This window comes from Tamandua tetradactyla, chromosome 9, assembly GCF_023851605.1.
Source record: "Tamandua tetradactyla isolate mTamTet1 chromosome 9, mTamTet1.pri, whole genome shotgun sequence".
In the NCBI taxonomy this organism is placed as follows: domain Eukaryota; kingdom Metazoa; phylum Chordata; class Mammalia; order Pilosa; family Myrmecophagidae; genus Tamandua; species Tamandua tetradactyla.
This window is the reverse complement of record NC_135335.1, coordinates 104,944,333-105,016,421: the sequence shown is the minus strand read 5'-3', so window position 1 is coordinate 105,016,421 and position 72,089 is coordinate 104,944,333. Positions and strand designations below refer to the sequence as shown.

Below are 72,089 nucleotides of genomic sequence, written 5' to 3'. Positions count from 1 at the left end.
GAAATGTTTATTAATTTTATTCTCTAAATCAAATATAAATAAAATATACGATACTTCCTAAAGGAATAGAAAAGGGTATGTACTTTCCAAAGCAATAGAGGAGGAAAGAAATAACTTAAAAAGTGATCAATCCAATTAAGGCAGAAATGAAGAGAAAGGAGGAAGTAAGAGAGGAAGGAAGGAAAGAAGGAAAGAAGGAAAGACACAAAGAGAAAGAGAGTAAGAAAATACATGTTAAATTCTAGCACAGAATAATCTAAGACTAAATAAATTCAAATAAATCAGCAATAGCAATAAATATAAATAGATTGCATTTCCATTTAAACATTAAAAAATATTCTCACCTGTATTTTCAAAAAACAAAAAATCTAGATATAAACTGTTCTTAAGGGGCACCTCTGAAACAGAAGTGCAGAAAGGTTAACAGTAACAGGGTAAAAATGGAACTACAAGACAAATGCTATTTTAAGAAGATGGTATAGATATAGTAAGTCCTAAAAATTAGCCTTTAAGATAAAAAAAAGTATTAATAAGATCACAGTACAAGAATTTTAAAAATTTACCAGGAAAGTACAGTGATTCTGAAAATTAAAGTTCTTGATGATGGCCTCAACGTACATAAAACAAAAACGGGCAGAATCGCAAGAAGAAATCAGACAGCTCACAATTGTCGTGGAGAATTTTAACACCATTTTCTCAGTAATTGATAGATAAGAGCTGAACAAAAATTATATAGAAAATTTAGGCAACACCATGAAACAGCTCCCCTTTATCTGAAAGCACATTTTTTTCAAGCACTCATGGGACGTGCGCATGGGTTTTCTCCCTGGCCTAGTGAGTTGCCATCTTCTTATGTGTTCTTTATCTGCTAAAAAATAAAATGTATTTTACTTATTGCAATTAATTTAGAAAGCAATAATAAAGCACAAACCCAAATCCTGTATTTAAGAAATTAAGAGTGGAGGAAGGGCTCTGAGAATCTCACTATTCAATTGGCAGATGGACATTTATTCGCATGTTTTCTCTTTTACCCCTCACCCCAGCTCCTTGCTCTATTTTTCCGGGGAATAAACCTCTAATCTCCAGGAGTCCAGGAGAAGAAGGGGCAGGCTGTGGAAGGCCAGGGAGGGGATTGGAGGCATTAATCACTTCAGGTACAAACTTTCCATCAATCCCCACCCACCTTTTTCCAAGCCTGAGTCTCAAAGAGATGTTTTATGGTGCCCATAAGTCCTGAGACATTCCAGGTTCTGTTGCTAAGTGTGTTTTCCAATATCAAGTTTTTTACTATCTTCAGATTTGAGAGAAGGAAATTGAATTCAGAAGCAAAGAATGGTGGTCAATGACCAGTTACTCCACAGATATATATATATATATTTACATTTTTGTTTATGTTTCCACTATCAATTTTTTCCTGGATTTTTTTTTCCTTCTCTAATAACCCTTCACAATTCTATTTTAATTTAACATTTTAAACATCAATTCTTTGCCATAATATTTGAAATTATTTAAAAAGAAGTATTTTCTCTTTTGCTTTTATATTACAACATAGCTGCTGAATTAGCTTAAGAATTTTAATGGGCAACCTTTTTTTTATTTTGAAATAATTTTAAATGAAAAGAAATGTTGCAGGAAGATTTCGACTCACTGCAGTAATTCTTCACTCAGATTCATTGTTTATTAACATTTTGCCACCTTTGTCCCGAAAATAAGGACATTCTCTTACATAATGATAGTTTAGTGATTAAAATCAGAAAATTTAGCATTGGTACAATATCATTGTGTATTTTATAGTCAATATTCAGATGTCGCCAGTTGTCTCAGTAACGAACTTTGTAACATTTTTTTTCCAGTTCACAATCAAATCAAGGATCATATAGTGCCTTGAGCTGTTATGTTTCTTTGGTTTCCTCTAATCTGGAAGTGTTCCATAGTCATTCTTTGTCTTCCACGGCATTGCTGCATTTGTAGAGCACAGGCCAACGACTAGTGTAGGATGTCCCCCCCCCATGTGTGTTTTTCTTATATCTTCTCATGATTAGATGCAGGCTATGCTTTTTTTTTTCAGTAATCCTCTATAAATATTGCTGAGGCTTCACTGTACCACACTGTACTGTGCATAATGTCAATTTGTCCGTTTATAACGGACATTGTCTAAAATAGTGTCCTTCACATTTTTCCACTATACAGTTTCTATTTTTGCTCTTTGTAATAAATAAGTACTTTATGGAGAATATTTTGAGACCATATAAATACACAGCTGATTATTAGTTAAGCTTTTACATAGTTGTTTTAGCATCCATTGATGGATTCTTTTCTGAATCAATTGCTACTTTGTTGTTTGCAAAATGGCATTTAAAACTGATCTAAATATCACATTTAGAAATTTAAGAAGACTCTATACATGTTATTCTTTCCACATTATATGCTGGCATTCTATGTGATGTAGAGCCTTCTCTTCCCTATTTATTTATTTGCATGATTGCCTATTTATTCATTTTTAGTTTCTATCTATTGATTATTAAGTTATTCAATGGGTTAGACTATATTGTTGTCATTATTTATTAACTAGTGGGATAGAAAACCTATAGTAATTCTCTCTGCTTACCTCCAAATTTTGGTCAGCTTAAATACTATGTATACCAAGCACTTAAAGGAAGGTGGCATTTATCACAGCATTGTGGTAAACATATAAAAAACTTGAAGTGCCACTTTCCTCCAAACATTTTCCACTTACTTTCTTCAAATTAAGTCACTTTTAAAATCTGGGCTCTCTTCCTCAGTATAGATTTGGTAGCAAAAACGTGACATTAATGACTTCTCTTTGGGCATGGTTTGGCTATTCTGAGCCTTCATATTTTTGTTCACTTTTTTGGAAGGAGAAGTGATTGGGGTTGAGTTGGGTTTCAAAGCATCACTTGCACAAACAAGATGTGTGCCACAGCAGCCCCAGCCCCAGACCGATCTCAGCTTCTTTATGGTGCCTTCTCTCTATTACTATCACCCATTGTGGGCTTTTACTTGCTGGAATGTTGTTTTAGTTTCCCAGGCTGCTCCAGAAAATACTATGAGATGAGTTGGCTTAAGCAAAGGGTATTTACTAGCTTACTGTATTGAGGCCATGAAAATGTTCAAATCAAGGCATCATCAAGGTAATTTTTGTTACTCAAGACCTGCTGCCATTAATCCTTGATTTCTCTATCACATGTCAAGACACATGGCAGTACCTGCTGGTCTCTCCCTTCTTTTTCCAGGTTTTGTTTATTTCAATTGCTTCCATGGCTTTCTCTTTCTCAGTTCATTCCATTTATAAAGGACTCCAGTAATAGGATCAAAACTGGAATCCCATAGGAATGGATTAGATTTAAGAACATGTTTTTCTGGGGTACATACAGCTTCGAACCACCATGCAGGGCTTCTGATCTAATATCCCTGAAACCCTTCTTGGGAGAGTTGGCAGGAAAATGTATATCTTTATTTTCATTAAGCTCTAAGAGAAATTTAACATTCTTGTCAAATATGAATATAAGCAACACATTGTAGTTATTACAGTACCTCCAACTTTGCTGCCAATAGAAATTGCATATATTTTCATATCACATTACAGTTATTATAGATCTTCTAATATTGCTTGCATTTGTCCCTTTTTCAAATGTATGGTAGTTATTAGATACACTGCTAGATCTTGGTATTTAATGTGCTAATAGAGAAGTTCATTATTATTGTCACATTAAAAAATCTCTTGATAACTAAATTTCAATACAATTGATTCCCTTTATTATGTATATTATTTTATGCATTTAAAAACATTTTAGAAGAAGTCCACAGGCTTCTTCAGACTGCTATGGGATTCATGGCACAATGAAATTAAGAACACATCCTAAGGGCAGGCCATGGTGGCTCAGCAAGCAAGAACACTTTCCTGGAATGCCAGAGGACCTGGGTTCGCTTCCCGGTGCCTGCCCATGTATTAAAAAAAAAAAAAAAAAAGAACGCATCCTAAGGCCTCTCAGTGGCCCCTTTTCTCTAAGGAAGTGGGGATTCTTTCTCTTTGTCCCTTTACTGACTTATGACAAAAGTCACATGGACTAACCACCAAGAGAAATAAAAACATTTCTCTGGCCATACTGGGGTGTCTATTATTAGGTGTTCATGATTTCTTATCCATTTTAAATTGAAAAAATCATAATCACATTGTGTTAGAAAATTTATAGTACACAGCTGAGTACCTACTTTATTTTCTCATTTTATCCAAGATTATAATATCACATTTAGAATTTTAAGAAGGCTTTATACATGCTATAAATGATTTAGAATATGGACTTTCAGTTAGACAGATGAGGACTTGAATCCTGGCCTCACTATTTACTAGCTCTAAATAGTTGAGGAATTATTTTTTAATCTCTATTAACTCCAAACTTAAAATGGGAGAATAATAAAAATTATATCACAATGTTATTGGGTAAATTAAAGGATATCATATATGTAAAGCATCAAACACATTGTTTGACCCATGTGTATGTTATTTAGTGCAGTCACGCAAATTTTGCATTCATGCTAAGTAGTCATACAATAAATTATTTCAACACATCTGGAAGTGACCCAACACTGGGAGAATCATGACTGAATAACAATATAATGTCTTCCTTTAAACATTCATTTTTTTCCCTCCTCCTTCTGTGGCATTCAAGTCGTACTAATGGACTGATACATGAACATTTTATTCTGTTTCTGGTTGGTTTTATCACCTTGAGTGATGAAGTTTATTTATCTAGTCAATGGAAATAAAGCTGTAAATGTGTTTCCACTTTGCCACCTCACCACCTCTGTCACTTTGATAGAGTGCTGAGAGCTTCCCCTGAATTGATCTACTTGGTTTTAGGCAGAATGATAGATATTGGAAGCATACTCATTTCCATTTCAAGTTTAGAGGAATTTGGGTCTCTACTTTGATCCTATTTTTAAATTTCATAGACTTAGGCAGCTTCCAGGCCAGACTTTTCACTTCATAAATGAAGAGACCGGTGTGTCAGGCACAGTGTAATTAACTTTATATCTCTTGTGAAAACCAATGCATTCGATTCAAATTCAACATGACATTGAAACCTGGCATTTGACCTCAAAAGAAAGAAAGAAAGAAAGCCCTCTTTAGATCTACCTGTCAAGAAATTCACATTAAGGAATAATTTTAAAAGGGGTTTCAACACAGATGATGTGCTTTAGTTCAATCAGAACAATGTCCTGCCAATGGTGGACATCATTAGCCGTAGAGATGGAGGGACTCTGAAAGCGAGTTAGACCAACTACAGCTGCTTCCATTTTCATAAGCATGAAGAGCAGGACTTATTTGATTAATAAAGAAGAAACTGAGTGTTCTCTTGACTTCATAGTTTTCCCCAAACTTATTTACCAATTGATACCAAGCCTGGTAGTCACTGTTCTAATAAAATTTCTGCTCAAAGGCAATTACCAGATCCTGTCCTTTTTTGATGAGCCATCAGTAACAGGAGAAGCAGATGCTTAGAGGTTCTGGTTTTTCATCAGTTGGGCTGGTGGGTAGAAGGGAAAAACTGTATTTACTATTTAAAGTGTGTATATTTGAAACAGTGCCTCAGATTTCTTAATGAAAAGTGAGAATAAGCCTTGTAATAAAAACTGACATAGAGAGAGAGACTTTGGAATTATTTTAAGAAAAAACGTTGCTTAGCAAAAAGACAGGCAAATAGACGTTTCAAAGTCCTGTATCATTTTGAACGTCTATGGTTCAGTAGATGCTAGAGAAAACGTGTTGAAGCTTAATGCATGGGGCAGTGGTGTTATCGATATCTGACTTCATGTTTCCCCTTGTCACCTGGAACATTGTAAAACCCAGATAACATATTATCCCATAGTTGCAATAACAACAGTAAAGAGCTTACTTGAGTTTTACTTTACAGTCTCCTTAGTGGTGTTGTTCAAACCATCTCTCAACCAATTTTTTACAAATCACTTCCATTCCATTTATGAAAGCTGAACGTTCATGCAATTTGAAGCAATGAGCATCTTTGTGCATTAAAGCCTTTCCTTGATGAAAGAAATCTCTGATAATGACTTTCTAGACAGCTATTGGGCAGCCTGAATGAGCAGAATGAAATCAAATTGAAGAACTGAGACCACAGACTTCAAGTGGGGAAATTGAAAAATAATGCAGCAGAGTGATAAGAAGCTAAATCTTGACAGCAATGGAAGTTCATTGGTAACCTTTGATTCTTAACAAGAATCTCTGGTGTTTCTGGAGACCACTGAAAGGTGACCTATAACAACTGATAGCAGTAAATCCTCTCTCATTTGTTTAATTTCCAGTCTCTCCCCAAAGAGAGACGCCTCCCTATTGAAAACAGAGAAAATTCCTAAACCTAATTTAGACAACAAAAAGGGAGATGTCCTGAAGATCAGATGGCCCATTATGGTGAGTGGTAAAAATAATAAGTAGTAGAAGACAAAAATAGAATTTTATGCTCTAAGGAGAAATGGGTTCCCCCGTAGCCCCTTATTTGATGTTTTCTATGAGCCTCCTATACCATAATGACTTCATGTTAATAAAGGGATTCTTGGAATTATTCTATTTTGTGAAGTGCATGCTATGGAGACAGACTGCTTGACTTTCATCCCAGCTCTTCCCTGTGTGAACGAGGGCAAGTTACTTAAACTCTCAGAGCCTCCATTTCATTATCTGTAAGATGAGAGTAATAGCATGATATTTACTTCATGAATTAATCCCCTCTGAAGTGCTTAGCATGGTTTTTGTAACTTTATAAACACTCATATATGTTTACTATTATTATAAGGGACAGCTTTGATGATAGTTATGCCATGCAAATGAACAATAAGAATCAATAATATTCCTACTGATATTTTAAAATCAGATGGAGGAGCTAAGAATTTTACTTGTATTGTCTCTAGTCCTCCCCAGTATCAAAGCAGGTTCTAGCAAAAGCTATAGGAGGCTCTGAGTTCTGAAGAAAGTGACTCTTCAGCCATTTGGTTGCTAGATGTTTAGATGGGCACAATTATTATCTAATGAAATCTAGGAAAGTACACTCATTTAAGATAACTCTAGATCTTATGAAAGGAAAGATATTTCTTCCCTACAGGCACTTAAAATGGAATAGGACTACTCATTGATCTGCTTCTCTGTTTAACTTGGAGTTAAAAAAAAAGCATTTTTTTAAATGTAAAAGATCAGATCAAGTTATTTTTGAACAGAGAAAAGCCAACTCTAGAAATTGTAGTTTGTCAGCATACCTTAGAGTCCCGAAGAATAGCTGGACCAGATATTATATCTACAGTAATAATTTTAAAGCCCTGTATGTTGTTAGAGTACCAAAATGTAACAATACGTACAGCTCTAGCTTGTCCTTCCACTGATCCAGTCATCGTAGACAATATTCCAGCTCTTTGGTCAAGTGTTTTCTACGTAGATAACATTCGGTTGTGGGATTAAAGAAGAGTTAAACAACCTTCCAGGAGCCCATTGGAAAGGTGGGGAACCATTTTTATTTAATGTTGTTGTTGGAAAACCTAAGAAAGAAAAGAGTAAAACACTGCTTCACAAATTTGCGCATACTGCCCACTAATTATAGATTGCATTAGGGATAACGGATTCCATTTTTTAAAATGTGAACATCACTGGGAGACTCGTGCCAATTAATGGTAACTGTTGGTACTTATTCCTGTTATGAAGGTCTTAATATGATAGTAAGATTAGACAGAACTAATAGAATGGGAAAGTTGATTGGGAAAGTTGGAACCTTTAGGGAAAGTAAGATTGGATTGAGGGCATATGTGGAATCTTTAAGGCTTTAAAACGTTAAAAGGGGGCACTGAGGGTCCAAGGATTGTATAGAGAGAAGTTAATGGGTGGTGGGGAAAGGTTACACACACACACACACACACACAAAGGAATTAAAAGGGAGTCAAAGATAAATTTACTAATGTTCTAATTTCATGTGTGTATAACCATGATGTCAGTGACCTTTTTCCATTTGGTAAATGGATCTCTGATACAGGTGCTGGATCATATGAGTAATAAAGAAATTCAGGATGAAACTATAACCTAAACAGTCTCTGAGGGCTACTTTACCCTCATTGCAGTGCTAAAGCTAATGATGGGAAGGAGTTCTGCCTATTTAACTCAGTGATTCCTAATCAGGGCTCCTGTGCCGGTTTGAAACTGTTGAATACCCCAGAAAAGCCATGTTCTTTAATCCTCATACAGTATTGTTGGGTGGGATCTTTTTGCTTAAGATGGTTCCCTGGAGATGTGACCCACTCAAATGTGGGCGGGACCTTTTGATTAGGGTGTTCATGGAGACATGTCTCCACCCATTCAAGGTGGGGTCGCTTACTGGAGTCTTTAACAGAGAATCATTTTGGGAAAAGCTTCAAAGCAGCTGACACCAACATAGACCTTTGCAGATGTTGAAAAAAAAAATGCCCCTGAGGAAGCTGTTTGAAAAAAGAAGCCAGGAGAGAAAGCTAGCAGTCACCACATGTGCCTTCCCAGCTAAGAGAGAAACCCTGAATGCCATCAGCCCTTTCTTGAGTCAAGGTATATCCTTCTGGATGCCTTAGTTTGGACATTTTTATAGCCTTAGAACTGTAAATTTGAAACTTAATAAATTCCCTTTTTAAAAGCCATTCTATTTCTGATATATTGCATTCATGCAGCCTTAGCAAACCTAAACAGTTCCTAAAGGTGATCTTGGAAATCATATATACAGAGGGAATTCTGAGATGTTGCTATTCTACATTTCTAAAAATAAATAACAAAAATTTACTGTGGTGTTACAAGATTATAATACAAAAATTTATAGATAATACATACATTTACTGTGGTTTTAAAATATTAAATTAATATGAAAATTATATGGAGTATACACTTTCTGTTTACCACCTCAATCTTACTCCCTTTCCTAAAAGTATGCATCAGTTCACAGCTTAATATGCTTCTTTTTTATTTTTCAGTTCATACCCAAAGAAAAATCATAAAGAAAACCTTTCCTATGTTGTCTTCTAACACTTTTAGAGTTTTATTGGCATATGTAGATTTTAATCCATATGTTACATATATATATTTTATTATTATTATTTTTTTGTATAGACAGACACCAGAAATCAAACCCAGGTCTCTGGCATGGCAGGCGAGAACTCTGCTTGATAAGCTACCATGGTCCGCCCTGTGATACATTTTTATATATGATATAGGGGTAGAAACTAGTTTTTCTTTTTAAACAGTAGACAATTGTTGCAAAGTAATTTATTAAATGGTCCTTTTTTACTCCACTGATAAGAAATGCCATCTTGATAAATAAATAACACCTAAACTTGGGCATGTTATTAGGCTCTGTTCTATTCCACTGATCTGCTTATTTATTTCTATGTGATCATCAGTTTTATATTGTTAACATTTTATCATTTATTTTGCTCTTTGTAGGGCAAGCCTTCTTCAGCGTCCTTTTGGACAGAAAAACAATGAGATATTCTAACACATTTTTTCAATCAGAAAAAATCAAGAATCATTTTCTCAATTTTATTTTTCAAAATCTTTATGGAGTTCTTATTAAATTTTTAGATTACATTGGCTAAAACTAACATTTTTATAATTGCTTATTCCCATCTAGTAATATGGATCTTTTCCTAACAGTGTAGTTTTCATTACATATGTCTGCTCAGGTCTAATACGATCCTCTCCCATATTTTTGAAGTTCTGCTGCTACTGTAATGGAAATCTCTTCATTGAATTTCTTTCATTTGATTCCTTTCATAGTCACAGATTGCTCACCTTATGCTTATAACTGACCATTGTTGAAATATGGAAAATGGCATTGGAATGAGGTGGTTTGGGGCTATGTACTCTAGAAAAAAACATGTTCTTAAACTTGATCCATTCCTGTGGGTGTGAGCCTTGTAAACAGGACCTTTTGATGAGGTTACTTAGGCTGGGGTGTGACCCAACTGACTCAGGATGGGTCTTAATTCTTTTACTGGAGGCCTTGTAAGGAAGGTCACAGAGAGAGAGAAAGCCACAGGGAGAAACCAGGAGCTGGAAGTCAAAGGAATCTGGAGTGGGGGTGGGAGGAGGAAGATGCCACTAAGTGCACTGTCATGTGACAGAAAAACCAAGGACCCAGAACCTCTGGCAGCAAGCCTAGAACCCCAGAGTCCTCTGGGAGAAAGCTTTGCTTTGATGACGCCTTAAATTTGGACTTCTCCTAGCCTCAAAAGCATGAGCCAATACATTCCCATTGTTTGAGCCAACCCATCACATGGCATTTGCTTTGGCAGTCAGGAAACTAAAACACAGAATATAACAGTTAAGGACGTACATAAAAGCAATAATAATTTTATGAATTTGCCTCAGTGATCTTATATATAAATTGTATCCAATGATAAAAAAATAAAAATTTGTAGAATATTGAGGAAGTCTTTACAACTTCCAACATAAAACATTTTTAAGGGAAAATGCATTATTATATTATCTAATTTTAGTTTTCATTTATTGGGAAGAAAGATTAGCCATACCACGTGGGCTGTTTATAGAAAAATGCTTGCAATAGCAGATTCATACCTTATCTGTCATCTGATATTTTAGATATAAGCCCAACTGTACGCCTCCGAAATAATCTAGAAAACTCAAATGATGTTTTAAAGGATATGAAAGCAGACTAGTCCATTTTGATTGATGAAACATGTTAAATTTCAATCTGTACTTTCATATTCATTCAGTTACTACACCAACAGAATCTATCATTTAAAAGTTTGTCCAGAATTTATTCTTTCATGAAATAATTAATTTCAAGTAAATTAAATAATGTATCTTTACATATTCAACAAGGAAAGTTGCAATTTGCCTTTATATATTATGAATATTATTGAAAAGCACATCAAAGTAAATTTGATAACACAATCTTTAGTCTTCTACTTAAAATAAATTATTTTTATTAAAACTATTTCTTATCCAATACCCTGCAAAAATGATGAAAAGATTTTTAAAATGCTGAGACAGGTCATTAAAAAGCAATCACTATGAATGTTATTCTTAAGACAAAAAGGTAGGGAAAAATTATTTCAGATAACTCTAAGGAGTAACTTTAGCACTGGAGGAGAATAATTAAATTATTTTAGATATTGTCATTTGGAGAGGGAACTTCTTTGTGATGTTTTTAGTGGGTTTTTTTTTTGACATTTAAATAAATGGTCAGTTTTGTTTTTTGTTTTTGCCTGTTGCTCCCACCCACTGGTCAGTACTTTTAAAAATCAGGTAAGTTCCTAAACATCTGACTATGATCAATGTAAACTGGCGAGAAGGCCTATATATAATATCAATTATCGGCAGTTTAAACATTGACCAAGAGATATATAAAATACAACTTTGTCTTTATCTTGATGGAAAAGATTTTTACAATTTACAAATGTAGCAAGATGAATCATATCTTACTCTCAATTTTATGATTCTGAGTGAGTTTGTTAATTAAAAAAAATAAGTTGAGGGGGTGCAAGGGTAGTGCAGTGGTAGAATCCTTGCCTGCCGTGTGGGAGACGCAGATTTGATTCCGGCCTATGCACTTCCCCAAAACAAAACAAACAAGCAAAAAACCAAACAAACAAAAAAATTCACCAAATGGTGCTGCAATAACGGGATACTCACATAGAGAAATAATGGAATGTGACCCTGCCACACAGCATACTAAATACATAAATAAATAAGTTGAATATGGCTGTGGGGTACTGATTAGGTTAAAATTCCCCTTTTTGACTAGTGGGACCTAGAAGCTTAATATTGAAACATCAGGTGTTGGTGCAAGTTCTGAAATGGTAACTTGGGATCCAGGTATAATGTCCTGAAACAACACATCAATCCTTCTGAAAAAAGAATTCCAGGTGAGGCAACTTCTTCTGGAATAGGTATTTTAGTGGTTGTAACTTAAGAGTTTGAATAGTTGGCAGTATAGGAGAACAGCTTCAAATATTTTTCCTATACCTCAAGGCAGGTGACAGTGACACTTGCTAAGCATAGCCAGGGTGGCTTGCAACTCTAAGCATGTTAGCTATATTTCCACTTCTTGGAAACATGTCAGAATTTAAATGGGCGAAAGTTGTGGATTTTATTATGTCAAGAATCTTAAACAACTCCTATATATGACAAGAAAAAAATATAAACTATTTTATTTTATTCAACTTAGAACAATAATTGATGATAATCTTACAAAATGGATTCATACCCCAGTGTGTCGAGATACCAGGTTTGAGAACCACCATCTTAGGATACCAGAAAGCAATGTACTTAAAGATTTTTGAAATGCTCAATTTAAAGCTAATAAAATGCTTGGAATAAACAGCAATTTCTGGAAAGATGACATCCCGAGTATGTAGTTGGTTGAGAACCTCAACCAGTGCCAACTGAGGCAGGGGATAAGGAAGAAGCTTCTATGATGAGCAGTCGGTGGAGTGAGTGGCTGACATTACACATACACTCCCAAATCATGAAAGACCAAGAAATAAATATGAGAACGGGGAGAAAGTTGATTAGGTGAGAGACATAGAGGCAAAGCTTTAATTGATTTGATAAACGTAGGAAATTTCTTTGAAGTATTTTCTGACTCTATGCTGGTTTGGTCTGGGACCCCTCAGTACCTATTCCTACTCCTGAGTCCCCTAAGAGCCCCGAAATGCTAGATGCATCACCATTCCCATATAACCAGCCATTCCTGTTAGCTTCAAAATGATTCATAATGAAAGATAATTGGTTTTACATTTAAATTATAGTGTGTTTTCTCTTCACCCTTTAAAATCGTGTGAGAGAAAATATTTTGAGTAAGAATGATATAAAATATCTCAAAGTTAGAAGCAGGTAAATAATGATGATCACACACATGCACACACATTTTTGTTTAATGGAGGCTAAGTATGGAAATCTGTAAACGAGGGCCATATATGTCTGCATGATCCAGCCCTGTTAATGTCCTACAGCCCCCTGAGAAGCCAAGGCTCCTCTCTAAGCTCTTATGCCTCTGAGAATAGTTTCACTGTGATCATCTTTTTCTCATAATAGATTACAGAATATCTTAAAATGTATGGGTTTGATTAACTAATCAGTAGATGACTTAATAGAAAGTTTTGACGCCTGAATGAAGGGCAGATGTGACCTCACTTTGCACCCATATCTAAACTTTACTTTTCCTAGTTGTTTCCGTGTTCTCTCTCTCCTCTCTCCTGTCCTTGCCGCCCCCTTCCATGTAGCTAAGCATGATATGGAGGGAAGCATGATTTCATGTGTCTGTGCCCTTGTACAAGCATTGGTTTATTTTTCTATTTTAATTTCAATGAGTCAATAAAAATAATAAACATTGTATAGCACTCTGCGTGACAAGTAAGAGTTTGGTATCCATTACTCATCTTTACTTCAGATACCTTAAAGGAATTTAGACTGAAACAGTCTTTGGTGAATAAATAATTGCAGCTTCATAAGGATTAGGTGTTTTGTTTTGTTTCTTTGCTAGGACAGAGATAGAAGATCAAATGGCCAGATGATTTTTGAGATAACACTCTTATTCCCTATTTTATTAAAGTAGTGATGTTGGGTCAAATTGCTATGCCTCAATTTGACCCCTAGAATTCTCAAAAATCTGTTAAGCTATGGGCAGATCTCTTGGGTGCTAGTCAGCCCTTTGGTCACTATCTACCTGCTTTACTTGAGGTCTCCCCAAAGCAACTGCTGCTTTTATTGGGCAGCTCTTCCAAGGACCTTGCGGAAAATCTTGCCCTTTGCATAGTGTGGCACTGTCTTGGAGATTGCACCCATTTAGTAGACACAGGAATTTGATGGCGAGCCAGGCTCACAACTCATCCTCAGCCCCTACCAAAGACTTATAGGGGAGAAAATGATCAATGTGTATAAAGAAATTTTATTTTAATATGATCATTCAATGTGAGATATTTGTATTTATTTGATTTAGGAACATTGGCATGTATGGTTTCACAAAAGTAAGTTAATCTCATTTTTTATATTTCAGGCGATAAATGAACCAAGAACTATACTTCATAATACAATTATAATAATATTCATTTGATAATTGTAAAAAATTACCACATTAATACAAGGTGTTAATAACAGAGGGGCGTCATATGGGAACTCTGTATTTTCTGCGGATCTACACCTTCTCTAATGAAAAAATAATAAAAATTGAAAAGAAGAAAGAATTTCTTCCACATGTTTATTCTGTGGCATTGCATTATTTAATATAAAGGTGTGTCTCGGAGAAGGAGGTAGAGGAGAGACTTCTGCTAGTAAAAGTGGGGCATATGGATCCCTGTCATCTTTCTCTCCAACCCTGGATGGTTTCCAGTGACAGATACTTCTTCAAGAAGCAGAAATTCATGACTTCTCTGGCCTGTTCCCTGCTGAAGCATCAGTTTCTAGCATAGAGCTTTCTGGGTCTCCTTAATTTCCTCATCCAGTAAACGGAAATGCTACTACTTGTCCTGCATAGATCAAATGATAGAATATATATGAAAGTGACAAACCATAATCTATGTTATAAATATAAATATGGTATTCTTATACCTAAAATTAATATTGATAACATATAGCATATATCTTAATGAGAGGATAAATATTAAAATATTTTCTGATTCTATGCTGACTTCAACCCAGGGCCTCCAGTACCAATTCCTCCACTAGACTTCCCTGAGCTGAAATTCTAAATGCATCACTATTCACACATTTATAACTGCCATTCTTGTTATCTTCAGAATGCGAAGCTCCATTACATTGTGTTAGGTTCACAGTTCTGACTAAACAAATTCCACTCCCCAAACCCTCTGCAGAACAGAGTATTTTATCCTTTTAAAAAAACCTCTATTTTTACTTTTAAGGGTATTTTTCCTGAACTACAAAGTCATGCGTATGTGTATATTAATAGCAGAGGCATTGTAAAAATAATCATTAACCCACTGTATAAAATGGTACAGAAATAAAATGGACCTTATACGTGATTTGGATGTTGTCTTAAAACCATCTTTACATAAACTGTTTAATTTTAAGAATTCCAAACATAAGTTTGGCTTAGCTCCCTGGATTTAGATTTTCATTCAGATCTACGGAACACATGCGGCTGGCAAATAAAAGAAGTCTTGTTTGCTAAAGCTCAGGTTACATCCAACTTTTTGAAAGTTTTGAAAATGGCTATTATTTGAAGTATGGTGCTGAAACATTTATACCCTAATGCTTTTTGACAATTCCTGTAGTATGTTTCTTTACAATACAATTTAAAAATATTTTGTTGTTAGCACTGAGTCAGGCAACTATTTACATTTCCTCTAATTCAATCTGTCATATTTAGACACGTAAACGATGTTTAAGATTTTCATTCCCTAGAAAAGCTCATGCGCTTCCTTGCAAAATGCTTCACAAAAGAATAAGAAAAGCTGCATTTATGATATATTCACAGATGAATGAAATACCAAGAGATATGGAAAAGTAACCACCCTTTGAAAATCGGTGAGTGATTGAAAACAAGCTGATCATATGAGATGTTATTTTAAGCACGGTTCGTGCTTGGAGTTTTCTGAATCTCTGGAAGCAGATCGAGTTGTTTTGAATGTAAGGCAGCTGTCCTGTGTCTGCCTGCTCTGGTCAGTGGCTGCTTCGAGATCTCACAGCAAGACAGAGAGGGCCTATTTTCAATCTTCCAATTCACAGAATTTCCTTTTATTCTCTCAGGTCCAGTAAACCAAAGGGCAACTATCTGTTGAGAAAACCTACATTCATTTCAGGTACATCTGGGGAGGGTGATCACAAGCTGCTTAACAGGGTCAATTTGAACTGAATGGTTAATGTGCTTATCACACACACAGTAAAGGTGTGAGGAACAACCAGAACAGAACAGTATGAGGTGGGGAAATTCCCTTGCTGGCTGTTTTTAAAAATGGGGAAAAAAGTATTGCTTGTCAACTTTCTTAATGTTTTCAAATTCTCTTATTTCCATCTTTCTCAGTTTTGAGCTTAAGCTTTGGGCTGCTGGGATGCAAATCTTCAGCTCATGAACTTATAAATATCCGTGGCCGGTAGAAACTACTTATCTAGGAACAGTGTTCTTCACAGAGAGGTTGTCAAGGCAAAAAGGAATCAGGAAAGTAAGCAGGGCCCAATAACAAAGGCCAGTGTGGAGTTTGTGTGCACATATATGTGTGTGCATGTGTCTGCGTGCATGTGTGTGTAGACTAAGACAAAAAGCAGAATTTGTCTCTACAACTCCCCATGGAGCCAGGCCTGAGTCTTAAGGAAGTGGGAGAAGAGAGAATGGTACAGTGATTAAATACTGAAAGGGCTGTTTGCACTAAATCCTCTGTAATACTGCACTAAATCCTCTGTAAGAAACTTGGGGCACTTTTAGCAATGTTTTGTACCCATGTTCTGAAGTTTAACACCAAAGCTGGTAGAGATATCCTCTTTGTCTCTACATGGAACACAGAGTCGATTTAGCTTATTGAAAACGTCAGCCCGGTTTGCCACCAAGATGGCTTTCCAGTATCAATAGCAGACACAGCATCTGGCTCAAATAGCATCTAGTGGGGAGTATAAGCTTCTACACCAGAGATCACCAAAGGGACATAAAACCAGAGAGGACTGAAGAGATGGCACCAGCCACATGGCTTCTGGCAGGCCTTGTTCACTAACCATGTGAGACATTCATGGATGCTCTCAGAAAGACCCAGATAATGCCTTGAGGTGGGTGGAAGTCACACATGAAATGGGTGGGAGCATGCACAGAGGCAGGGTTAATTTCTGTAAGTGTTATAGCTTTATAGCTTCCAGGTTTGTGGGGCCCGGGAAATTACGGATTATACCCATCTCGTCGTCATGCAGTAAACTAGACCCTCTTCAGAATCAAAGGGACTCTCCGTTGGTAAATGAGTCACTTCAGTGAATTGCTTTTACCCTATTAAGCTATTAATGGGAGATTTGGGAAATAAGGAAAGTCGTTGCCCTATGTGTTCCTCCCCCACCTCACATTATTTACCCTGTTCTCTCCCACCAACTTCCATTCTGCGAGAAAATCTAAAGAGCAATGCACAATGATCTTACACGTTCTTTACCCACTTTTTGAAATTAAAGTTTCTAATAATCACTATCCCAATCTGTTTTTCAACCAAGAGTTTCATTATATTAAACATTTCTCAGAACATAACTCTGAAGACCTTGTTGTCTGATAAAATATTTTCAGTTCATTGATATGAGCTTTGAGTCTTTTTGATAAAGGCATATATGTTTTTTTGTGCCTATATTTTGGAACATTGCTGAAGCATACCCCTCCCCATCCCCAAGAACTCAGGGAATGTAATTTAATAAACAAATGATCGAATCAATTGTATCCATATTATTTGGGGAAAGACAGTGTGAACAACCACGGAGTTTATTGGATTTACAGATTTTATCTCGTTGCTTCTCACAAGAACCCTGAGAGATAGGTATTACCACCTCCATTAAAAAAAATTATTTATTTATTAATTTAAAAAATTAACAACAAACAAACAAAAACATTAACATATCATTCCGTTCTACATATATAATCAGTAATTCTCAATATCATCACATAGTTGCATATTCATCATTTCTTAGAACATTTGCATCAATTCAGAAAAAAAAATAAAAAGACAACAGAAAAAGAAACAAAACACTAACAGAGAAAAAAAGATTATACATACCATACCCCTTACCCCTCACTTTCATGTATCACTAGCATTTCAAACTAAATCTATTTTAACAGTTGTTCCCCCTATTATTTATTTTTATTCCATATGTTCTACTTGTCTGTTGACATGGTAGATAAAAGGAGCATCAGACACAAGGTTTTCACAATCACATAGTCACATTGTGAAAGCTACATCATTATTCAATCATCATCAAGAAATATGGCTGCTGGAACACAGCTCTACATTTTCAGGCAGTTCCCTTCAGCCTCTCCACTACATCTTGAATAACAAGGTGATATCTACTTAACACGTAAGAATAACCTCCAGGATAACCTCTCGACTCTGTTTGGAATCTCTCAGCCATTGACACTTTGTGCCATTTCACTCTTTCTCTTTTTGGTCGAGGTTTTCTCAATCCCTTGATGCTGAGTCTCAGCTCATTCCAGGATTTCTATCCCACATTGCCAGGAAGGTCCACAACCCTGAGAGTCATGTCCCATGTAGACAGGGGGAGGGTGGTGAGATTGCTTGTTGTGTTGGCTGGAGAGAGAGGCCACATGTGACCAACAAAAGAGGTTCTCTTGGGGGTGACTCTTAGGCCTAATTTTAAGTAGGTTTGACCTATCCTTTGTGGGGTTAAGTTTCATATGAATAAACTCCAAGATTGGGTGCTCAGTCTGTTGCTTTGATTGTCCACACTGCTTGTGAGACTATCAAGAATTCAACTACTGCCTCCATTTTACAGATGAAGAAACAGAGGCTCTGAAAGATTATGCAATTCTCCCAAGTTAATTGATCTAATAAGTGACAGATCCAAAATTTTGATCCAAGTCTGTCTGTTCTCAAAGAACAAGGGTTACCAAATACCAAATATCACAATCCCCTAAACAAGAAGAATTCTGGGTCACCCCCATTCCAATTTGATTGATTTTATCATGAGGGATTAAAGAATTTGTGCCATTTTAAAGCTCTGTAAAACAGCCTGCTGCTCATCAGGGTTGTAAACCACTGACCCATAAGAGAAAAAGAGAAGCCAGGTCCATTCAAGCACTATTCAGGTGAGTAGTGCCCTGTTCACCCAGCCCAAGGTCTGGCCTCTTAATAGCTGTGACCATTTGGGGATGTGTAAAGATACCCTGACACAATTAATCATTCTTACCATAATGACTTCCCCTGGCTCTGGTTCTAGCACACCAAATTTTATGAAAACATGGCTTCCCATGTAGCTTGTCTACCAGGAAAGAATATATTGATCCTGATACTTCAGCCTGTTCTTTGGATTTTAATACAGTGATCTCTGTGATTATGGTTAGTGCGAAGCACCCAACTTCTGAAAAATAAGTCTGCAAGTTTAAGGGCCAGAACCTGAACTTCAATACATCTAAAAAAGCAAACGCCACTTTGAATTGATTTCTAGGAGCAACATTTTCCTGATGATCATATCCCTCAGAGGATATGCAGAGAGTCTTTCCAACTATCCCTGCAACTATGGGTGTTAGAATTTGGTGGAAGAAAGGGTCATCCACTCTTTTAGTTTGCTAAAGCTGCCAGAGTGCAATATATGAGAAATGGAACAGCTTTTAAAAAGGGAATATATTAAGTTGCAAGTTTAAAGTTCTAAGGCCATAGAAATGTCCAAATTAAAGCACCAGCAAGAGGTTACCTTCACTAAAGAAAGGCTGATGCTGTCTGGAACACCTCTGTCAGCAGGGAAGGTAAGTGGCAGGTATCTGCTGGGGTCTTTGACTTCTGGACACCTCTGTCAGCTGGGAAGGCATGTGGTGTCTGTCAGTTTTCTCTCCTCATTTCATAAGGCTTCCCCAGGGACATTTTCCTTCTGCATCTCTAAAGAGCTCAGGCTGTGTGGGCTCTGTCAGCACTGAAGCTTTTTCCAAATGGTTCCCTCTTAAAGGACTCCAGTAAGCAACCCTACCTTGAATGGGTGGAGACACATCATCACAGAAACCATCTAATCAAAAATTAGCACCCATAATTAGGTGGGTTTTATCTTCATGGAAATAATAAAAAATATCCTATGTAGCAATATTGAATAGGATTAAAGAACATGGCTTTTCTGGGGTCACATGACAGTTTCAAACTAGCACATATGCCCTACTGCAAAACAATGAAAATAAAAAAATAGAATATTTATAAATTGGTAAGCACTCAGTAAACTAGGTAACTGTTAATACAGCTATGGTACAATGCAATTGATTAGGTTGTTGCTTACTACAATGGAATGTGACTTTGACCTGGTTCCCTGAGACATTCTTAGAGCATTCTGGTTGGAATCCTGGATGCGGAGACCCAGGTTTAAACAAAAATTCTGCTTCATTGCCTCAGATGGTTATTGCATATATGTATGCATGTGTGTTACTAGTTTAAGTACTAGTTAAACTCTCAGATGACAATATTATTTTCTCTATCTTTAAGTTATCAGAAAGGGAGCAATCACCAATGCTTCATGTAGTAAAAAGAAAAAAGTTATATTAATGATTTGAGAAAATGTATCCTAACATTAAGAGGCAAAGGTCTGCCAAAACCAAGGTGAACATGTTAACAAAATTAAATTGTAGCTGAAAGAAAGCTAGGCTAAGGAATTAATTATTAGAGACTGCACTTTTGAATAATATTTATTCAGGGGATGGTGTAAACATTACCATTATTTGCCTCTGTGAAGCCACAGAGGTGTGTTTTGTTGTTGGCAACAACAAAATATCTCAGAACCATGCTAAGTACGCTCGAGTATGGGAAACCATCAGGTCCTTCAGGAAGGCGAAGGTTTGAAGAACACAGAAGGAAGCAATTACATAATATTTTCAGCAGCTGGCTTCAACTGCTAGCGTTGGAAAGAGCAGTGGATGCACAGACTGGTCTTTCTCTTCTTGATGCACCTGCTCAGAAGTTCACTCAGCAGCCAGACCTGGGACAAGGCCAGACTTTGGGTCCAGTGTCTTCTCATTCATGATCTGTCCTTGCATTCTCCACTTTTAGCAAAGCCTTAAGGAGCCAAACCCTTTGACTGCAGAGCTGGAGGGGATAGAGGAGCAGGGCGTACGAAGCCTTGGCAACTTTGATCAGGAACTGGAGTGAACGCCAAGCTTGAAATCTCTGTTTTTTTTCTATTTGAGTAAAGGTTTTTTTATTGGAAACATTTTTTACTGTGATAAACTTCTGCCTAATTTTTTGAGGGCAAATCCATGTTTTTAATAACTTTCTATGTTTTTTGCAGTTACAAAAAGGAGCAGTTACAATGCACATCTGCCAAGCAATAAGATACCATATCTAGCCTCATTTAGTGTGGCTGATCATTGCATTCTTTCCTGGAGGGAATTACATTCTTTTGGTATCATATAATCCACAAAGCGTGATAAAAAAAAAGGGTTGGACTGGACTAAAAAAGAGTTGGAACACCATGGCCCAGTGGTCGGAATCTGACCTGCAGCTTATTTTTATAAATAAAGTTTTTTTGGGAACACAGATATGTCCATTCAGTCAGTCTTGTTGGTGACTATTTGTACAACAATGACAAAGTTAAGTATCTGCAACAGACCTGGAATGACCCACATATTCTAAAATGTTCACTATCTGGCCCTTTACAGAAAACATTTGCCAACTCCTATTATATAAAGAAATTGGTCCAAGAACCTCAGGTATGAAAGTATTTCTTTTCCATTAAGTCCTTCACGTTCTTTTTCATCCTTTTTACCATAAGCTGAAAACAGCGCAGCAAGAAATTATTGCTAGCTCTGAAATCTAGGAGGTTCAAAAAATGTTATTCTCATAAAAGGCATAATTTTAGGAATGCAATGGCCAGTTTAGTTATTTTTGTTTATTTATTTCATGGTAAATTATCAGTTTGATGGATTTAAAAACATGCTTCATACTAGTTTTAATGAATGCATTTTGAACACAGCTTTAAATCTATATGTCTATTATTTCCAAGAAAGTGTTGAGGAAATTGTAACAAAAAAACACTCGGAGGATGAAAGAAAAACGGGTTAGACTATTCAACTGGTTTTAAAGAAATAAGGTCAGAATTCTTATTTCATAAGTGCAATCATTTCATCTTCAGAAAGATCAAAAATAGGCTTTTCCTAATTAGTTTGGACTCTTCTATTTGTGATTTAAACTTTACATGACACCACCGAAGAACGCAAAGAGCAAAGCTTGTACAATTTCATTCATTCAACCAAAAATGCATTGAAATCAACTATAAACCAGGCCCTGACCCAGCCCCTCCAGCTGTAACACTGGAGCAGAACCAGTCCTCTCAGAACTGGAAATGCTACCTGACCCATATGAACAGGATATGGCCAGGGCCCTGCCCTGCTTTCCAGAGAAAAGGCCTGTTGACACTCTTATCCACTTGCAAGCTCAGTCATCTACCACCCAGAAAGATTTTTAAGATGATCTGGGAGTTAATGTTTACCAGCTACTTTAATATCCTAGGATTAAAAAGGGCACATCAGAAAGAAGTGGCTGTTCTGGAATTTGGAGGCTATTCAAAAATCCAGCCTAGCAAGTTTAATCGTTTGTTTTCAACATTTATTTAACCTCCTTCTGCTATCATGAAACTTGAGAGCACTCCGAGGAAGTTTATACTGAAGGAAATGGAGAAAGTGTACATTGTTTTAGAGTTGTTGTGTTAAGGCTTCTGGAAGGCAAGAGAGTGTGTTTTATAGTCATGAAAGTTTGCCCAACTTGTAGAGATGTTGTAGCTTTAAATCTTCGGGCCAGTCAAGATTGGGTATCATGCCATGCCTCCTTAGAAAAGCAAATATTGTTAGAGCCCTTGAAATAATCTTAAGTCTGTCCTCAAAATAGCAATAAATGAACTCGGCTTCTGTTCAACATAGGCCAATGAAGAGACCGTGCCAGGGGGAAATGTTTTTGTCCACACTAGCATAGCCAGCTGTCACTCCGTGCCAGCGAGGGGAGGGCACAGAATTGCCGGATCTGTGGGAATAAGCAAACAGTTCTGTTTTCGCCTCAGAAACTCACTTCCCATGTGTTTCATATTGACAATTGTGAACTATATTTACAAAGGGGTTTGTATGCAAAAGAAGCATCCACGAAGCGAATGGTAAATATTTACCCTGGCAGGTCTCAGGAGCCACCCCACCCAGATTGCTTTTTATAGAACCAGGTGATAACACATTTCAAAGCGCTGGCTTGAGAGGCAAGTGTTTACTGGCACAAAAATGTTCTGTAATTAGTATTTATTTCAGAGCCAGGGTGACATAAGTTGCTAATTATGCTGATATGAGAACAGATTGAGATATTCTTGTAAGGAAGAGAGAAAGGGATAGTAGGGATGCCTTTTGGATTTTGGGTATGTGTGCTTAAATTAGCTTGCTCTGGCCCTAAATTAGCTGGGGTCGGGTCTGGCCTTTAGTTAACCTGTATTTTAAATAGCTTTCTTAGCAGTTAAGGAGACCACGCTCACTTTGATCTTGGATGCAAATAATTCTGAGTTCTATACTCCATAGTTACTTTAATACATCATCTCTGTGCTTCATAAAAGTTGCTTTTCATTCCTACATGATAAGTGGGAACTTTACACATCTCCCGAGGGCCGACTATCACTGTGAGTGCTGAAATAAGTAAATTATTTTAAAATAAAATTTTCGGATGGAGACATGTTTTTATTGCCATCTGAGTTTTAATAAGAAACTATTGTATAAGAGACCTTGTTTCTTTATTAACTGTGTTGAAGTGTGTGCACTGTTGAGAGCAGTGCCTGGTACCATGGTAACGGCTCAATTAATGCAAATATTTTTCAAAATATTTCCAAGGATGATATTTATAATATGGCTTAAAACAAGGAGAGTCTAGACCACTGTGTCTATTTTTCTCATGGCCAATAATAAGTTAATACTTACTTGACATTTATGGTGTGCTACGTCCCATCCTAAATACTGAACATTGAATTCATTTTATTCTCAGGCAACCCTATGAGGTATCGTTAATATGCCCATTAATTCAGATGGAAACACTGAGGTGCAGTGTGTTCTGTAACTGGCCAGGGCTCACATAACTAGTAAAGTTGCACAGCTTAGATCCCCAACCAGGGAGTCCAGTTCCTGAGTCTGTGTGCTCAGCTACTAAGCACATTGTGCCATTGGGAGTCAAATGCATCCATGTTCTAGAATAAGGAAATTAGCCTTACATTCTCTCTTCTCAGCCCCTGTAAAGAGTCTTCTTATTTATTGAGACTACGAATACCATGATGACATGTGGTCATTATGGCCAACTCAGAGCAAGATCCTGAATTCCACTTGAATCGATAACAGACTGCATAATATTTACTATGACATTCACATTTGAAAAGATAATCAAGGGAGAGCAAAATAAAATTAACTTAATAAAATTTGTTTTTAACTAGGACTCTCTACCCCTTTGAGCATGCCAGATCAAAAAGAGTATATAAGAGTTGGGAAGCTAGTTTTCAGATGATTACTTTTAACCTCATAAAAAGTGTATCAGGGATGATGAGTCTGCTGATAGAGAATTTTGTCAGCCTCGGTAACAATGAATGTTTATTTTTCAAAGCTGTTTTAGTTTGCTAGCTGCTGGAATGCAATATACCAGCAATGGAATGGCTTTTAAAAAGGGGAATTTAATGAGCTGCTAGTTTACAGTTCTAAGGCCGAGAAAATGTCCCAATTAAAACACGTCTAAAGAAATGTCCAATCAAAGGCATCCAGGGAAAGATATCTTGGTTCAAGAAGGCCGATGAAGTTCAAGGTCTCTCTCTCAAGTGAGACGGTACATGGCGAACACAGTCAGGGCTTCTCTCTCAGCTGGAAGGGCACATGGCAAATACGGCATCATCTGCTAGCTTTCTCTCCTGGCTTCCTATTTCATGAAGCTCCCAGGGAGGCGTCTTCCTTCTTCATCTCCAAAGGTCGCTGGCTGGTGGACTCTCTGCTTTGTAGTGTTGCTCTCTCTGAATCTCTCTGAATCTCTCATTCTTCAAAATATTTCCTCTTTTATAGGACTCCAATAAACCAATCAAGATCCACCCAAATGGGTGGAGACATGTCGTCCCCTAATCCAGTTTAAAAACCATTCTTGACTAAATCACATCAACCAGGGAGATGATCTCATTAGTTTCAAACATACAGCATTGAGTAGAAATTATTCTACCTTTATGAAATGGGATTTATATTAAAACATGACTTTTCTTAGGGGGCATACTTCCTTTCAAACCAGCACAAAAGCTAGTTAGTTTAATCAATACCACATTTCTAGAACTTCCCCAGAAAATTCTACCCATTCTGCTCATTTCCATCCATAGCCTACTAAGGGGAATTTTTGTTTTTAACTTATAGCAGCTTGGGTGACCAAGACCTGTAATATGTCAAATTATGATTTTGAGTCACTTACATTTTTGTCAACTATATTTGCCTTTTATTTTCTTCTCAGCCAACTTCAGAATAGAGTATGTGCCTAAAATCAATGTTTGTCCATTTTTTTAATGATGTAGAAATAAAACTACTGCTACCAACAGAGAAGAATATTTCTACACTAAATGGTTATTTCTTATATGTAGCCCATTTATTTACAAAGCACATCAGGATCAAGTCTATTTGCACATAAAATAAGATTTATTTTAGTCACACAACACCAGGGTAAGGGCTGCTATGGTCTTGACCTTCTCTATTATATTGGTGGTGGATTCGAGTGAACTGAAAACAGCAATGAAATACCATATCGGTTGTGGGGAAGGACTAGGTGAGCTGTCCTAATTACCACTGATAGGAACAGGGATAACTTTCAGCGTTTAAGGTAGACATCTAATCTACATGCTTCATCCATGTGCATGAATCTCAGACCACAGACCCAGTTCTACAAGAACTGTCACTTCCTTTATTCCTTACAATTCAATTCTAATTGAGCCATGATCCTACCAGACTTAGAGAATTTTTAAGCCAGTCTTACACTTACCCTATTTCTAGGAAATTCTAGGCATGCTTCTGTAATTTTTCAGAGTGCCCACCTGAGAGTGAGAAGAGGGGAGGGATTGGGCCCCACCTGATTATCAGGTCAATTGGTCAGCCCGCCCTTTCCCATCTGTTGGCATTCTGTGGTTTCTTTGTTCCACTTGGAGCCTGGGGCTCTTTCAGTTTTCTGCCTTGGACCACTGAGCCTGGGCACATCAGATCAGTTAGCCTGTTTTTTCTTTTTCTTTTTGCATGGGCAGGCACTGGGAATTGAACCCGGGTCTCAGGCATGGCAGGGGAGAACTCTGCCTGCTGAGCCCAGTTAGGCAGTTTTCAGTAGCAGTCTGCTCTGCTCCCTGTGGTGCTAAAGAGGAGTCCAAACAGCAAGCAACCTTTATCCTTCCCCACGCCTGGAATAAGGTGATTAGCCAACATCATTTTTTTTCTTCAGTTTCATTCATACACACACTCGCAAACATCTAACCTAAAGTTTGTCATTTTAACCTGTTTTTAAGTTAAATTCAGTGTAATTCAGTGGCATTACATTCACAATGTGTAACCATCCCCAATATCTACTGCCAAAACTTTTTCATCCCCCCAAACAGAAACTCTTTGCCCATTAAGCAATAAATTTCCATGTCTCTCTTCCTCCATTCCCTGGTAATCTCTAATCTACTATCTGTCTCAATGAATTTGCCTATTCTAAGCATTTTGTATGAATGGTCTCATATATCTGTCCTTTTGTGTCTAGTTTATTTCTCTTAGTATGCCATTTTCAAGTTTCATCCCCATTCTAGCATGAACCAGAACTTCATTCTGCTTTGTGTCCAAATAACTATTCCACTGTATGCATATATTACATTTTATTTACCCATTCATCGGTTGAGGGGCACTTGGGTTATTTCCACCTTTTGGTTATTGTAAATAATCTGCTATGAATAGTGGTGGACAAATAGTTTTCTGAATCCTGTTTCCGAAACAGGAAAGAATCACTTTTTAATTGGGGAGAAGTAGTGCTATGCTCATTTATTTGTGCCAGGACATTTTTCCATTTTACAATCCTTTTAATTTATTTTAACCTTTTTTTTTTTTAGCAAAACTTACTAAATGTCTAAAAGGGCATTGACTTTGAAACACAAGTCATTTATGGCTTGAACCACCAGTGGTAAAGGTGAGGGAAAGGTTAGAGATAAAAAAGGAGAAAGTCCCAGAAGAAAAGCAGGGGGAGATATTTCAAAGCTTGCCCTGCTCCGTATACTGATAAGTATAGAATATAGAAGTTAACAGCACCGAGTCTGAAATCCAACTGCCTTGCTTGACATTCACCTCTAACACTTATTAACTGAGCCACCTAGAGTAAATTACTGAATCCCTCTGTGCCTCAGTCTCCTCAGTCGTAAAATGAGGAAGATGCTCACTGTACCTAGCTCGTAAGATTGCGATAATTTCATATGAATTAATAGAGGACAACGCCTTGCCCAAAGTGTTATACTATTTTTAACTGCTATTACTGTTAGCATCATTACTATGTTTCTTATTGCCAGTATAAACCAAAACCTCAACTCAGAAAGCTTGAACCATGAGTCTGATGCATGTTACATTTTTGTAAAGAGTTCTAAAATTAGATGTGTGTTTGGAATATGCTCAGATTTTAGACTCCAGGAAGAATTATTGAAGACTCAGGAAATAAGCAGGAGCTCTCGGTTGAAGCCTCAAAACCATCACATCTGATAAATCTTCAATTCTTCTCACTGAAGGAACAGATAGTCTTTTTGTTATCCTTTAGGAAAAAATGTAAATTGTGGACAGATCTTTAAGAAACAAAAAAATACTCCCAATAATAACTTTACAATTCAGTTTACATACTGGGTTTTATCAAAAGGACAATGGCATAAATTGTCACATTGCTTCTTATTAAAGAACTAGCCACAAATACATTGTGTTACTTAATAGACTTGCTTCAATAAAACTCTTAGGTATTACTTAACTATTTTGTGGTTTATAGGCATGAGGCAGTGTAGGAAAGGCATTCCTTTGTTAGGAGAGTGGTTTGACTTTAAAGTCTTCAGTAAGTATTATACAGTTTTCATATCACTTCTCCAAATTTTTTTTTTTACTAAATTGTGGGCAAATAGTGGCAAAATGTTGAAAAAAAAAACATAACTAGGGAATCATTTATTATAAATCAAAATATTGTAAATTGGACTATCGCACAAATAGGCTTGATGGCTTAGGATGAATTGAGTGGTAACAAACAGGGAACTAACTGCTGATTTGTATAAACAGATTAATTCAGCTTAAACTACCGAGATGATGTCGGAGAACATTGTAATAGCTGTTATTTACCCAGAGTTTTCATGGAGCATCTGCACACTTCTTATCACCTTCTCTGTGGCCACCAAACTCTAAGCCACTCACCTCTGGCCTGGATTTTTGCAATGGCTTCCTAACTTGTTAACTGCCATGGGAGTGACCCTAATAAAACATAAGGCAGCCCCTGATATTTCTCCAATGATTTCCTGTCTCGCTAGAAGGCAGAACCCAAACCCTTGCTCTATCCCACAGGACCTATGTGTATCTCCTCACCATTCCTTCCTCACACTCTCCAAGCATGATGCTTTGCAGCAAGAACCTGGCCCCTGCTGAGCCTGCCTGCCTGGTGTGTTCCTACCCAAGGCTCTTACGTGGCTCACCCTCTCACTTTTGTCAGGTCAGTACTCAAAAGTCACCTTCCTAGCAAGGCCTTTTCCTATCCCTAACACCTCAAAGCTGCCCCTTTCCCCTCTGCTTTCCATGCTTTAAGTTCTCTTCCTATAATCTAATATATTTTAAATTTTCAGGGAAGTGCCGTGGGGTCAAGGATATTTCTCAGTATTGTTCACTGCCGTATCCCCAGCAGTGAGCCCACCCACTCTCTAGCACATAGACACACAATAAAAATCTGTCCAATGAATGCGTGCTTACTCCGTGTTTGGGACTGTGCTGAGTTCTTTTTGGGACTATCTCATTTAACTTCGCAACAACCCTAAGAGATTGGAGTCCTAAGAAAAATAACAAGTGCTAATTTATGTTTTATTAGGCTCACTCTGGCTCCTGGTGACAAGCTGGCAAGCGATTCTAACAATCCAGGGTAAAGGCTGGTGGATAAGAGGAGGGCAGCTGTAGTGGGCTAAGAAGTGGTCAGATGGTCAGGAAAAATTTTCAGTAAATGAAGACACTGACCTATAGAAGTTAGATACCATGTTCAAGGTAATCTGGCAATCTGGCTCTGATCCTCTGGCCTCTGCTACTGCTTACAGCACAAACTCAGGGAGGCTTCTCTGTGAATCCTGCCTGTGGCAAACTATTTAAGCTAACAGTTGATTCTCAGCAAAACATGGCTAATATTTGCAAGGCAAGAATTTTCCGAGGACTAGATAAGAAATACAAAGCATCTGTCACACAGTAGGATAATAGTTGTTTGATAAAATGTAGCTACACAAAGTTTAACCATTTTGTGTGAATATAATCTTATATTATATTCTTATAATAAAAGAACTTATTTGGTGGCGGTTTTCTTTTGCTAGAAACACAAATGAGAATATTAAGGTATATATCCCTGATTTTGCTGAAGGTATATTTTAAAACAAAGAAAAATGGGATGGGGTTATGACAAAGGAAGAATTAGCGAGAAGCAAAATATACTATCCTGGGGGATGCATAACTCCCCATAAATAATTCCTTTAAAATAAGTTGAAAACCATACATTTGTAAAGAATATGACTTTTGGGATTCTATTTGTAATGAGATAACTTGAGCCAATCCTATAAGTTGTCCTGGCAACCAATTTCAGTAACATAAAGAAGTGCTAGCTGTTAATTGGTATTCTGAGTTAGTAGCTGGGTCTCTGCTTCTGTCTCCATGGTAACCTAGTTGTCACGTTTTCATCTCTAGTGTGGTGGTGAGATTATATGCACATGTGAGCATCAGTGCACATGTCCATACTCTCTGGCATCGTGTTTTATTTCATATCCATAAATGGGCCCACTTTTGAGCTGCTAGGGTTATTGCTATAAAATAGTTGCTCCACTGAAGTCAATTTCATCCTTTTTCTCCATCCTCCACAGGACGCAAAGCTTCTATTTTGGCCTATGCGTGCATTAGGTTTGTATGGCTCTCTGCACAGGGAAAATTCTGCATTACTTTGCATGTGTGTGTGGAATAGGGAAATTTTAAATATGCAAAATGGGGCTAAATTGGATAAATAAGGAAGAATTTTTCAAGGGTATTCATCTGAGGCTATAGGAATGAATATCGTATTTGAGGGCATAAAAGTCAAATTAGAGAAATTAGATCCAACATTTTCTGTACTGAGAAAATATTCTCACATTAAGTTGGATGATGCAGAGATGTTTCACATATACAATTTCTAGCAATTACCTGTTTAACAGAATGTAGGATGTCCCTATATATTACCTCCTTTCTCTTCTCATTTTTTCTACTTAGAATTAAACTAAAGACAGCTCCTGATTTTCACAACTTCTTTTTTTTTCTTTTTCAACCCCTGCAATTAAGTAGATGCAGGGGTTGAATAATCGTAAATGATGAGTCAGTTAGCCAGCCACAGTTAACCTGGTGCGTCATCACAGAGACACCAATATCATTATGGAGCCAAGGCCAATGGTTTGGACAATATATAGAAATTAATTCTCTTACAAAGGCAGCATATAAGCTAAAAACAGAACTCACTTTAGACTCACCCAACACTGGGTACAAATTCTGCCTTCTGGTCCTTGAGGGATCAATAACATCATCAAAATTTTGAAAACAAATTAAAAAACTTCACTTCCTTGATTTTCTTTATAAAGTAGGGACAATTATACTCAGTCATTTGCTCATAATATTTAACAACTGATTCTTTAGGGGAAGAAAATCATTGATACGTAGCATTTATCAATTTCTATGGTGTAAATATTCCTACGTGGCTGCCAATGTGGCATTACTAAGACGGAACTGGAAAGAGATGCTAATAATTGACTCTCAGAAGCCAGAGTGAACCAGCTCCAGTACACCACCGATTTTTTTTTAAGTTTGTGATGTGGCTTAATCTTAATTCTCTCCTGTCTCTGTAAAGTCCCTTCTACATTTCTTTTAATGTGTCTTGATTGCCTCTGTTCTGTTCTTAACATTAATTTAGGGAAAATAAGTTTCATGTTTGGTGGTTTTAAAACACATCTGCAAATTCTTTGATACCCTAACTCCCTTCAAAATGTGAACTTAATTCACTTACCCTTGAGTGTGGGTTGTACTTATCACTGGCTTCTATCAAAGAAAATATGGGTGCATGTGGGAATACATGACATCAAAGATCAGGTCATAAAAGGCATTGCTTTCTCTCTGGAATCTCTTACGCTGAGAGAAGTCAGCTATAATGTCATGAGGACACTCAAGCAGTGCTCTATCTGCCTTATGGGCAGAAACCAAGGCCTCCAGTCAATAGCCATGTGAGCTGCCATCTTGGAAGTTGATCCTCTAATCCCAATCAAGCTTTCATAGACCTGCAATCCTGATGGGAAACTCCTTGAGAGATTCTGAGCCAGAGTCACCCAAGTAAGCAGCTCTCTAATTACTGACCAACAGAAAATGTAAGAGCAAATATATACTGTTTCGAGCCACTACATTTTGAGATAATGCGTTATACAGCAGTAGATAACAAATACAGCATGATTCGTTTTTGCCCCAAAACCTTAAGAGCTAGGTGCATTAGCGTTTAGATTTAATTATAGAGTTTAGAGAGCATGTAGGAGAACATTTAATATTCCCAAGCACTGATAACTAGCTTATAATGCTGCCAGGAGGAGAGTTGCTATAAATCCACTATTAATGACTTATTTGTTGGATATTAATGGTTCATCACTGTCAAGAAGTTTCCAAGGTGTTTATTTATTTAAGGCACTTAAAGAGGACTTCTGTTAATGAGCCATGCAATCAGTGTGCTTTGGGAAGTCACTGGAAAGATGAGTTTATATGTAATCTGAAGGTCAATTTGAGGAGATTCCTGGAAGCCCATTAGGTTAATTAGCTGACAATATCAATTCAAATTCCTGGAAGCTCAGACACTAAACTTAGGGGCCATTACTGAGGCCATTACTGGGTCAATGATGAATGAAAGAGATGCTGTACATTTCTTTTAGACAGCACCTCTTATTATACTTTTCAGCCAATATTTGGGTGGAACTATCCCTGCTATACTTCATTTTTCTTGAAACTTTGCTTACTATAGTAAGGCCCGGTGAGGAGGTAGACAAAATAAATATTTTCAACTATAAAAAATATCTGGCCTATATTTTACCCTGAGTTTCACACTTTCTATGGTAGATTACTTGATCCACATATATTTTATTTTGAAACAGTGCATGGGTGATGGCAAATCCTCATGTATATCACCTGGAGCAAATACTACCTCAAAAGACATATTTTAACTTAAAACTGAACAGTGCAATGGTAGTATACCACTTATGACCCTAAAAGAAATGACATTTTGGAGAGTGAGCCCCTAATGAGACTTATTTAAGCAGAAATTAAGTAAGGTATGTTTAAAGACATATGAATTGCCCTAACAAAACATCTGCACTGTAAACTGAAGTGCCCAGATGCAATGTTAGGGGAATGACCCAGAGTTGATAAAAAAAAAGAAAAAAAGAAAAAAAAAAAAAGAAAGGGGGAAGGAAAGATCTTTACATTTTTTTTTCATCAGGTCTTCTTTAATAAGTTTAGCTCAAAGAAGCTGTCCATATCTCTCAAGTAAAGACAAGATGAATTGAGATGGGATAAAATAAAATCATCCCTTAGCAAGTTTAGGCAATGTCTAAACTCTTAATAATGGAGTTAATTCCAATTTCTTCCCACTTTCCTAGAAAGAGTCACTAACACAACAGATTACAAAGGGAATATCATCTTGGATGAGAAGGCATATTTCAAGTTGACCTTTTGTGGTTGAAGCTAAGTCACTATATATATTCTGTTTTGTTGCTGTTTATTGTTTAAAAATTACAGCTAAAAGGCAGCAGCTGGTCCTGTTCTCATGTTTAAAAAATTCACTTGGGAATGGGTGAAGAGTTATTTAGATTCAAATTTTGGTTTTATTGAGAGCAGTGTAGTAGTCTGCTGATGAGTTCTAAGGTTATTTCCCTGATACCTACTACTGTCATTTTAGTAAATTAGCCCATTAGAAGGATTAGATGATAGGCATCTAATTAAAAATTAAAATTAACTTTAAATTAAAATAATTCTGAAATTAAAAATAATTCTGGGTTGGTCCAGGGCGAGCGTGTCGGCGGCTCCGGGCGGGTGGCTGAGGGGCTGCTGGGGGCCGGTTGGGGGGCTGCTGGGGGGCGGCTGGGGGCCGGCTGCGGCCCGGTGCGCGGAGCGGGGAGGATGGCGCTGCCCGGGCTTCTCCCTTGCGGGGCTGCGGGAGCTGCGCTGCCTCCGAGCCGGGCCCACAGCCCGCCTACAGGTCCGCAGCCTCCCCGCGCCGGGTATCGGCCTTAAGCGGGGGTCGTGAGCCACGTCTGAGCTCCACTTTCTGCTTTTTCGGTTTCCTGGGGAGGTGCGGGTGAGTCCGGATGGGGTCCCTGTTGACGCGGGTCAGAGGGCCTTGTGCTCCTTTAGAAGGTCCTAGAGGAACCCGTGTGGTTAAGGGGCTTTCTTTGCACGGAGGGGGCACTTCCCGAGCCTGCCGGGACCGTGCTCCAACCATGCGAGCGGAGTGTGTCGGAAAATCGAGAGCCAGATCATCTGGCATCTGAAGAAGCCTCCCCCAGGGCTTTGGAAAGTTTGATCACCGAGGTTTTCCATTACTATACGACCATGGAAAGAAAATGTGAGCTAGAAGAGCTTCTTAATAACATTGCCCAGGAAATAAGGAGCCTGGAGATTCTGCTTACATTTTCTCTCCAGCACGAGGAATGTCTATTAAGATGCACAGCTTAATGGTTTTTGAGGATTTGATCTATAAAATGTGGCTCGGGGTCCCATCTCAGGAAAAGATGGAAATCCGTAGCCGCCTACCCAAACTCCTTTTGGCTCAGCATAAAACCTTACTTCACTTTATCCAGACCAAGATCTGCAAAGTTATTGTGGTTATTGGCCATCAAGATTGTCCCGTATGCTACCATGATTTTTAAACTAACGTTTTACATTTAGTCCCGTCTCTTTGGGCTGATCTTTTTTTTGAAGACCATTTGGGAAGAGCTGGCTTGCCTCCTGCAGGACCTCAGTATGACTCGGAAGTGTGTTGCTGAAGCTGCTACTGGATCAACTGAGACAGCTGCCAGGTGTCCCTGAGACTATCTGGGACAAACAGTGTTACATCCCGCACTGCATCACCATCCCTGACTTCAGGAGAAAGTGTTGGTATGAATCTGTGGGCTTGCAGCTCTGCAGTGGCCCCAGGAGGTGGGCGGCATTCGGAACACTACAGCGTAGGAACTCAGGGGGGCGCTCTTCTCCACCTGATGCAGGAAACGGCATGTTGGCCAGCAAGGTTTGGGGCCACAATGCACTAGAATTGCTTTGCAATGGATTTCATTGCATTTATATCGGTTAAGAATAACTTGATAAAATTTGGGCAGTTACAGTGGCAGTTACAGGTTGCTAGTTATTGACCATCCTATACTAATTTCTGTTTCAAAAGTCAGAATGCAGTTCATTCAAAAATTGCTACCTTCAAGGATGGCTGGAAAGAGGAAATTGTGTCCTGAGCAGAAACTTCCAGTTTCTAAATGTTTCTGTTTACACCAAATGATCATAATACATTTCAAGTAGAGCATTTCCTGTGAATTGGCAGGTATATCTTCCTCTACTATAAAGGATGATGTGACTAATGAAAAATATTTATATGTCTTTCTCCTTTAACCCAAGGAAATAGACCATTAAAATCAGACATCTCTAAGCCCAAGCTGTCTCATGTAGCCTCTTCTTGATATGTGGAACTTGAAATGCTTGCAAATCTACTGTAAAATTCAAAATCTATCATGAGGTTTTAAGAACTGCTCATAGTATATTAATTTATTCCAAATTCCATTTATCCTACTTCTCTTGAATTAACTCTAGAGTTCTAGAGTATTTTAAAACCCCACAGGAAATTGAATTTTATCTATACTTGATAAATCTTTATTCTCAAGGTGGATGTTTGAAGGAGCTCAGCAGATTTATATTTTGCAATATTTGAACGAGGAAAGAAAAAATTTTAAATGATGCAGAGATTTGATTTTATGACATCTCTTGGAATTGCCTTCAGTTTGGCTGGCCTCTAAATTTCTCATTTAGTTTAAAAACAGTTCGCAAAGATTAGTTCTTTTGAATTAGGTTTGTTTTTAAATGTTTTTATATTATAACTTGAATATTAACTTAATATCCACTTTAAGTTAGCAGCAGCAATTTACTCCAGTCAAACTTATTTTCTGAGATTGTTTTCTAATACTAAGAGCTATGTGTTTTAGTTGACTTCATTCAGATATATGTTCTCAATTAACTCAATTTATACTTTGATAGATTTTCCTTGGGGCCAGCCTGGGGGTGTCAGATAATGCACGCCATATGTTTCACCTTTTTTATGTGTTGCCTAGTTTTTGTTTATGAGGTTATGGAAAATAGTGTATGAGCTGGACGTTTCTATATAAATAAGTCTGAAAATATAGTGCTTCCCCCTCAAAAAAAAATCTGGGGACAAACAGCATTCTGATTTCTCTAGGATCAAGTTACTGAAAGTGACAAGACTAGAACAAAAATCTTCTCTGACTCTCTATTGCTTGACTTTTCCAAACAATGTACTGATTCCATGAGCAATAGAGCACTCTGCTGCTTAGTTTAAATTGACCTGAATAGTAAAAAGTTACCTGGAGATGAGTTGATAGCCATACGAAGCTACACCAATAAATTATCTTTTTCCAATAATTATAATAATAATAATAATCATTCTCTGTTGCCTTTATCTAGAATACTGTAGACAGACCATTGCAGTCCAAGTTCTCAAACCTGCCAACTGCATTTTTCATGAACGTTTATCTTTCATAATTGACATAGACTCAGATATAATTTTTTTCATTCAACTTTTCTCCCTTGACACTACCGTATTTCCTTATACATGCACCTATTTCAGTGAGCTCAGTCAAAAACTGTTTTAAAAGAAAGAAAGGGCCCAAGTAAGTTGAAATAGTTTAAATGATCACTTCTTGCCTAAAATGGTGATGAAAGTTTGAGAACACCATGAATATTAATGAAAATCTATGTATCATTTCAGTCCAAGGATATTTTCATTCTCACATAGTTTAGTTTGTAGCAATAAGGTTTCTAACCAAGATTATGCGTGTGTGTGTGTAAATGATTCTTATAAAACCTTATTTTCACATGCTTTTGACTGTATCTAAAACCATTACATGTCATGATTGCAAGGGCATTGATTCGTTCTATGAACATATTTTTCCAGAGTCTAGAATTTATGTGGTAAAGTGTAATTTCTGGGGAAACCCAAAGATGGTTAGATGTGGTCTTTGGATTCAAGAAGTTCTAAGGTTAATAAGTGCAATCTATTCGTGGCCCAAGCCCCCTCTGCTGACAAAGAAACTTGATGTCTCAAGGTGACCTTTTCAGGTATACTCTGAAAACCATTTCCCCCTTACTTCTGCCTCTTGCTCCCTGTTTTATACCCTGAAGACACAGAATATCCATACATGTACTCAACATCCATTTAGATTGCCTACCATGTGTGACTCACTAGGCTGTATATGGGCTTTGGGATGTAAGTGGTGATCAGTGTCCAAGGGAAGCAGGCACGGATTTTATAGTAAAATCATTATAATGCCATGAAAGACAGTGCAAAGTGCTGTGGGAGAAGGGAAGAGGAACCACTAACTTTTCCTTCAGCATTGGGCAGAAATCCCCAGAGGAGAAGATGAATCAAGCATTGTTACAAAGTGGGTGAGAGACATGGAAGGCTTCTAGGGGAGGTGATATTTGAGCTGGGACATAAAAGGTGTACAATTTGCTAAAACAAAAACAGCTGAAGGGAAAAACAGATACCAAAAAGGCAATCAGGTGGGAAAGAATATGGCGAGTTTGAAGAGTAGGAGATGCTCAGAATGATTAGGACTGTGAAATCATGTCCATGGTTCAGAGCATTGGTTGGGGGGAAGAAGAGTGCAGGGGGGTTGGGAGCTTAATAGATATGTGGGAATGAACTTAAGAAGATGCGTTCAGGCCATGCTAAGGGGGTTGAGTTTTATTCCATGTACAGTGATTGTTCAAGTTTTTTATCAGTAGAGTGATATGGTCATAGTTGTTTTTATAGGATGATTCTACTTTTGGGTGGTAAATGAATAGTGTTGGGGATAGGATGGACGGGGAAGAAAGGCTATTCTGGAAGACCAATTAGGGAATTTATCATAGATGTCTAGATGTTTTGATTCTCCCATAAAAAGTGGCAGAAAGCATGGTGCTAAGAGGACATGTTGCAGATTTATACAGATAAATATTTCTCTAGATGTGAATTCTAAATTATTTTAGAGGAGACCCTGATTGGCCCAGTTTAAGTCTGGAATCTGCTCTAGGAACCATTTAGTTGAGGAGGCCTGGAAACGGGACCACACAATAGCAGGATGGTTAGCAGGAATCTACCCCTGCAGAATGACAGTGGGGTTCCCAGAGGGAAGACAGTGTTGTGATCTGGAAAGACAATTCAGTTAAAGTTTGCACTAAGGAGGACACATAATACATTTAATTTGGGACATGTTACTCGAATTTCTTGTGATTGCAATTCAACCTGGTTTGGGTGTCCAGTGCAATCAGAACAGACCAACACATACTGTTTTCAAATATTTGAAGATGCAGTAGCCTAGTTTACCTCCATCTAAGGTAAAGACATCTTTCCCAAGGCTGGAAAAAGATGGCCTCCAGGAAGTCTTAATTCTGTGGTTCAAAAAAAAAAAAAAAAAAGGGAAATCAATCTTCTTTTCTTCCCTTGCTTTTCCCTGGAAATAGAAGATGTTCTACCTTCCGAAAAGTTTAACTAAGATTTATGGCATGGAATAGCCACTGAGAAAAAATTTAAGAGATTTATTTTATACACTATTAATGTTTCACTGCAGTTTTTCAATGTTTACATGGCTATCAAAATTTTATGCAGATATCAGAAGTTTGGTTAGAGTGAGGTTTATTTATAGTTCTACAGACTTAGGTTCCTAATGTTAAAGTGAATGTATTTTAGCAGGTGTATTATTTCTTTTACCCTCTGATCCTGCTTGATATTTCAGTACTGTGCGAGTTTCCCACACATGGCTTATCTAGCTTGTGGATTGTTTGATGTGGATTATGAAATTGTTTTTGATCTTAGGTTTACTTCACCCATTCTCTCAGAGAGATTTTGATTTGGACCCATTCCACCCCTCATGGACACCTGGAGAACATACTTGGAAAAATAGCCTAAATAAAGACAAGTAAGAAGATAAATATCTACCCTACTTCCCAATCCTCAGCACAAATGCCTCCCAAAGAAAAAAGAAAAATGTGAAAAAATGTTAGGTTTGTTGGCGCCTTGGAAAATCTCTTAAATTTTCAGCCTTCAGTTTTTTCATATGGAAATTCTTGTGTAAAATAAGAGGTTCTAACATTTTTCCGCAGAGGTGTAACTGGCATTTTGGACAAGATTATTCTTTACTGTGTGTGAAATAGGATGTGTGGATAACTCCCAGAATTTGAAAGGACTAAACAGTTGCATCTTAAGCTATTTGTGTCTGGTGTTGCCTGGGAATACTCTTCATTCTGCACAAATGGAGACTCAGTTTATACCCTAAGCAGTAAGCAACTCTTCCCCACAAACTTTATTAAACCCTATTTCCATAGAAACACAGCACAGAACAGAGAGCAAATAAAGCAGAACTAATCTCCCAAAGAAAATACAATGACCATAGATTACTAAAGTAAAGCCCCAGAACACACAGTGAACTCCAGACATTTAGAGTTAACTTTTACAGAAAACCCTATAGGAAGTTTTTGGGGGCAACCAGTTGTTGAACACTTGTGTTTCAAGACTGCATTTAAGCAAAAACGTAGTCAAGGCTGAGACTGGAAATCAGAATCCTAAGGCAAGAAGCAGGCATCCCAGTGTGGAGTATATATTCCAACTAAAACATGGGATCCAAGCTGGACTAATATCTGTTAGCAGGTACTAATAGTACCTTATTGGTATCATAACAACCGTGTATCCTTTATCATTTATTGGGTATTAGTATGTAGGGTAGCAATTATAGTGATTAAATTAAAGGATCTTGGCTTAGTCATTTTCCACCAATCCAATTATTTTCCTCAAATATCCCCAAGCTAATACTAAGGAGTTATGAAAGATGGCTAAGTGAGGCATCCCTGCCTTAGCCCTTGCCTCTATTTTTGCATGTGGTCCGGGAAAAAAAAACTATCTTCAGTGCCGGAGCAGAGTTTGGTGCTCAATATAATACATTCAATCTTCCAAGTTACCTTTTTTCCTTAAGTTAGAGTGCTAATTTCATTCTGCAATGTGACTTAAAAGGGCCCATCACCTGCAGATGAACACTTAGAGAAGTACAGTATCCTGAGGGCTAGTTGACTGCAAGGTGATACTCTAGGATGGGAGTTTTGACACCCCAGATGGTGAAAAAATATTGTTTAGCAATTAATTGGAGTTAGAGAAAGAGAGATTGGATTATAGTGGCAATCTATGGGAGCTGAAAACTGTGGACTCTTGAGAAACTGAAGGTTAGTTCAGGAAAATTCTGAGGGATAATTTGGGGATGCCTCCAAACTGGGCAGTGCATGAAAGGGTCAATCCTGAGTTAGTGGGAAGGTCTGGTGCCCAGGAACACAGAAGAATGTGCCTTTCTGGGAGACCACAGAAGCTGATGAAAGTAGCTCTTGTTATAAGCATGCTAAGTACCAGTAAGGTTGAACAAACAAGTGAAAACAGAGTGAACAAAAGGACACTCTGAGGGGAGATTTGGTGGCTGACTAGTGTGGTAATTTGGAGCTATGTACTCCAGGAAAACATGTTCTTAGACTTAATCCATTCCTGTGGTTGTGAACACATGTAAATAGTTCAAACGCAACAAATTATGTTGAGGATACTTTTGTACCAATGTGGCCCAACTAACTCAGGATGGGTCTTAATCCTATAAATGAAGGCCACAGAGGGAAGGCCACAGAAAGAAAGAATGTCATGCAGGAAGCAGCCAGAAGCTGAAAGTCAATGGAACCCGGAAGAGAAGAAAGAAATCAGGAGAAGATGCTGTGTGCATCGCTATGGGACAAAAGAGTCTAGGTCCAAGGGTAGTCAGCAGATAGCCCCAAAATGCCACAAGGCTTCCAGGAGAAAACATGCGTGGTCCTGATGATGCCTTGATTTTGGACTTCTCCTAGCTTCAAAACCAATAGCCAATAAATTTCCATTGTTTAAGTCAACCCCTTCCATGATGTTTGCTTTACAAAGCAGGAAACTAAAACTGCTAGGGAGATGGGTGACTGAAAGTCTATTCTAGGCACCATGTTAAGCACTTTATATATATCTCATTTAATCTTTACACCTGGAAAAGTGTTTGTAATAACAGAGGAGGAAACTGAAGAACATCAAGGTCCTTAACTGATAAGGGCAATGTGGGTAGAATAACCAAGAAACAGAAGCAGTCAAATTATAGATGCCTGGGCTATTTATGAGCATATCACCTAGGATTCTGCTAAGAACCAGCTTGCACCCTCTAACAAAGGAAATGCAGAGAACTTAACAAAGGGGCTATTTCGCAGTGACGTGGATATGTGGACAGACTTAGAGAAACCTATGGGATAATGCAGTACCCTGGGGCTGGCAACAGCAGGAACATTTACCACCTAGAGCCCAAATAGACATGGAGAGGTGTTCTTACAATCTTGAGATTTCTGTATTTGGAGATAACTGCCTGATTGGAGCTTGCAATTTTGGAAGCAGAAAACAGCCAACCTGTGATGCCTGGGAGCCTGAAAAATTAAAAAATAAAAACCTTGCCCTTTCTTTCTGACCTTGGTATTTCTTGTTAACGTTTCCAATGTATTCACCCACCTGGAAAACAAAAGGTAATGGAGCCTGTTGATGTAATCCATCCAACCCTCCCTCTTAGGCACAGAGTTCTATTTAGGGATAGTAGCCAGGAATAACAATGCATAAGGAACCCCTGCAACAAAGAATTATCATGTCCAAAATTTCAGTAGAGTCAAGGTTGAGAAATACTGATTTAGAGTATTTCTAAACATTCTAACTTGCTATTTCCTCTGGGTCTCTAGATCAACTTTGATTCATGTAAATAATTACACCTCCTAGGAAGACTTTTGTCGTGGCTGTGTGCCACCTAATATTGAGGGTTATTTAAATTCTTATTTACCTAATACAATTTTATCTCAGGAGAAACATGATAGTTAATGGCCAGTCTATTTTTACAGTAGTAAAATTTCAAGGAGAATAAACAAGTTTCACTAACAGTCACTAAATCAAATGACTCTTTAAGATTCCTTAGACACGAGTCGACAATGCCAGATCATTAACATGTGTGGGAAGAGGGAAGAAAATCTGTGGTGTAATACTATGGCCCAAACAGGAGAAATTACTTATGTTTTAAATTAAGTCTATTTTAGGCACCAAATAAGGCCATTTAGAATAACTAAATAAATATTTAATCAGCTTCTGATTTTCCTTTTTATCACACAAATAAGCTAGGGTTATTAAAGATATCTGTATTGCCAATTCTCTGTGAGGATGAGATAAGCTTCCTTTATATTTTGGCCCCTTTCCTACAAAATGTTCTGTCAATGGATTTTTCTAGCTTCTTTGGGGAAACATTCTACGTTAGGAAATACTTTCTGATATTGGTCTTAGTTGAAATTTGTCTTGGCACTTCTCCTTCCTCATATTGTAATTACTTCTACATTTTTATTCTTGAAAAGTACTGCCACTTGCACATTCAAGTTGGTAGAAAAAGTCCTAACCAGTCTCTCCACACCATTTGATAATATCATTGTGTGTTTTACGACAATGGCCTCCACCTCTTATGGAAACATATGGAGTAAGTAGGAAAAAGCACAAGAGGAAAAGTAGAACATTTTAGCCGTCAAAAATATTTTTGTATTAGTAAAGATGGAAGAAATCAAATATATAAAATACAAATCCTTAGCCTCAATTCTTTATTGTGAATGACTTCAACTGAGCTATTCTTACTTGTCTGTAGCAGTACAAAAATTGAAATCTACTGAAAACTGTGAGCACAAAATTATTCATAAACCTTCTTCTAGTTTACTTGGTTAAGGTCACCTCTTAGAAAACTCTCATCCAGATAATGTGTCCTCCAGCCCCCTAAGGAAAAAAATATATGGGTTCATTTTTACTCTTTTTTACAACCAGGCTCTGTCTTAATATAAAACAGAGTTGTTGGTTGACTATTTCTGAGCTATCTAGAAAGTGACAAACCAAAATTATAACTCCAAAAGGCTAAATCTGTATTGCTTTTGAGATGTCACCTGTAGTTGACTGGCTCTAGCTCTTTAAAGGGAGGGGCATGACTGATAGTGACCATGTGACCTTGGGGTCTCCATCTGTGCTTTCTGAGATGTCAGCTACTCTTTAGCATTGCAGATCCCTTTCCATTTTTCTCATCTTACCCATCACCCTTTCATTCTATGCTTAGAAGATCAAACTTCTTTTCTTAGAAGATTTCAAATACTGCCTACCTAGGATTCGTTTCCTGGCCTATATAACCAAGAAAACTATTTCAAACCCTACCTGCTGTGCTTCATTCTTTTCACTAGACTTAAGGAATAATCATAAACTCAGCATTCACTGGGGTTTTTAGGCTGTACCATGGTTTACTCTTTTATCTAACAGGGATGTGCAAAATGTCCTCTCTAGATTAGAGACTTAACACTCACTTGGGAAGGCCTTTTTCTAGGGCTTTGGGTAATTATGCCAAGAAAACACTCAGTAGTGTCAATTCAAGAATATATGAAGGAAACAGACTATTTGGGTAAGAATGTATGAGCCTCTGGGACATCCCTGGGCTAGAGTAGAAAACCAAATAAAGAAATGTTTTGTTTGGTATATTTCTCACGTTTTCTAGTACAGTTATAGATGTAGAAATCAGGAATTTCTTAAAGGAATTGGGAAAATCAAACATAAATTGCCAGGAAAAACAATGATTTCTCTTGTTATTTTTAATTTTAAACTCAGCCTTTTCAGAGGAAAGGTAAATTGTCAATTCAATAATATAGCATTACAAAGATGAATTTTGATTTTCTGTGATAAAAGGCTAAGAGAAGGCATATATAATTAAATCTCTGTTCCAGACCTCACCTTTCAAATGATATCAAAATGGATCAGTAGACTATAATTTTCTTTTACTCTTCTTATTCATCTTTTGGTGTGGAGAGTCCAAAGGGATGGAGAAATAAAAACCAGGGAGATGTAGGAAAGAAGAGGGGAAATGAAAGGAGACCAAATAGTCTGTGAATTAAACAAGCACCCGCGGTTTCTGAAGAGCAGACTATGTTCTTTTCTGAATACACTTAAAGGGCAACTATGAAGGACAGAGGGAGTGTATTCTTTTAAAAACACGGTAGAGCCTGTATAACCCTTCAAAGGGGATTATTTTTAATAACTAAGAATAACCTATTTGTTTACTAGAAAGGCACTAAAATGTCAGACCTGTGACATTCTTTATTAAATCAATGCCCTTAAGAAGGAAAGAGCATACCACTATACAGATGCAAATGCTACACCATAACCTCCAGCCTGTCCCTGTCACCCCAACCTCTCCCCTTTCACCAGCTCCATTTCCAATCTTTTAATGCCAAATCCTGGAGATCTAACTGCAAACCCGTTCAACTGTTTCTTTCTTCGCCATACACTGACATTAGCTTATTTCAGTTCTTTCATTTACATTTTCTATTGCATTAAACATGAGCAAAGTAAAAATTGATCCACCTGTGGGTTAGGTAGAAAAAGGCAGATTGGAAAATTGATGAGCCAGAGATATTTCAAAATAAAATTATCTCAAGGACTAGACTTTCAATGCATTACCTGGAAATTCTAGTTTATTTCAAAATTGAGGGAACACAACATAGAACAAATGTGTAACTGTGTGGACTCTGTAGATGATCTGGTACAGTTGTTCTTAGCCTTCTGAGTCAAAGCTTCTTGAAGAACCTCAGGAAACCCAAGGAAGTCCTATACTGAAGAAACTGTACAGTCCTGATAAAACAATGTGCAGACAACTTCAGAGGACTAATGGAGGCTGTGACTCCCATTCAAGGACTCTAAGCCCCTCCCCGGTGTGTGAGTGACTGAGGTACAGTCACATTCCAAGGTCAGAGCATAACCAGGCCTCCACAATTCCAATTCAGCTACTCTCCATCATGCCATGAGTTGCCATTTTGAGCTCTGAACTGAGGCACCAGTGGTAATTCTGATTGCTATTTCTTTATATTCTTATTAATATTGTTTTTGTTTGTTTGTTTTGCTTTTGCATAGGCAGGCTCCAGGAATTGAACCGGCTACGGAGCCACCATTACACTGCCCTATATTCTTATTAATATTGTTTTTAAAAGCTTTTCCATTCTTTCCCCGTCACAGACCCAGTTGTTTCTTTCCATTTCCTTTTTCAGACTGGCTGGCCTGCATATTGCTGTGCATGTGCCAACGCTCTTCCATATTCTTCCCAATTGTCTTCATGAGTAGTAATGAGTTATGCTGAGAAAAATACTTGGACCCACATTTATACAACGTGGTTCTGTTGTTTTGCAAAAACGGACCATTCTTTCCCATACTCAGATTGCTGTTATTGCTCTTACAAGCAAGTATTAAAAATCTAATAAAAATATAGAGAAAGTTCCCTTTAAAGTCTCTAGTAAAATGGAAGTTTGCATTCTGCAAACAATAAAGAAAACTTGGAAGATAATGTTGTTTACTTCCCCAGATCTTCGACTCAGGAAGATAACTCAGGCCTTACCAAGGAAGAGCCGTCTGGAAATGCCTGCCCACAGAGACCTCTCAGCAATCCTTTAAGATGAATGAACTTTCTCAAACTTTCTCAATCTCATTTGCAGACCAAAGTTACTGGTCATCATGCATTCTTTGTGTTACTAGAACTTAAATCCATGCACAGATATAGTGCTTTTATTCTGCTGGCAGAGTATTTTCAGAAATTCAACTGAGCTTAAAAAAGAGAGAGCAAGACAAAGAGAGTCCTACTGAAGTTGCAACCCCTAAATTAATGCCCTTAGTAAACGGCGTGGTTAAGGAGATGAGTCCCTTTGGCATTGAAAAGTTCCCAATGCCAGGTCATTTTGATTAGGAGTCTGAGTGTGTGGTCTGAAAGAGTATTTCCAATTCTGTCTGTTTTTATTTCCATGAATCACTTAGAAATAAATACCATTGATTTTTTTAGGAAGAGATGAATGTTTAATACATTTGGGAATTTTGCTTTAAACTTAGCCTGTACATTAGGCTGGCTGCTATTTTGGAGGCCCTTTCTGATTTCTCAATAAATTTATCACAAAGTAATTAATCATCCTGGAGCTTTTGGTTCTTCACTAGCAAAATGGGGAAAGAATAACCCATAGAGGAGTTGTAAGCATAAACTGAGTGCTTCCAAGCCACTGGATTTTTATAAGCTTCTTGCAAATGGATGGCAAAAAAGACTTGGCCCTTTGAAAGAACATCTGATCTCTTACTGGTGAGTTTCAGGAAGAGACTATAACGACAGCTGGAGTTGTCAGTGCTCAAGAAAAATATGGCCTCATGAAAAGTAAAATAGGAATCTGTGGGAACTGCATTGAAAACTCAACTGTGCATTACTTAGTCATATGGGAAACAGGGTAAGGAAATGGAATATGAGCCAGAATATTTAATACATACAATGTCAGCTCGATAGGGGAACAAGGGAATAAAACCTGGAGAACTCAATAGAAAGTACCATGTAAGAGTGAAAACAAAGAAGGGAGAACAAGTCTAGGAAAGTATGATGTGGAGCAGAGGAAACACTATGAAAGGAATGATGAATAATCAGACCAAGAAGCCAGGAATGTTGGGTACAAGGCAGGGTTTTGAATGTACACTTGGCAAATAATCCCAGCAATGGCTGCCTGTCAGATGGGAGAGCAGGGAAGGTGAGAAGGTGGGGTTTCTTTAAGGATGACCTTGATTTGAATCCCAAGTCTGCTGCTTACTAATTGTATGACCTCAAGCTATTTACTTTCATTCTACTGAGACTCACCTGTAAAATGTGGTTAAACATCTTTCAGGGCTGTTGTGAGTATTTTCAGTAATTTATGCATCTAGGTCTCTAGCAGAATTCATTAAGTGGTAGCTATTAATTAGCATAATGGGAAGATAAAGGGACGGACAACTAAGAGGAAATGTTCACTGTATTTAACCTTCATCTCTCACCTCCAAGGAACAAGGCAATAGGAGGACTCTAAATCTGAGTGAAGGCACTTGGGTTACATACATCTATGAGAATTCCTTACCAATATCTGGTTGTAGCCAGCAAAAACCTCATGCTTACTAGGGATGTATTATCCTGTACAGTAGCTGCTGGCAAAGGTTATTTGAATTTGAATGAACTGAAATTAAAATGCATTTCCTTTGTTTCACTAGCTCCACTTTGAGTGGTCAATAGCCACATGAGGCTAGTGGATGCCATACTGGACTGTATATTTATATCACTTATATTTATATTTGTAATTTCCAACATCACAGAATATTCTGTTGTTTATGTGTGCTTGACTACAGTGGATGATATAGGGAAAAGGTGTTACCAGGGGAGAAGTCAGAGGGACGGGGAAAACGGGAAAAAAGCTGGAATAGGGAGTATGCCAGTTTGAAAGAATATATGTACACTAGAAAAGCCATGTTTTAATCCTAATCCCATTTTGTAAAGGCAGCTGTTTCTTCTAATCCCTATTCAGTACTGTATGTTGGAAACCTTAGTTAGCTTATCTCCATGGAGATGTGACTCAATCAGTGTGGATATTAAACCTGATTAGGTGGAGGCGTGTCTCCACCCATTCCAGGCAGGTCTTGATTACTTTACTGGAATACTTTAAAAGAAGAAGCACTTTGAAAAAAGTTAGAGAGCAAGAGAGAAAGCCAGAAGATTCTGAGAGAGCAGAGAACACCACACCACCATGAAGCAGAGAGTCCACCAACCAGTGACTTTTGGAAATGAAGGAGGTTCACGTCTCCCAGGGAGATGGAAAAGAAGCTAGCAGATGTTGCCATGTTTGCCATGTGTCCTTCCAGGCAAGAGAGAAACCCTAACCATGTCTGCCATGTGCCTTTCCATTTGAGAGAGAAACCCTGAACTTCATCAGCCTCCTTGAATTAAGGTATTTTTCCCTGGATGCCTTAGCTTGGACAATTCTATAGATTTGCTTTAATTGGGACATTTTCTCAGCCTTAGAACTATAAACCTTACAACTTACTAAATTCCCCTTTTTAAAAGCCATTCTGTTTCTGCATTCTGCACTCCAGTAACTAGCAAACTAGAACAGGGAGATAAGCAGTTTTTTGAAAGAAACCCTACTCTTTAAAAAAAGAAAAATCCCTTGGTTAATGACAGTAGAGAGGAGACCTTGAGATCAGTAAAGTGGTAAATCTTAAACTGAGTTGTCCAAGGCCAGGGGTGACAGAATTTGTACCACATTTAAGATTCATTTTAGGAATATATGTATTCCCAAGTATTTAGGAATACTTTGAGCTCTGATGTCAAGACAGATAACATATTTCCTGGTACTTATACAGAGAACTGTTTACCTAGGCGAGTAATATGGTGACACTGAAAACTACATTAAAGTTAAACAGATGCAATTATAGCAAACAGACTTTCCTAAACAAATTATACCATTCAAAGAAGGATAGAAACCCAAAGGACATTGAGATCAAGAGTGAAGTTTTTTTTGAAATGAATCTTAAGTACATAAATCAAGTCCTGACAGAGCCAGAAAGAGATTTTCTAGTTGCAAGTTCGCTTAGTACCTAGTGCACGGTAAATAAATATATAAGTAGATGTATGACTAGCAAAAAAAAAATCTAGGAATTGAAAGATTAACAGCTACTGAAAGAATGTGCATTGTCTTAGTGGAAGTAGCATGTGGGGTCTGTAGCTGGTGGGAATGAGAGTCAGAGCCAGCATTTGTGAGTACTGGCTTTATGCCAGGTCCTGGCCTGGAAGCTTGACATGCCCTGTCCCATCGAATTCTTATAATGGCAAAATGTCATTACTTCCAGTCTATGAAATAAAAGATTGTATCTTAGAAAAGACAAGACACTTGTGGAATTATAATCCAAATGCCCAAGATAATTCTTACAATTGTCTTTGCAATGGACAAAAGTCCAGGTAAGATAAAGATCACTAATCAACCAAGAATGAAAGAGAAGGAGAACTTTTTTCTTAAAAAAAGAATGTCTTTTCCTTCTATCTTCCTCCTTTATTTATTTATGCACAAAAAAAATAGGAAGAAGAGAAAGACTAGGACCTTTACTTGTGATGTTTTGGTGTGGTCCTTCAAGGCGATTTGATGAAGCCAAGGGCTTCAAAGTCGTGTAAGTGGAAAGTTGGAGTGTGCCAGATGGAATCCCAAAGTGGCAGTGGTCCCTTGGGGCTGTTCTTTCCTGCAGTGGTTTGTTTGATGATTTTATTCCTTCATTGGTGAGGTCTGATGCTTTGACACATATTTTTTTCTGAGTATTGCAGATAATTCTTTTCTCTAAGCACAATCTTCATCCTCAACCTATATTTAGCATTTTATCAAATGATTATCTTTCACAGTTTACAGAATTGAGCATATACAGTGATATCCACATGCTCTGACTCATAGAAATAACTCTTTATAATTTTCCTTTCAATAATGCATGCTCATAAACAACATATTAATAGCACGCCTAAATAATACCTAAATAATTAGTTATGTATTTCCATATATTTATGAGGCCCATAAATATGAATCAGAGTGAAATTTAGTGATGATGATTATAACACAACAATGGTCCATTAGTAGGAAGTTGAAAAAACATGAAAGTCTTTGGATCTAGCATTTAAAGTTGACAGGATATTTCCAATATTACTTTGTTTCTATTCAGTTATAATGAGAGAAGGAAATGGAGGGCAATGAAGCATGCAAGAAATAAAAACTATGGTTAAGTATTCATAGAAATTTCTTTAAAGGGGAAATGATAAACACTTAGAGTTGAATTCCAGTGAGAAATGGAAATGAAGCTTGTGTAATGTGCAGTTAACTGCAATCTTTCAGTCTAAATGTAAATCAAGAATAGGATGACTTTGTCTTCAGGAAAGTTGCTGACCGTTGTCCTATACCCTTTCCTATTAGAAGCAATTCTTCCTGAGACTTCATATTTTAGGCTACAGAATATAAGTGTTAGCAAGCATTTACTGAGAAATTTGCTATACACCAGACATTATGCGAGTGTTAATCTCATTTAATCCTCATGACAATCCTGTGAGGTGAACAGCATAATTATTAACATTTAATAAATTCAAGACTGAAGTTCCTAGAGGGTAAGTAGCTTGTCCAAGTTCACATAATTAGTGGCAAAGCCAAGACTTGAACCCAGAGATGCCATATGATCTTAACTGAGGATTGAAATGTCTATTGAGATTGCAAGTAAGGGCATAGATAGAATTCCTAGTAAACCATTTATTCTGATTCATAACCATGCATATTGTCACCCTCCCTGGTGTCTCCACTTTTTTCTGTTAATTTAGAAACCTAATAAGATCAGAAGCGTGTTGTAAGAGTTAGAAATATTTCTTGGAGAAGTTCCTTCTGTTGGAGGATTTTCCTTTAAAACTGGGAGCTATGTAGGCTATGAGCTATCTCCCAGGCATCTAGTACATATGTCTGGGGCATATGTAAGAATCAGAAGAATGCTATCACATGTTGCTTTTAGACAAGGTAGGAGAAAGGAGTACTTCAAATTTGGAGATTTGGAAATTTCATGAGGAAAGGAACACCCTTGGAGCTCCTAGCATATTACCCAAGGCATTATGGACTGAACGTTTACCACCTGACAGGTCCTGTCTCAGGTCATGAGGTCATGACATCATCCTTGTCCTCAAGAGGATTACTGTCTGATAGGGAGACAAATGAATAAACTGGGAATTGTGCCTTGTTGTCATTGCTACTCAGGCATTATGGAAGCACTTAGGAAAAAAACCAGGTTTGGGGAAATCTTTCCAGAATGTTCCAGCTAATCTGAAACCTTAAGAATGAGTAGCAGTTATCTAGAGGTTGTAGGAGAAATCTTTCAAGGTAGTGCTTCTTAAATTCGGCTGTGCATTGTAAGCATCTGGGAGGTTTTTTTTTCATTATTAATTAAAAAAAATTAACTAACACAACATTTAGAAATCATTCCATTATACATATACAATCAGTAATTCTTAATATCATCACATAGATGCATATTCATCATTTCTTAGTACATTTGCATCGATTTAGAAAAAGAAATAGAAAGACAACAGAAAAAGAAATAAAACGATAATAGGGAGAAAAAAATAAAAAAATAAAAAATAAAAAGATGAAAAAATAAAAAAAAAATAAAAAACTATACCTCAGATGCAGCTTCATTCAGTGTTTTAACATAATTACATTACAATTAGGTAGTATTGTGCTGTCCATTTTTGAGTTTTTGTATTCAGTCCTGTTGCACAGTCTGTATCCCTTCAGCTCCAATTACCCATTATCTTACCCTATTTCTATCTCCTGATGGTCTCTGTTACCAATGACATATTCCAAGTTTATTCTCTAATGTCGGTTCACATCAGTGGGACCATACAGTATTTGTCCTTTAGTTTTTGGCTAGTCTCACTCAGCATAATGTTCTCTAGGTCCATCCATGTTATTACATGCTTCATAAGTTTATTCTGTCTTAAAGCTGCATAATATTCCATCGTATGTATATACCACAGTTTGTTTAGCCACTCGTCTGTTGATGGACATTTTGGCTGTTTCCATCTCTTTGCAATTGTAAATAATGCTGCTATAAACATTGGTGTGCAAATGGCCATTTGTGTCTTTGCCCTTAAGTCCTCTGAGTAGATACCTAGCAATGGTATTGCTGGGTCGTGTGGCAATTCTATATTCAGCTTTTTGAGGTACCACCAAACTGCCTTCCACAGTGGTTGCACCATTTGACATCCCTACCAACAGTGGATAAGTGTGCCTCTTTCTCCACATCCTCTCCAGCACTTGTCATTTTCTGTTTTGTTGATAATGGCCATTCTGGTGGGTGTGAGATGATATCTCATTGTGGTTTTGATTTGCATTTCTCTAATGACCAGGGACATTGAGCATCTCTTCATGTGCCTTTTGGCCATTTGTGTTTCCTCTTCTGAGAGGTGTCTGTTCAAGTCTTTTTCCCATTTTGTAATTGGGTTGGCTGTCTTTCTGCTGTTGAGTTGAACAATCTCTTTATAAATTCTGGATACTAGACCTTTATCTGATATGTCGTTTCCAAATATTGTCTCCCATTGTGTAGGCTGTCTTTTTACTTTCTTGATGAAGTTCTTTGATGCACAAAAGTGTTTAATTTTGAGGAGTTCCCATTTATTTCTTTCTTTCTTCAGTGCTCTTGCTTTAGGTTTAAGGTCCATAAAACCTCCTCCAATTGTAAGATTCATAAGATATCTCCCTACGTTTTCCTCTAACTGTTTTATGGTCTTCGACCTAATGTTTAGATCTTTGATCCATTTTGAGTTAACTTTTGTATAGGGTGTGAGATACGGGTCCTCTTTCATTCTTTTGCATATGGATATCCAGTTCTCTAGGCACCATTTATTGAAGAGACTGTTCTGTCTGGGAGGTTTTTAAAAACATATTGAAGCCTGAGACCCACACCCAGAGATTCCAATGTAATATGTCTGAGTGTAGGCTGGGCATTGCTTTTCAAAAGTTCCTGAAGTGATTTTACTGTGTATCCAAGGCTGAGAATCTGGACTGTTGGCTCTCACCACTGGCTGCATGTCAAGTCACCTGGGAAGCTTTTTGATTCCACCCCCCAGAGATGCCCATTCAGGTTGTCTGGAGTATTGGTATCGCACCAAACTCTCCAGCATTGAGACTTACTGTGCTAGCAACACAGTAATAGCAGCACAGGAAGACCAGACACATAGAAAACACGGCTGGTTCTATGATTGAGTATGAGGAAGAGGAAAACTGAGCAATAAAGATAGGCAATTATGATGAGGTTTGTTGGCCAAATTTGGTTATTTAACCTTTATTTGATGGACAATGGATAGTAAGTAAAGGTTTTCGAAAAGAAAGTAGCATTATAAAATTTGCTTTCAAAAGACTGGATGCAAGATGGAAGACAATGAATACTTTTCATGAGCATTAATCCATGGGCAGAATGATGGAAGTTTGGAATGTTGGATATAGGACCCAGACAATTTGTCTAAAATCTCTCTAAGAAGGGGAGAAGTCATTTTTTCCTTGTTTCTACTCAAGTACTCTAAGGAAAAGAAAATGGTTATTAGTCAGACCCTCCAGGATTGCACTTTGGAGAGGGAGGTGGAGGAGCAAGAAGAAGCAGTATGGAAGGTGTCTGAAGAAGGGAAGTCCAGTGGCATCTGTGGAGAGAGTGGACCAGCAGATAGTACTCTGTAGACAAGGCAGGACAAAGAATGAGATGTTGTAAGAATTCAATGCAAGAGCAATATTAATAGATTTCCTGTTGGGTGTTTAGTTCCAATGACTATCCTTGTCCTCTTTGTTACCTCTTTGGTGTGTTATCCTTAAATTGTTCGGGGAAAGAAGAGGAGATGGAGAGAGGATGCTTATGATTCTTTGCTTTTACTTGGGTCAGAAGTGCTGGGAAGACTGCTCCAACTATTTATGATTCAGAAGTTTGAGAAAGGACAGGGCAGCCATTCATGGGAAGACCATAACTTTTCATCACTCAGCAAACATATCATAAGAATTGAGCTGTGAAACACCTGCTCACATTCTGTACACATCCTTCATGCAGGCTCTATCCCAGGGTGAACTTACTGAAATTAGCATAAATTGACACAAGATGCATTGTAAGTTTCCTCCCTCCCTGAGAGGCATGTTACAGAAGATAAATGTTACAGCAACTTGGTACTAAAGGTGACTGATCTACTGATGATGCCTGTGGGCCCTTTCAAAGCTCTCGTCCCATGTTATTAATATTATGTAATTAAGTATTAAACTATTTCAATAACTTTCTTCTGAAATTTGGACAATTGAGTATCTCAACATCTTTGTGCCGATGCGTCAGCTGAGAAAAGTCATTCTGCCCCTCAGGAGCAGGACTCATTGTAGTCTAGGAAGGCCAAGAGAATCCAGAAAGACCCTCAGGGCCATGACATCTGAAATCTTGTCTAGATTTTTCCAGATGAGGTAAGACCCACTAGCTCTTTGTATTAAGTTGTCAGCACAGCTCACAGTTTCTTCTTGCCTACATTAACCTTTTTTATTAGGTCAGAAGATAGAGTGGCTTCTGCTTTCATTTATTCTATTAATAACTGATACCATTTATTGATTTCCTTCTATGTGCTTTGAAACATTATTTCATGTCATCTTTGCAACGATCGTGTATGACAATACTATTTTCGGTCTTCCTATACTTGGACTGGGGTTTGGAAAAGTTAAGTGACTTCTCCATAGGAGTATATCTAATTACTGACAGTGCTGGGTTTTGAACCCACATCTATTTAGCTTTCCTGGGCAATCTATTGCAGAGCCCCTTGGTGCCTCTTCTCTTGCACCCTGGGGTCCAAGGTCACAAAATATTTTAAATTCATTGTACTAGTCACAGAATCAACTCCTTCTCCAGGACCCAGCTTTACCTGAAATAGTTTCCCCATGCAGTCATCCATTTATTAATTCCCTGGCTATTTAATGAACATCTGTTTGATTCAGGCTCTAGGGATATCTTAATGGACACAATAGGGTCCCTTATCTATTAGAGTTTGATGTCTGATGGGATGAAACAATTAATAGAAAATAAATAAATATTTGAGGTACAATCTTAATAATGTGTTGTGAAAACAATAAGAGAAGGGGAAGTGTTAAGTAATCATTTGGGTGGAGGGAGGTGGGAAGCTAAGTAAATTGGTGGTCAAAAAAGGCTTCTCTGTGGAGCGTCACCTGAACTGAGAGTAGAATGATGACAAGGAGCCAGTCATATGAAGATATGGGGAAAGAGCATTCCAAACAGTGGGAAGAGCATGCACAAAAATTCGAAGATTGTAATGGCCTTGACCTGATTCTTTCTCCCTGCAGAATGTTTTATTTCTGATTATGGACAAATGTCCAGTTTGTCAAGGGGTGAGAACTGTTTCTTTGTACCTTAGGAGGCTTAAGTATAAAATGTGGAGATGTGGACATCAACCTGAACTTATCCAGTTGTGCAGTTCCCTTACAGCTCAATGGACCTTCCTGCAAATAAAGCCTTGTCAAACCCCTAATGCTGGCCAGTTGGACTCCTGCCTACCCAGGGTTGAGTTCTCAAAGGGAATGCTCTGGAAGCCTCTCTATAAGCAGAAAAGAACTAACTTCACCTGAATTGAAGGGAAATGAATGGAGGAAAATGAACAATTTAACTTCCTGCATGATTTTCTGTAGCAAATAAGTTGAATCACTTAATAAAGCAGGAGATATTGGACGGGCCATGGTGACTCGGTGGAAGAGTTCTTGCCTGCCATGCCAGAGACCTGGGTTCGATTCCCGGGGCCTGCCCATGCCAAAAAAAAAATGGTAGGAGACTTTAAGTGGGTATTACATCTAGGTAAAAGTTAGAGGAGGAAAAAAACCAATGTATCAGATATATAGACGTTGAAATAATGATTCCAGTTCTTCTTTATGACACCACATTTACCTGTATAAATACATTTCTTAAGTCTGAAAAACACGTCCATGCATATTATCCTATTTGCACATCCCAAGAAGTTCTGGACCATGGCAGGGTGGAATGCTATGTGTTATATTTATATTTCTGCTTTCTGTTTGAGGAAGCAAAGGCTCAGATAGAGTTAGGAATCTTCCAGTTTCACCTGTAATAGGTGTCAAAGCTGGAATTAGAATATAGGGCTTCTGGTTTCTACTCGCAACTTCTTATAATGCTCAGCTCTTCTCTGCTTTCCAAAAACAAGTTTGCTGTCAATAATACCTAGACTTATTAGCATAGAAACAGAGCTTCTCAAATAACCAAACTAACTCTTTCCAGCCTCAGGGCTTTTGCCTTTTCCTTTTCCTCTGCAGGAACAATCTTTTCTACCCTTGTCACAGGGCTGACTCCTTTCCCTCTTTCAGATATCAGTCTCAAGATTCCCTTCCCAGAGAAGTCTTTTGTGACCTCTCGCACTCCCCATCCCCGTTCAATCGTGTTTTATTACATCATCCTGTTTATTTCCCTTATGGTACTTATGGTTTTATTTGTGTAATTACCTTGTTATTTTATCTCCTCCACTACATAGCAGACTTCATGAGGAGCTTGGGAAGTTTGCTCATTCCTCAATCCTCAGCACCCACAGCAGTATTTGGCACATAGTAGGTGTTCAATAAAAACACCAGTAAGAGAAACAGGCTGAACCCTACCATGTAAAGGTTCTAAGGTCCACAAAGAGGAAAGAAGGGAACTTCACATCTTGGCTCACCCTCTTACTTCTGTGCATGATCTTGGGAAACTTATTTTAACCTCTCTAAACCATATTTCTTATCTCTAAAATAAGGATAAGATTAGTCAATACTATTAAATAGGATGAAATGAGATATAAATATACAACGCAGTGATGGGAACATAGAAATCACTCAGAAATACTTAGCAATGCATTTTCTACTTTATTCCTAGAATCTAACTCCCGCATATGTCATAATTATTAGCATCAAAATTCTAATGAATTTCAAATAGGAAACAATGTTGAAGTAACACAGTGACTGCCTCACGGTAAGCATTCAATAAGTGTTCGTTGTGTGAATAAAAGCGTGAATGAGTTCACAAATATAATACATACTTTAATTTCTATGCTTTTGGTAAGTAATTCCCTTTGAGCTCATATAACACATAGAGACCTCTGCTAATGCAGAGGGGATATTCCCATTGCAGTAAACACAGCAGGTCTGCCTGATCACTTCATTTTTATTATAAATTTAGTTGTGAGCCAAACCATTCATCTCTGAGAAGTAAATAATTTCTAATTCCTTTCTGGAACAAAATTATATCATGAAACAAGCCCTGCTTTGTCTAAATCCAACATCTTTTTCCCAGGAGAAACTCCCAACTCCTGGATGTTTCAAGACAGCCTTTTACAAATAGAACAACAAAGAAGCAAGGCGTTTCCCAGCCCTTTCCTTCTGGAAGAGGTTCCTGCTTCTCTAAGGTTTGTTCTGTCTGTTGCTGGCACAACCACCTCACGCCTTGCATTTCCTGTTGGTAATGTCCGTTGGAGCATTCGGTCATATGGATGAGAGAAACAACACACTCACACTCACATACACCACGCACAAATACATATGTGTCAGAGGAAGGAAACTTGGGGGTTGGAATGGCCCCTTAATTTATGGCAAGCACACATTGTTATCATGAACTTATCTTTATCATCATTTGAGAACATTTCCACAGGGCAGTTTCTGCCTTTGACAATATAATCACCCGGGTACCCTACATTGCATTCTGGACACACCTCTAGATTTATAAGGTCTGTTTGCTGGTTCCGTACCTATCACCAATAAGAATCTACATTTTCCAAATCTTACATTATGGAAGTATCTGGGAAGAGAAGATGTTACAGATGATGATATACAATCCATGTGCCCATAAAGTCCCTACTCAGCACCCCTCTTTTTTTCATAAGGGAAGGAAGAAAGGACTAGAAAAAAGGAAGAAATATATGCATATTTATACTGTGTCTTAGCGACTGAGAGCACGTAGGTCTATACTGTGCCAAGTTGTTATTTCCTTTCAGTAAGTGCTGAAGTTACACTCAAATGTACTGAAGAACTACAGGAACCATTTAATTATTTTTTGTGTGTTCCCTTATCTCATGTGGTAGCTTTCATGTTCCCTCCACAAAGACCCAGATATGTGGACAAGTCATTGTCAACTCCGAAGAACAAGCAAAAGCTGATTTCACTTATTTATTTTTGTTTGGTTTGTTGTGTTAACATCTGATTATTAAAGATCCATTTTCTCATTTCCTTTGTTTATGTTTTATTGGAATACTAATTACTGTTATTACTAGCATTGCTATTCTTTATGATAATATCATACATCTACATGGAGTCTTTCATCCTGAAATATTCCAAAGCTGTTTACAGCCAATTGAATAAATTAGATATGGGTCTCACTCCACTATTCCCCCAAATGTACCCACTCCCTGGAGTGAATTCCAGCACCTTTTCAACTACTTGCCTACCCCAGCCTGGTATGGAGTTAAGGGCAAAGAGGGCTGAGCATACCCAAGCTTTTTCTCTGTAAAATGGTCTTTAACCATTATTCTAGTAGACCCCAAGAGAGAAGCAGAACAAATATATTTTTTGAATTGTGGGCCTTGATCAAAAAGCCTAAACAGGTAGAGACATCACTTTTTTTTTCTCCTCTATACCCAAGCCAAAATTTCTTAAAGGTGCAAGTCTATAAATATGTTATTTCTGCTAATGTTGAAGGAAAAATATTCTTGAAGTTTCATGAGAAAGCTACTATGTTCATTAGAGAGCTAATACTATGGAGGCATTTAATCTTTGGATCCTTTTGAACCAATTCCAAAGGCCGATTTTTCATGTTCACCTTTTCTCTTCAGTTTCTGTGATAAGGGTATTGAGGCCTGGTTGAATCTCATCCAAAATTTATATGTTCCTTGTCCCCCCAAGAGTTCATCCCACAGCGAATAAATCGACTATCAAATTCAACCACATTGTTTTATGTCTGTTTTTGCAAGGCCACACTCACTGAGCCTCTTGGACTTTGAGAACTTTTAGAGGAAGGCATATAAACGGACCATGTTCTTCTCCAACAGATATAGTCTTCTATAGTCTTCTTGTTTGGGAGAAAAGGGGCTGCTTTGTCCCAGATGTGTTTTCCAGCATTGGGCAAACAGCAGCAGAGCTCTAGTCGTTCCTTCCTCTCTGTGAATACCCTGCATTCTCCTCTGAGCAAGGCCCCAGCAGCTTCAGCCTTCTGCGAAAGGCCCAGAGAGGATCAAATCCCTAAAGTTCCAAACAGGCAGTGACTGAATTACCTCCTTCACTTCCCAAGCACTGTAGCCCTTCTGCTACTCCTCTACCTTTTGACATGAAACAACTTCTCTGGAAAGAGGATCTCAGCTAGCATTTCATTTCCTCTTCAAGTCTAGGCCAAAGTTTCCTGGACTGAATTGTTGATTAATCAGAATATCGCAATTTGGGAACTGAGCTTTAAAAAACAAAGCAAACAATACTCCTTCCAAATTTGATTTATCCTTCCCGGTGATCTTTGATAATGACTCTTAATGGAGCTTTAAATCCATTTTGTTATGCTGATAAGTGCGTTTTAAAACTCAAGAACACTTGTACAAGTATTTGTTCATTAGGGTGTTTATTTTTAAATTGGGGAAGAGAAAGTCTAATGGAAGGCAGATTTATAGCTGATAAATACACTTTGCTCTTACCTATTTCCAGGCAACCAGAAAAGTTCCAGGTAGCCTGATTTTTCTACATGTAAATAAAAAAGATGTCACAAAGTGAGATTACTATAACATGCACTAGAACTAAAATTTCTTTTCATAGTATTTAATCATGGTATATTTCCGGTGAGGTACAAAGTTGCTTACAAAATTATGTCTAAACAGACATCTATGAACAACTCATAAATTCTGAGAGAGATGATATTGGTGCAGTAAAATAACTTCAACTGACTTGTCTGTAAACCACTCCCTGCAGTGAATTCCAGCATCTGTTCAACTACCTACCTATACAGCCTGGCATGGAGTTAAGGGCAAAAAGGGCTTTGGGGATTTTTTTGGGATTTTAAGGATAATGCATACCCAAGCCTCTTCTCTATAGACTGACCATTAACCATTGCTCTAATAGGACTGTTTCTAATAGGCTGCTTCAACCAAACTTTGGGTAATGTCTCCAGAATCCCAAATGCTTGGAGCTAGAATACTCAAGAATTTCTACTTAGGAGTTGGATTTGAGGATGTGGAAAATCTTGTGTTTGCATTAAATATTAATTTTGCCATGGAGGAGGAAGGCAATGAAATGCTAAAAAATAATTTGCTGATTTGAAAGACCTCAGATCATTGGGTTCTGGGTTGGTGTCATTAGACCTCCCAGATTCAGGACTTTGGCATATTACAAAGAGTTTTGTAGCATCACTTCTTTGTAACTGAACTCAAGATCCTGTAATGACTATCTCATTGCCCCAGAATCTTCCATTGACAAGGGAAAATTTTCTGAGATTTTTGTTCTTATCCATACATTGCAGTGAATAAGTGTGGCCGTTGGCTTATGAGATGGAAACATTTAGATAAATGCCCTTTATCATATAGGTGACAGGGCTTGCACCTAGAACTTAATTTCTTTCCATTTGCACTAGAAGAGGACTGTGTAAGCTGAAGCCAGGTGGGCCACAGTTGGCAGAGCTTCTACTTTTGTTGATTTAAACTTACAGGCATGTTGTGATTAATTTGGCCTTTTACCTGGCTATTTATTTCATCAGGAAAGCCCATAAAGTCGGTTGTTAAGGATTTTCCCTGAGAAGAGTTTGCTCTTGCAGAAATATGGCATCTACATTATCAATTTCATTCTTAATATTAAGAAAAAGCATTCATAATATTAGAGAGCGATAAAAAGTGTTTGGGGAATAATGGTGATATTTTAAATTTTCTCAGAATATCATACACCCTCCTATCATTTTAAAATTATAGATAAACATGTATCATTGAAAAATTAACTGAGGGAATTAGCTTCAATGGATGTAATTAGATTTGGGGAAATAATATTTCTCTCTTTTAAATAGAGGCAAAATGGAACTGCTCTTGCATGTAATATTTTCTGTGTTGTAAGATGAGGGCAATTTTAAAAAGTCATCTCGCACAACATGGGCAGAGTCTCTACCTTAAATGTCTTTACTGATATGTATATGAAACAATGACTGCTAGAGAAGCAGAGGGCTGCAATAAAAATCAAATCAACCTGTGTGACTAGAGCAAATTTTACCAAGACGTTGTGGTAGAAACCAAAGGTCTGGGATTGGGGGCCTTGAGAAAAAAAAATTGTCTGTTAGAAAGGACGTGTTGGCCTTGGGAAAGAAGGAAGAAATATTGGAGCACATGTACAGAACAAAAAAAAAAGAGAATAAAGTCAGATAATTTAGAGAGTTCGAAGTCGGAACCTAGAAGAAATATTACTGTGAGAAGAGCAAAGAGGTAGGTTTCTTGGATGGTTTAATTTGGAAGGGACATCTTGGTTTAACTGCTAGGGAATGAGCTAAAGGGAATACATCTGCATAAGAATCTAGGGCTGAAAGAAGTGAAAATGGATGCTATAGAAACCCAGAAATCCTTCTAGACTATATTTTTGTTTCTAAATGAACTCAGGTTCTGAAATTGGAGAAAGAGTTACAATAAGTGGTTAGATAGCTCACGGAGCCTTTGAAGAATGCATTCCTGGGGCAGAAATGATTCATGGAATGCACATGTGAAGAATATTGTCTAAATGAATGCTGCTTGAATTTTTTCTGAAAATCATTTTTTAAGGTACAAGACCCAGAACGTATTAATTTATAATAAACAAAAGGACATTGTCTCCTGAAATCTATCACTGAATCTATCATTTGTGATGCAATGTGATGTTTCACCTGCATTAAAAGGCCCAAGAATAAATGGCTTTTTTTGTTGGGAAAAAAAAAGAAAAGACATTGTCTTTTTCAAGTTGTAGCAGAGAATGTGCTAGAATACACTGAGACGCCTTGACAAAATGCTATATCAGAGGCTCTCAAACCCCACTGACTTTGTGAAAGGTAAAGTCTGTGTGTGAGAGAGCAAGATAGACAGAAAAAGAAAGAGACAGAGGACAGAGACAGAATATAATGGAGAAGAAAGATCCTGTGGGCACATAGAGAAAGCCAGAGAGACTTTTGTCTGGTCTTGATGACACCTTTTTCTCCCTGAAGGATTTTCTCCTTCTCTTTTATATTCCTTTTTAGGGTACCTGCATGTTTTAAGATATTTGACAAACAACTATATAAAAGACTAGCAGAGGGTGGGCAACGGTGGCTCAGTGTCAGAGTTCTCGCCTGCCATGCCGGAGACCCAGGTTCGATTTCTGGTGCCTGCCCATGTGAAAAAAAAAATACTAGCAGAGAGCTTAGAATCTTAAATTGTAAATTTGATACGTGTATATTTCTTATTTTTCAGAGAAGCACGTTTGAACTTGTTAAGAAAATTAGGTTGCCATCTATATATAAAAAAAATCATAAACTGTACAAAGATAACTTGTATTTCTAAATCATAAAACTCCAAGTTTTATCTAGTAAGGTCTATGTAAGAGAAATTATCAAAATAAATTATATAAATATTTGTGCTTTACTTCTATAACTCATTTTTTCGTGATTAATTAGAATTTATAATGTAGGTTTTGCCCAATTTCATACACTTGTGCCTCTTCTATTATCTACTACAGATTAGTGGTTAGATTAGAGGGGTAGATTACAGAGACCCATGTTTTCTTTGAAACAACTCTTTAGGTGATTTTAATACATTTCCCTCTCCCCACCACTATTGTCAACAAAGCCACTGCTTTGGAACATGTAATCTCAGCTCATCACTAAAAACTCAGACTTTCAGATAGAATGTTTTCTTCTTCTCCTTTAAACCCCTTTTATGATGGCATTGAAACTATTAATGGAGGAGAAAAGAAGAGCAATTTTAAATTGTTTTATATACAAGAAATTGCCAAATGAGGATCCTGATAGAACTGGTCTTTATCTAATTCTAATTTCTGCCTATTGGTTTCTGTCAGGCTGAAAACCAGTTATTTTTAGAGGATAGTCTCTTTTTTCCAAAACAAAATGAAACATTCACTGACAGATCCATTAAATAAAAATTTTATTTTGTTAAAAGAGTAAAATAAAGCAAATGCCCCATAGTCTTATATATAAGATTATATACTGTATACAATGTATGCTGCAGAATAATATATTATGCTTAGTTTTTTAATGAAAATTTGTGTATATTATATAAAACTTCCCCTAAACTATACTGTCTGTGACCTCCAACAGGTTAATTAAGATAAAGAATCATGGCTTTTGGTCTACTATTTTGATTGCTTCTTCTAGGTGATCAAATTCTAACTACATATTATAGGTGGACATATAAGATCATCATGCAAGAAAGAGATTTGCCCCTGTCAAGCATGCAGGGACAAGTGGAGAAGAAAACATCACTATTCTGGGCAGAGGAGGGCAGAGTGAAGATGGTTCTAGACAATGAATCATGAAAGTATAAAGATTTCTTTTCAGTTGAGGTCAGAAAGCTGAATGCTACTGCTTGGTCTTTGGACAGGAATTCTGGGGCTGATAAGACCTTAACAGTGTTGAAATGTCAAACAATAAAAATGCATTCAATACTACACTTTGATTTAGTTGGGCATCTGTAGAGTTAAAAAGGAAAAACTATTTCTGTACTTGGAGCAGGTTGGTGCCAGCAGAGCAACCATCCAGGGAAAACCACTTGCCTGATGATCTAAGGTAACCTGAGATTCCCAGGACAACAGAGTTTTGGAGCCACAATAGTGGCAGGGGATTATAGGGACAAACTAGAAACCGCTGTCAATCCTGTCCCCAGACCTCATCCAGGCTGAATCAATAGTATCTCCAGAACAAATCTTCATGGTCTAAGTCCCCTTCATGACTCATCTGAACCACTGTCGTACTCCTAGTACTCACCCTTCTTCCAATCTTGCCAGCCACAATCCATTGCCCAAATAGACGAATATTTAAAGGTATTAATCATATCTTTCTACTCCCTTACTTATAAGCCTTCAGTGATTTCCTATCACTGGAAGACAAGTCTCACTGGGCCTTAGAGGACCTTGTCCTGCCTCCCTCTCACTTTCTCCTTCACTGGTGTGCTCCTACGAAGCAGGATTTCTTTCTGTCCATTCAGACCTTACTTCAAATGGTCTGTCCTCAGAAAGTCCTTCTGGTCTACCCAGACCCTTTCCACCCTATCAGCCTAATTCAGTTCTCACATAGCACTTAAACTTTCTTTGCCATTTATTTTATTTTTTAATTGCTCGGCATGTTGTTTTGTTGGGTTATTGACTGCTTCTCCAATGAAAGTGCGAGCTCTGGGAAAAAGCCACAGTGCTAGATATGCAGTGGGTAGGTGCTCCGTAAGTATTAGCTGAATTTGCATGTGAGAATTTCTCAAAAATTTAGACAATGAGACTCCAAGAAGGTCCCTGCCAAAGTTGGGGGACAAGAATCATTGTGGTTTAAACTAAAAAGAAATGTCTCTTTACTTTGTAATCCCATCTGATGCAGTGGGGCATCATAGTTAACCAAATTATACCAAAATTTGTTTATCAGTGTTTAAAATCTGTAGCTTATTTTTTTGTTTTTTCCTTTATAGATATGTGGACCTGATCATAATGAATTCTTTTCTATTTAACACTCAAAGCCCAATACTACAATTGTGCATGCCCACATTCTCCTCCCAACAGGTAGAGGCCCAGAGTTCTCAAACATTTTATACATATGATTTTTGCAGCCATAATCATGGTGTTTGTGATTGCTTGTTTGCAGGTCTGTCTTGTCTATTAAACTGAACTCTTTGAAGGCCAGCAGCATATGCTATTCACCTACATACTGTAGCAACCAGAATAGAGCCTGTCATCTGGTAGCTATTTTATACATGATTTCTAAATGAATCACTAAAGAAATGAAATCTAATTTTTATATTATAAAATATAATTTTGTGGGTTTTAGGGTGCACGTGTAGTTCAGTGGTAGAATGCTCGCCTCTCATGCGGGACACCTGGCTTCAGTTATTGGATCATGCACCCCCCAAATATATATATATAATTTTGTGGGTTTTAAACATTTTTTTTTGAGATCTTCTAAATAAAGGAGGATATAGAGTTGATTGAAGTCTTTTGTAGTAGGCTTTACAAAAGTATTACTCAAAAAATTTATCCTATTACATATTATTTTAGCACAGTGTTAACTAATTGGTATGAAACTGATTTTATTTACTTGTCCAGTTGCATTTAATTGGTTAAAATTAATTCAGTTAGTCCAATAACATACCTCTGGTCAAGTCTGCATGGAAATAACTGTGAAGTAATGATTACTATATATTTCAGGAAGAAAACTGAAAAGTAAGGGAACAGCTAACCTGACACCATATTTTAGAATAAAAAAAAGCAAAAAAAAAAACAAAACAAAACACTTCAGTCTGGTCATAGACTGATTCATCTTTTCATTGTATTGTATATATTACCAGGAATAGTATTCCCTGAGGTCAGTTCTGATTTCCTATGGTCAAAGTTTCAAATCACGATACCTGGAAGAGATTAAGTCTTAATTCCTCTAGGCTGGACAGTATGTGCCTCGCAAATTCCAATGATAGATTGATGCACTTTCAGCCTCTTTGGTGAAGCAACTCTAGATGGTTAAAGGCCCCAAGCTTTGGAAATTTAACCATCCCCATGTGTATTTCTTCTTTTTTCTTAGAGCAGATTGTCAAATTGATATAACTGTGGTGATGAGTGGTGATGAGTGAAGAGAAAACCTAAAGCCAACCCAAAGGAACAGTTGCTTCCTTTATCTCCCAGGATACCAGCTGGTTCCGCTCTTCATCCCAGAGCCTCTCTAATTCACATGCAAACTGCAGTCACCTCCCTGTCTCTAAGGCCCTGTCTCCTTAACCTGTTGCTGAGCTTCTTCAGAAATATATATTGACTCTTAATCATCTTGGCATCCCTAGCTCCTGGGCATATGCATGGCACATAGTAGATCTTTAAAAAATATTTATTACATTGAACAAAAGCAGAAGCATTAGTTGTCTCATAAGGCTGCCAGATGTCTGTCTCCTCCCTGCTTGTCAAAGGATCCTCTAGCAACATCTCTCATTTCTTCTTTTCTCCCCTTTGCTGTTCTTGGGCATTGTGTAGGAGTTTGAGAGTTCCGCCACCTGTTCAAGAATTAAGAATAAAAGCCACGTGGGAAAAAGTTCACTGGTTTAAAAAGGGCCCATCTTAGAGAAATGCTAAAAGAGAAGCAATTATTTAAAAATAAATAACAATGACTCAACCAAGAGGACAGGTTTGTCCCTTAAATGAATAGGCATTTAGGTGCGATAAACAGACACTGCCATTTGCAAGAGATCCCACTTCCTGTCGCTGGGAAGAAATCAAGTTGGCTTGACCCAGATGGCAGTTTAAATGTCCTAGGTGCTTCAGGTGCTTACTAAAGATAAGTTGAAAAGAAAGAAAATGGGAGTGATAGAGAAGTGGGCTGCCCCCATCCTGCTTGATATTATCTGCCTGTGGTTATCTGATCATCTCTGAATAACTCTTTGGAGAAACTGAGTTAGCTATCTTTATAAACAAAATGAGTTCAAAGAGTATAGAGAGCCAGGCCAGAAGAACAGTGCTTGATTATACGGTGATTAGCAGACTATGAAAACAAGGTTGTCATGTCAGATAAAAAAAATCTGGTAAAGAATGATCAGGGCCATGGACAGACATTCTTGTGACAAAATCAGTCAAGTCCTCCAACGATCGTGAAAGGAAGCATTTAAAGCAACCTAAGAGACACTGTGTTTAAGCGGAAAATGGCATGAGTTTGTGATCAAACACACCTGCCTTTGCGGTCCTAGATTCTTCACAGCTAAGAAGTTTCTCAACTACTCATGGTGAAAATGACTCCTTTCTTAATTACTAAAGGCAAGTTGCTTAATCCCTTCAAGCCTTAGTTTCCTCATCTTTAAAACAGGGATAAACACCTGTCTTCCTAGAGTAATATATATCATGGTTTCATGTGGGACAAGGAAACAGACTTAATCCAATGTTCTCAAGAGAGCAAACAGTCAGAATACACACCTAAATGTTTATTACCCAGAGTTCATGTGTTTTGTTCATTGGGAACGCTCAGAGGTACCCACACCACAGCAAGAAAGGAAAATCTATAGAACAAAAGCAACTAAGAAAGTCTACGAAGCCAGGCGGGCTTTGTACAAGCCCAACAGCATGGGGCAGGCTGTTTGATGTAGGGGCAAATAGCTACAAAAAGCTTAGTAGCTTCCAAGGCCATTATGTCTTGTGGTAGAGGAAAATAACTGATATCCATAATGCTTACTTAAGTTACTAAAAGAGTTGAACATATGCATAGAATAGTTTGTTCAAGAAGGAAGTTAAGTGAGCAATATATTTTAGAAAGCTTTCTATCCAAAATGGTCAGTGTAAAGCATTTTGTTTAGCTATCAAGAAAAAAATGCTTTCCAAAATTATTTGCGTTTGAGATTTGAAAGTATAATTTGCCCCTTGCCATAAAGAACTTGTGAGGAAAGCTAAACAAATCATCAGCCCCATTATAAACTCTAACCAGATTTAAGTTGTAGCAGGAAAGATGCAAGAAGCTCTTAAGTGATACAGAAAAATTTCCTGACAGCGTAAGACAGACCTAAAAGAGATCAATTTTTATCCTATATAAAAAAGTAGCTATCTCACCAAATTTTCCTAAAATCAACTAGAAAAATGTATAACTATTATAATATACAGTATCATAGTTATTATATATTATACATAAACTTATGTACTCTACATTTCAATATGCATATTTATATAGCTGTATAAAATACATCTGTCATGTATTTTACACTGACATTGTAAATATATATAAATAGCATACCATGGTGGAAATTTCATAGTAGTTGATAAATAGAAAAACTTGAGACCTAATCCCAATGCAAGGGAATTGACCTAAACCTCAGATAGAAAAAAAACAACTTCAAGGGAAAAGGCAACAATAAGGAGAATTAAGAACCCCTGCATTTAAGGTTCTGATTAGTTCTAATTGCTCAGTAACCACCTGCTGCTAATGACAATCTCTGATTTGGTTTAGGACAGGTTCAAGGAGAGGAGCCTTAGAGAGTCATCCCAGACACTTGGTAGAATCTCTCTAAGAGAAACAACATAAACCCCGGGGGTAAAACTTGATAATTTTTCTAAAGAAAGTGATAACAAAGCTGCAGTCATTGTCGTATATAATTAGTGTGCCATTAAAGAGATTTGAATAAGCCCTACTCAGAAGGTTCTATTTTTCCTCACTATATGCTGCTGGTCTGAGCAAGTTCAGGCTCATTTTGCCTCTTTACCTTTCAAAACAACCAAGGACAATGGAGAGAGAGATAATGGGACTCATTTAAGAACACAAAAACAGGAATTTAATGTGCACCTTGGATAATCCTTGAGTACTTGTGTCGTTCCCAAATGCAGTGCAAAGAATGCTGGTGGGTGGTAATTCCTGCTCCTGTTGGACGATTAAAAGTTCCAATAAGGCACATGAAAAATAAATAAATATAAGGTATCAGAAGACAATTATTCTGGACTCGGATTGAATTGCTTCCCTTTAGCACATGCACGCCGTATCCTTGTGAAATTCGTTTTGGCTAAAGCAGTGAGCTGTGGCTGCCAGCTAGCCCTCCGTTCATGGGGTGTACTGGATGGTTCCAAAAGGAACATGACAGCATTAATAAGCTAGTGCTTTAGGCCATGAAATCCAGTGTCGGCCCCGATGCTGTGGCTCTGTGTCCTTCCACATAACTTTGAGATCTATCATTGAATTACCTGATGGATGAGACTGGAGATACAGGAGGACTTTGGGAGAAACATTTTGAAAACAGCCTCAACCAAATGAATAGACCCCCAAAGGGAACATAGCCAGTGTAAGAGGGAAGCATAGTCAATATACATAGTCAAAAATTCATGAATTTTTTTTTCCATTATGTTCCAACAAATTCAGAGCTAGGTTCAACTTAAATTTTCACTCATATCCAACAGTGTGATTTGAAGAGATTTTTTCCTGTTTCAGGTAGGGATGTCGAAAATTGCCTGTGCCTCTGGACAGGTGGTTGGGGACCAACTCACATGCAATTCAGCCACCAAGGACATGCTCTAGTGTCCACCATCCCGGCTGTCTCCTTCAACTGTGAAGACCATATGAGCAGACCCCCCACTAGCAGATGGCATAACCCTTAGTAAAGGCCTTTAAAGTGAATGTCTGGGGCTAGGGGATATATTTCCCTCCCTCTTGGAATCTCTCAGTTCCTGGGTACTGCCTTCTCCTCAAAGACCTCGATGATTCAAGAGCAGACTCTAAGCATTGTAACGGAAAAGCTGATGGTGAATTTTTTACATAGCTGCTCTTAGTTCTGTTCTATCAACTTAGTCTGAAGACCTGCCCACTCTGTTGAACTCAGAAGGGACAAGGAACTGGCTGGTTGCCCTCTGATTCATAATTCCAGTTCCCCGCTGTACATATGATAATGGATCTGGCCTGAGGACCCTTGGGAAAATCTGTATTTTGGTGAGGAAGATGCCTGGACAGTATATTGAGATTTCCTGTGCTGCCATGAGCAATTTGTGACTTAATGAGTATATTTATAGGTATATGACAAGCTCTTTATCATTTCAGAACTCAATGAAGTAATTTCCAAAGGAAGTTAGAGTGATTTGTGGCTATCAGTGCCCCTATTTGCTCTATAATAAAGAGAATTCATCCATTAGGGAAAACTGGAATGGAATAATTTGCTAGAAGGAAAACCTAAATTTGATAAAGTTGAATGAAAAGTCATGTAAAGGAAGATACTGCCTAAAGCAAAAAGATGTAGTGTTTCTAGCAGTTAAAAGACTTTAAAGAAATTACTAAAATATTCTTTATTTCCCTACCACAACTACCCTTTATTGACAAGAGTTAATGACAAAAGGACTTGCTATACTTTCATACTTTATTAAATTCATTGTGCACATTACCTCCTCTGATCCTTGTACCTGTCCCCATATTTTACAGATAAGAGAATGAGACTCAGAGAGATACAGTAATTTGGCAAAGTCACAAAGCCAGCTAAGTGGTTGAGCTGGCTTTAAGCCCAGTTCTGCCTCACTCAAACCTGTGCTGTTTTGTTTTGTTTTGTTTTGTTTTGTTTGGTATGGGCAGGCTTTTGAGAATCGAACCTGGGTCTCCGCAATGGCAGGCGAGAATTCTGCCACTGAGCTACCATTGAGCAGCCCCAAACCTGTGTTTTTAATAAATATGCTATATTGCCACCACTAGACTAAAGTTATTTAGTAACTTCTGCATAAAGAGGTGTTTTTTGATCTTCTGACAAGTTCATTTCATTATATATTTGACTATAAACTCACACATACACACACACACACACACACACAAACATATCCGTTTATTCATTCTTTCAACAGACACTTAGGTACTTACCTTTTGCCAAACCCATACTAAACCCAGGAGACACAAAGATGAAAACGTAAGGTCTCCCTTCTCACTGAGTTGACAGGAGGCGATAGTAAAATCGCATTATGGTATGCACAATAATGAAAAGATATATAAAATAATGGAAGCAGAGAAGAGGCAGTGTCTAAATTTCCAAAGACAGTATTTGAAGATGTTACCACTAGTGCCAGGTGACAAAGCATTTTTAGCAAAGCTACTGATTGCAAATCAAATTTAAGATAACAACAAAGGAATTGAGATTGTTGGCTCTGAATGGTTTTCTGAAAACTCCCATCTGGGTCTCTACAGGGTGCACCGGAAAGGGTGTATTTCTAGAGAAGGGAAATCTCCTTTTCCCAAATATAGCACTTCTAGGAAAACTGTGCTCTTAATTTAGAAACCAACTTCAAACTTTGGTGATTGCAAAAGGGTGGGTTGAGGTAATGTGGTTACACATATTTCATTTTCTTAGTTCCATTCTCCTGACATTCCTAAAATTAATTACAAAATGACTTGTAAATAATTTTTATATTGTGTGCACACTGCAGAATACATGTTTCCTTGGTTGGCAAAATAAATTTATTTAAAAAATGACGGTTTTCAATAAAATGAGAAATGGCTTTCAAAAGCTGCAATATTCATTGTGCAGAAGTGGCGATACACATTCTGCAAAAGCCCTATTGTGTAGTCTCTGCATTAACTGAATCTTAGTGTTTGTCCCTGGCTGAACAGGAAAAATATCTTGTAAATATAAATGTGAGGAAAAACGATAAGAATTAAGTTTACCTTATAGATAGCACAGTGGAAGGGAATACACGATTGTTAAGTTTTATTAAAATGCATGCTGGTATGCTTTGTATAGTTTATATTGTGCATTCACATATCAAAATCAATCCTCACCACCATTTTATGAAATGAGCCAGGTAAATTTTCTTTACTGTGTTCCTGTTGAGAAAGTAGAGTCTCTAAAATTGTCATGGCCTCCTTGCATGTTCTATATAGCTAATAAAAAAATCAGAATCTGAACCTGTATTTATGGGAATCTAAAGTCAGTGCTCTCTAACATGTGGTGTGCAAAATTGTGACTGGAAAGATTTGGCACACAATCTGATGTTAAAATAAAAGCTATCCCTTATTATTCTAATGGAGTAAGATATATGGAGAACAATTTATATTTTATTCATTTAATAGATATTTATTGATGGCAAGCCATTGTGTTAGGAACAATGAGGAGACTTTTTAAACTCTATTTAGAGATCCTACATTAGGATCTCTCCATTAGACTTTTGAAACTCTATTTAGAGATCCCGCATTGTGCAGGAAGTAATGGAGACCAGATCCGGGCAGTGTAGACACATCTTGACACTCGCTGTCACGGCTTAACTCATAATCAAGCTGCTGGATCTGGGGATGTTCTAATAAAACCCTTCTCAGAACTTAGATTGGTGAATTTGACATTTCATTCTTGGATGGCAGACATGAGCTGTGGTTTCACAATCCTAAGTGATCACAGAGGCCACCACAGAATAGAATCAGAGTCTTCTATGTAATAGCCTGGAAAGCGACTGTTCGAACTTCTCCAGTTGGTGAGCAGAGATTGTCTTCGCACACGTGGGTAGCCTCTCTCTCTGTGTTTGAATCTGTCTCGCGCTGCATGTTTCACATTTATCCTTGGCCCTAGTTAGAGAATTTGTCTGTTCCTATTTCCCAGAAGCCGAAAGTTCTTTGAAAATCTTTTTCAAGGCCTTTTGAATAAAGCTCTTTCCTCCCCAAAACACATTTTTTTCCCTTGAATTCATGTTCCTTTGTGGAGCTCAGACATATCCATCATCTCATGTAGTCACAATCTTGAATATGACTTGAAGTACATTCCCTTAGGTGAAACAACAATTTTGTGAAAGTGCTTCTCACTATTTTCCGTGTAACAGTTTTGAGTTCTGTGCATGACTTTTTAAAAAGTGCACATTTTTAATTCCCTAAAGTCACATACAGGCAAAATTCCAAGATAGCCAGTCGAGCCATTGTTACTAATCACTTTTAAACCTCCAGAATAAATGGATGGGTAATAAGGAAGATGAAAAGGTAGCTGTTATTTTTTTTGGCATGCCCTCTAACTTTAATCTATCCTAATAGCACGATTCTGAAGTTTACTTTACGATAGAATGCATTCTATCGGTGCGGACAACTTGCATCCTTAGGGTTTATGAAACTCTGAGACTTCTGTTCAGTCCAAAAGTGATATCATTTCCTCCACACCACTTGGAAAGCTTTGTTTTTAAGGAGTTATTGTATTATTATGAATTATATTGTTTCACAAACTGTTCCATTGTTCTGGTCATAGACCCAACATCTGTTAATACAGACTGAGAAGAAGAACAGCAATTTATACTTATTGAATGTAGACCTATGACTTGAGGGAAATTGCCAACAGCCCGCAGTAATAAATGGTAAGCAACTGTTGCTCCGCCTAGTACTGGGTGGACTACACATTTTTTTAATACAAGACATCTGTAAAAGCTGATCCTATATGTTTTCCAAAAACGTCAAGATGCAGTAGAATTTTGTTTTGTTTTGTTTTAGTACAGACAAGCTCAAGTGCAAGTTTATAATCTTTCTAAGAACATCAGGGAATTTGCATGAAGATTTTTGGTACTATCTAGGCAAATGTCTTTGAACAGCTAGTACTTAATTCACATTTTCAAACTGAAACACACATACACAGACATACAAACACATAAAACTTTTGAAATTAAAGAAATGTTTGTGTCATTATACCAGTGACTATGCTGAGATTTCCAAAATGTTTCTTCATTGTAGGAGTTTTGTTTTCTGTTCTTTGGGGGTTGGTCGTT

The 72,089-nt window shown here is 37.6% G+C and overlaps 1 long non-coding RNA gene and 1 pseudogene across 1 annotated transcript; both read left to right on the top strand.

Annotated features, from left to right (window-relative positions):
- Window positions 1-33,101: 33,101 nt before the first annotated feature.
- LOC143645780 (exportin-6 pseudogene) lies at window positions 33,102-34,231 on the top strand (annotated as a pseudogene).
- Window positions 34,232-55,641: 21,410 nt separating this feature from the next.
- Window positions 55,642-56,921, top strand: LOC143646259 (uncharacterized). The gene is made up of 3 exons (XR_013157422.1): window positions 55,642-55,692; window positions 56,014-56,125; window positions 56,798-56,921. It is a non-coding gene; the product is annotated as an uncharacterized LOC143646259 (long non-coding RNA).
- Window positions 56,922-72,089: the final 15,168 nt, after the last annotated feature.